At 37.8% G+C, this 72,089-nt stretch overlaps 1 protein-coding gene across 1 annotated transcript; it reads left to right on the top strand.

Moving 5' to 3' along the window:
- The first annotated feature begins 17,643 nt into the window (after window positions 1–17,643).
- Window positions 17,644–30,144, top strand: bmp16 (bone morphogenetic protein 16). Its single transcript, XM_051724835.1, has 3 exons — window positions 17,644–18,085; window positions 25,434–25,765; window positions 26,167–30,144. Coding segments are annotated over exons 1-3 (1,275 nt in total). The 5' UTR covers window positions 17,644–18,083; the 3' UTR covers window positions 27,108–30,144.
- Window positions 30,145–72,089: the final 41,945 nt, after the last annotated feature.

Raw genomic sequence — 72,089 nt, forward strand, 5'->3', positions numbered from 1 at the left:
CGACACAACTTCAAGTGAGTGACAGATAGGGAACTTGAATTTACGATAATTCAGATAGCACGTGAAAGCAGCATTATTGCTTAGTAACTGCAAGGGAGTGAGATCTTTGCATACTATAATTCTATTTTTATTTACATTATTACAATTAGTACTACTCTAAATACTGATTGAATGGGCAACGTTTAAAGCCACAGTAGCCAGTAAATGTACACCTTTGATGGCAAGACTGATGAATTATATATTAATGACTGAAGTACATTAGAAGAGTCCAATAATACATGTAAGAATGTATTATACACTGTTTTTTCTCACATTGCTGTAGTCATAATGTAAACTACCATGTGCACAACACTTGCGCACACTGGATAAGTCAAGAAGAAGGCCGGTAAAGGTATTTACACACAGTGTGAAACTGAGGTAATGGGCAAAAATCTACATGTGCCGACTGGTTTTTGCTTAAACCATTTATAATCTTAGCCTGATTAAGGAAAGTAATTTAAGGCATTTACATGACCTTACATGTTGTTGGCTTATTAAGCATAATCAGTGTAAGATTGTGCAAGTAAACATACTCAATGATTACCACTTTGCGTCATGCTTAAAGGGGTCATGTCACGAGGATTCAAATTTTCCTTGATATTTTGACATATAGGAGGTTATTCTACTATAAAAAACATACTGTAAATTCCAGAACTCAAAACTTAATCCCCAATGCAATAAAAGCATTTATTGAAACCAAGCTGCCAAAACGCCCCATTCTTTACTTCCACGACTTCCTTACGTCATTTGGGTTACTCATTAATTCAAGATGGCCTCTACAGCAACAACTTCAATGCCTATTTTAAAATCATCGTACCCATGGCCTCTACAGTAACACTGGTGCTCACTTGGCTCGTAAACAGAAACAGAGAGAAGGACAAAAGGCCTACTCCTGAAAACGAAAGGGGACCCATCTGGACTATTTTGAATTATTTTTGTATACAAACATGTACTACACAGACATCTTTGGCTATTGTCATCTCTCTGGCACGCTTTTAAAAGACACATTGTCAAGTTTCAACTCTGAAGAGAAGATGTGGTTCATCAGCTGCTGTGGCTCCTGTTGTTTTGTTGCTTAAACTGCTCAACTAACTGTTTGTTCACCTATCAGAGCTATTTTTAATTGTTAGTGTATGTAAACATGCACTAGATGGACGTCTTTGACTGTTTTGATTTGTTTCCAGCGATAAGCACCTCAGTGCAGGATGATAAACTGGATTTATGCATCTTGTGAAGCAGTCATAAAAGAAGGAATTGTCACTGAAGGATACGGGACAGTTAAAAACGCTATTTGGACCCGATCAAATATGTAAATAAACAGTTCCATTCATTAATATTTCAAATGTCATGATTGTTTATGATGCTGACACGTTGTCTACATCAGGCGCGTCCGTTGGCATGAGGTGACGAAGCGACTTGAGGCTGTCTACACCGTGCGCGTTGACACAAACTTTCTGTAACATTTCTTTGTGTTGTTGGCAGTAGTAGCGTTAGCGCAAAATGGAATGGTACACCTGTTTGTTTACTGTTGGAGTGTCGCGCCTCAATGAACGCTTCCATGGTAGACAGCATCATTTATTATAGTGTCCGGTGTAGACAGGGTGTGAGTGTTAACAGTTGTGCTTGAAATGAATAGTGTAATATATTCGGATGCAATGTGTTGGATTTGCGTTATGTGTAAACCGTGAAAAGTTACTAACAACATCAGTGCACCTCAGGGAAGATAATGAAACTATAAAAAAAGAGCATTTTGTGACCTCTTTAAGAACACCCCTTACCCATGGTAAAATCACTGTAACATGCAGCCTTGAGTGGCTTATTGCTTTTCTTTACCATTTTATCTTATGCTGTAATGTATGTGAATTCTCTCTCTATTATACTGTGGTTCAACAAAAATTTGAACTTTGACCTTTCTCCCCTCCCCTTCACTTCAGGTAACAGCTGCAGTGGAAGCTGTTCATGTTGGCAAAAGTCACCTCTTATTTATTTGAGATATGATATAAAACTAGAAAAGGAAAGTTCATCAAGACAAACTTTAAATGTTCACTTGACAACACCTTGCCTGACAGTTCATGAAACATTTTCAAAGATGGGAAAAGTCTGAAGATTTAGCAACCTGAGAGAGTCAGTAAAGTAAAAATGAAATCTTAGAGTGTAAATGGAACCTCTGAATCCCACCCGTCACTGATTTTGCGCTGTTAATGCAACACTCTTTTGGACGCACCAATAAAGAAGGTAAGTGCACTTGAACTGATGCAAAAATGTCTGATGAGCTTGTCAGTAACTCGGCATAATAGGGCCAATGTCAGGGTACAGGAACATTCGGAAGCAACATACCGACTTCCTGTGAGATCATGTTGAAGAAGAACTAAAATGGCAGTGGTTTCAAAAGTTAGAGATCATAGATGCCTCAATGCATGCTTTTTGTTTGATGCCATTTTATTATAGCCAGTGTTACCTGTTTTCATATGTTCTTAAACATTTTTAAAGAGTATGTAGGCTATAAGTGATTTAATGTGGTGGTTAAATATTTTTGCTGTCATCAAAAACAATGCCGTACATGGATCCAACTTGGCATTACGAGCAATGCCATAGGGGAAAAAAAAATCAATTTGAGCAGCTCAGAGTAGAAGATCTCGTAGTAGGCTAATTCAGTAATTGCAGTAATTCCAACACAACCTAAACACAGCATAACAGAAAGCTGGCATTGACCTTCATGATAACTGAGTTAATTGTAATGGACCTTCTTCCTTACACACACTCTCCCTCTTTGGGCCTCCTTCATTTAACTTGAGCAGAACTGCAGACTGCATTGTCGTATGTACATCCCAAAGCACTTGTTTGCTCTTCCTCTGTGCAGACCCTCTTTCAGTCTTTACTGTCTTCTGTAAACTGTTTACACACAATATGGATGTTTGCTATGGAGACGAAGCGTGGATGTGGTCGAGGGAATCACAGGTGTTCCTGTTTGGATTCTCAGGGTTTTGTGTGTGTGTTTCCACACAAAAAAAAATTCCACCCCTGGTATGAACGTCTCCCACACGGCCGATTTATTTATTTCAGACGTCCCGTTACACAGACACGTTTACATGAGCAAAGGAGAGTGCACTTCCTGTTAGTTCTAATCTTCCTCTTCTTCTGAAAACCCCTCCATCTTGTTTTCCATCCCCCAGCCCCCTCCGCACTAGCCCCTAGGGCTGGTCGATGCTTTATGGTTTGTGTGCTCGCTGCCTCTACCGGTGATAAACAGAGGGTTAGATTAGAGCTAATTGCAGGACAAGACTGCTGCTTGCTATCATTTAAGAGCATGTGAGTGTGTGAGTTGAGTGGAGCAACAGCAATTTCCCCTCACTGCTCAAAGCTGTAATGACTTTGCTAAATTTGTAAAAATTAGCAAAATTTGTGGCCAAATACTTATCCACTGTAAAGTTTTCAATATGTTCATATCAAAAACATCTGGGCACTAGATATTGTATAATAAAGGTGCACCCCACTTAGCACTGCTCATTTACTCTATTCATGAGAGCAAACTGACAGTTGAGACTATCACAGGCATGTGCCATGCGCACACACACTCTCACACGTGCAGAAGAATGTGGAGCTGAGATTGTACAAGCAAGAAGATTAGACCAAATGGCAGCATATCAGGCCAAGCACACAGTTTTAGTGATGTTAGTGATCAGTGATGTTGAGTGTTGGAAAGACAGCTCCTATCACTTTAATAACAGGTACTTACAGTTACAGTGATAAGCAGTTAAACAGTTTAACAGTATTTAGTTGTTGTTGTTGTTGTTGTTTTTTTTTTTTTTTTAGCAATTATACTACGAAGTGATTGTGGTTCATTTGCAGTAAACATTATGAGTGGTGAGAATGATAATCACATTTAAGGCATAGAGGCTGTCGGGAAATGAATATGGGATTAGTGTGTGTGTTTGGCCCTGTTTTAGCTGTGTCACTGTATAGCAGTCATGTGTGAGGTGAAGCATAATTTTCCAGTCTGCAGATAAACACAATGTATATAAACTTAATGATAATAAAACTGTTGGGATGAGCCTTTGCAGTTTAACCCAATACAGCATACAGAATAACAAGCTTAGTTATAAACATAGTTATTCATTTATGTTTACATTTAGTCATTTCAAGGAATGCAAATCCAAAATGAAAATGATGTCATCATTTAATTAACCTCATGTTGTTCCAAACCCATATGACTTTCTTTCATAAAGGGATAGTTCACCAAAAAATTAAAATTCTCTCATCATTTACTCACCCTTATTTCATCCCGGATGTGTATGACTTTCTTTCTTCAGCAGAACACAAATGAAGATTTTTAGAAGAGTATCTCAGCTCTGTAGGTCCATACTAAGCAAGTGAATGGGTGCCAAAATTTTGAAGCTCCAAAATCAAATATGTCTGCATAAAAGTAATCCATATGACTCCAGTGGTTAAATCAATGTCTTCAGAAGACATTGGTGAGAAACACATAAATATTTTAGTAATTTTACTAAATTCTATAATTTAGCCTCCATGCTCAGTCGATCTCCTCTTTAACTTTCACATTCTTCTTCTTGTGTTTTTGGTGATACACATTCTTCATGCATATGCCCCCTACTGGGCAGGGAGAAGAATTTCTAGCAATAATGGCCTTAAATATTGATCTGTTTCTTACCCAAACCAATCATATCACTTCTGAAGATATGGATTTAACCACTGGAGTCAATGGATTACTTTTATGCCGAATTTGTGCTTTTTGGAGTGTCAAAATGTTGGCACCTATTCACTTGCATTTTATGGATCTACAGAGCTGTGATATTCTTCTAAAAATCCTCATTTGTGTGCTGCAGAAGAAAGTAAGTGGTACACATCTGGAATGGCATGAGGGTGAGTAAATGATGAGAGAATTTTCATTTTTGGGTGAACTATTCCTTTAAGAAGAACACAAAATGAGATGTTATAATGAATATCACTGGCTGTCATTTCAATAAAATGTCAGTGGATAGTGGCTCACTGTAAAGCTTAAAAAGGACCCAAAAGTATTATAAAAGTAGTCCATGTGGCCCGTGCGTCATATTCCAAGTATTCTGTATGCATAGGATAGGTTTTGGTGAGACACAATTAAAAATGTAAGTCATTGCGTTTACATTTTGGGGTAAACTATTCCTTTAACAGTGACTTACAAATGAGAAACATTACAAGAGCCAACCATTTCTGCAGTATCGCACTGTTAAGTTACAAGAATAAGATAGGTAAATGCTATAAAGACAAAAACAGGACTTTTTTAAATAGGAAGTTTTTTTATGATTGTTGTACAGATAAGTGCTCATTGAAGAGATGTGTCTTACTAAAGCCTTTGACATGTTTGCTCTGTTTACATACCTATTAAACATTGAAGCATTCTCATCTAAGATGGTAATTTTCTTTTAAATCCATAAGTTTAATTTGCTGGCAAATCACAATATGTTTCCAAGGTGCATTGGACCCAGTTATCAGGAGTTGGGGAAGAGGTCCCTAAGAGCCAGGGTGAAGGCTGAGGGGTCACAAGCACAGACTGTTCTCCACCTACACTCTGTTCTCTTTTTCTCAAGCTTCTGTGCATTAGATCATTGACAAAATCATTAAGATGACAACAAAATGGGACAGAAAGCCTCACATATTTACACACACACACACACACACACACACACACACACACACACCCTGGTCCACGTTTACCCATGTGACGACCTTGTCTTAAACATTTACATTGATGATATCATTGGAATGTGTTTTTGAGGAGGGAGAGGCAGAGTATCAGGACAATGCATTGTGTGTATGGGTCTGTTTGTCTGTGTGTCTTTATACATCTGAGATGGCCAGCAGTGTTTTATCATGTAATCCAGAAAGGCAATTCTTGCCAAGCATATGTTGGCAGCATAGCGATTAACACCAAAAGGAAGTTGGTTGCCCCTCACTGTCTCACTGGAAGTGCCAGTTAGTAGTGAAAGAGGCATTCTAATCTCATCACACTCTCTGTCCTTCATCTCTCTCTCTCTCTCTCTCTCTCGCTCTTTCTTTCTCTCCCTCTTTCAACAAACAATGAGCTAAAGAGAAAGGAATCTTATCTCAGAATGCAGTTTGGAATTTCTATCAAATGCAAAGCCAACCCAAGTTTGTCCATTTGTGTTGAGGGGGGAGAGAAAAATAGAGGAAGAGAATTAATAGAGGGGAAAGTTTGAATGAACATCTGTGTTGCAACACAAATTTCAAATTAACTACATTTATTCAGCACTGCTTTTTCAATTGGCATCTTAACAGCCACATCAAATGGCCCAGTGTCCAGGCTAAGCACTACAAATGCTAGTAAATCAATACTAAACATATATTTTAAAAAGTCTGACTTTAGTTAGTTCTGTTGGAAATAATTAGCAGCCCCAGTCAGAACAGGCTGAAGGACTGTGCCAAACTGTAGCCGGATTTATCTTAAAGGGATAGTTCACCCAAAAATGAAAATTCTCTCATTACTTACTCACCATCATGCAATCTCAAGCCCCTTTCACGCAGAGATCCCGGTATTAATCCCGGGAAAAGTTGTTCCGGCAACTGTGCTCGCATTCACACGTCCCAGGACAATCGTAAAGACCAAAGTGACATCATGATGTTACATCTAATGTCTTGATTTTACTGATAACCGCGTCTTTTATCTCGATAAGCCCACTCTTTCATCATCTTGTAAACAAATAAATGACTTATGGTAAAACTAAACTGCCGGTTGATTTAATCATCTGCGCAGATGGCGAGTATCTCCATGAGATCAGTTTTATTGATTTTATTCTGGCAGTTATGCCTACTATAAATAGCTCATAAAATGTTTTGTTCGATGTTAATTGTTTTTGTGTTATTGGATGCTGTCTACCAACTGAAATGCCTTCCAAGAACAATAAAGATTGAAAGAAAAAAAAAAAAAAAAAAAAAAAAAAAAACATTAAGGTATTAAGGTGCATTGCAATATTATTAATAGAAAATAATAGACAAATTATATATATATATATATATATATATATATATATATATATATATATATATATATATATATATATATATATATAATTGCATTAGATTCAGTAATCGCGGTTGTAATTTAGTTTTATTATAAATGGGCCTAAAAATAAAGAAAACAAACTACACCGACAAGTTAAAACTATACTTTTTTATCCCTTCAGACATTAGCATTTATTACAATCAAAAATGATTATTCATTTGCCGTTTATTTTATTTTTCTATTTTTATTTCTTTATTTATTCAAGGCAAATGTCATCTTTTCGATCATGATTTCTACAAGCTGTAAATTTGAAAATAAAAGCCATTTTTGGAGATAAACAGAAATATATCATTTGGAACCTAATGTGTTGTAAAATAGCCCTTTATAGGGTTAAGAAAATAAATGTATGAACAAACAGTTGGCCTGTTGTAAGCTTTCAAGCGCTGTGGCGAGATAGTCACCTAAAAAGCTATATTGAGTCATTTCAAAACTGGTAAAAGTGTATCTGTTTGTGTTTATTATGTAAGGGGGTCTTTAGCCTTCCTACCGTATTTTCACTTTACCTATATTCCTCTTCGCAAATTCTGTGGAATGATGTTCAAGGAGGTTGTAGGGGAGAGCGAGGCACAAACTAACACTTTTTGGTTTTCTTAAGTTTGTGTAAATGCACTTGGGGTTTAAAGTATTTTCTTTTTTCGCATTAATTTTACACATGACCGGTACAAATATTTGGTTTTGTTTTATGAATACAGCGTGTACTTTTTTCGCCACCTGGAAAAGGAAAGTGAAATGTTACAACCTACGGGTTACAACCGCCTACTGGGCACGTTGTAACATGACCATGGCTGTGTCTCGTTTGGAAGGCTGCGTGCTAGGTAGGACGCGTCCTTTGAAGGCTGCAGTATACCGAGCGTCCTCATATAAACAAGTCTCGTTTAAAGGAGACGGCCTTCGTAGAACAAACGGAAACGGAACGTAACATGGTTGCTATGACAGCACGCCACTCTTCAACAAGCGCGAGCGCTTTGAGTTTGAAGGGAACAAAGTCCCTTTAGCAGGGAATGTATGAGGTACATTTTAGGAGAGTTATAATGATGTAAAGAGAAAAGAAAATAGATTTTACAGGTGTACTTTTAGTGTAATACTTTATTGTAATTATATATTAATATAATTATACATATTATATACTCTGCACCCATCTACTGAGGTACTTCAACTTGGGAATTAACATTCCTTGTGTTTTAACATCATATTTACGGGCAAATTGGCGTTGTTTTTTTTTTTTTTTTTTTTTTTTTTTTTTTTTTTTTAGACGTTTCCGTTGAAGCAAAGTATTGTGGGTTGTGAGTGCCCAGAAGGATACACCTCATGTATCCTCCGAATTCCCATGAAAGAAGGTCGCATTCGAAGGCTGCATTCGGCGTGTCCTATGAGACAGCCTTGATGACGTATGCGGCCAACAAATGCGACCTCCAGAGGACGCTTCCTTCCAAACGAGACACAGCCCATATTACCAGTGGTCGATGTAAATTATTTGTTTATTAAGGGGGATGTGTAGTCAAAGAAAGGTTTAAAATAAGTTTTATTTTTTTATTTTTTTGTGGTGGGGGGATGTGTGTATTACTTATACTTAACCCCCCAAAATTTAAATAAGAAACCTTTTAAAAACCTAGTTTAAAACACTTATGTCGTATTCTCAGAAATGTAATCTTTGTCGAATTTAGTTTCATAATTAAACAAAATAAAAAATCTTTATAGCATTTTCTATAAAAATAAATAAATAAATAAATAAATAAAAAATCTAACTTTCAAATTGTCATGTGGTGTAACCATTAAGTAAAACTTACAATACTTTCTTTGCACCTTGAATGCATGAGAGTATAAACAACTTATTAATTTCCAAAATGTTTTCAAGGAACATTTTTTTTTTATAAATATTATTATTTTTTTGAGTAAAAAATATCAAGAATTTTTCTCAGGGTAACACCACATGAACAAAATGTGCTTTTTCATAAATGCCAAAATAAATATCAGATGTTTTTGAAACATCTTCCTTTCTATATCCGTTGACCGTTGGGTATTCCAATTTCTCCCATTCATTTTAATAGAAGTGGCTCGTCTATACTAAATAGTCTCGGTACCAATGTTTATCTCAGCAAACTAAATACTGACAAAACACTATTTATAGTTTTTATGGTCAACATAAACAACAAAATGGCTACCTTGGTGGACAAAAAGCTTTTTAATATATGAATCATATTTTAAAACAATTGTTTCACTGTTTATTTTTTTAAGAAATAACAATAAAATATTATTCAGAACTAGTCATGCCAACATTTATTTTTTCAGGAATTTCAGATTTTAATGGAACTTTTTTTTTTTTTTTTTTTTACTGTCTTTGGACACCACATCACATTATTTACTTTAAGCCCCAGAAAGAAAAAAAAAAAAAAAAAAAAAATATCAATATGACTTTAAACTCAGCAACTGAAAAATGTTCATCATAGAAGAGCTGTATTCAAGTAAATGGTTTGTGTGAATTGCATTTTTTTTTTAATGTATTTTTAATTTAATAGATCAGGATAAAAATGAGCATCACTTCATTGACACTTAGGACACATGGCCATAATATGCATCTGTTATCCTCTGTAATTGTATTTTATGATTAATTTTGTAAAAAGAATCCACGTTATGATCATGAAAACGTTTTTTTTTTTTTTTTTCTAGATCGCTCACTGCAGACACTCATTTTTTCTATTCCAGTCTACTACTTGACCATGTTTGAAAGTGCGTGAAACATTTGAAAACTTGTGGCGTAAGTTTCATGTGAACACTAGGAAGGACAAGTCAACCCATGGCAAACTCCGACATACCTGTTTTACAGTATTTTCAGAAAACCTGCGTCTTTTTTCGCAGTGGAGAGGGAGCTCGCGCTCTTAAGGTTGCCAGATTGCGTGACTAAAGCTTCACACTGGCAGCATATATTCAAACTGTACATGTATCCAAATCTGATTGGGGGATTTCACCTATAGTAATCTGGCAACCTCACACATGTCGATACTTAATTCTGACCTGCCAATCGCCCTTATTTAAAGTCTGTTATTTATCAAACGTATTAAAATTAAATATTAAATATTTTACTTGCATGATTAGTTCTTAGTAATACATGACGTTTGTTCTAAAGGGGATGGTAAGGAGGGATGGTGGTTTTACAAGGGGGATGCTTTTTGGTATTTCTTGCAACAAGGCGGATCCCCTCGCTTCCCCCCTCGACTCCAGCCCTGCATATTACAGTGTAAAATCCCCCTCTAACAACTGTATCTGATCTAATTAAAATAAATAGAAGATAAACTAAAATATGATGTCAATAAAAGTCATTTATTATCTTTGTCATGTATAATATAGCAGTAAGTTTGACACAAATACACAACAAAGCCACAGCTCTCCCCTGCTTTAGGTTTGGTGTGTTCCCTGCATGAGACTGCACTTTTTTTCATCACAATTTACAAACTGGGTAACCATAATTATTATTTTTAAATACCCAAAGTATTCCTACATCACATACTTCAACTGCACCATAAATGAGGGGGAAATAAAGTTGTAATTTTCGGTGTGGTGCGCTTTGAATGAAAAAGGTATTTATTTTATCATGTCAGGTTGGTAAAGCTGTAAATATAGCCAATTGTTTTTTTTGTTTTGTTTTGTTTTTTTTTACTAATATTTACAATGGAAACGTTAAGTTCTTTTCTTGTATATTAAAGAGCATCTATTATGGTTTTTAAGCGTGCCTAATTTTATTTTAAAGATCTCATGCATCCAAGGTCAAAAAACACTTTAATTTGCTCATAATTTAAATTGCAGCATTACCTTTTTTTCCCAGTGTCAAAAACGACTCATTCAGTGATCCGTTCTAAAGGATTCATTCTAAACTCCTCCTCTCAGAGAGCATACTCTGCTCTGATTGGTCAGATTTCCCAGTCTGTTGTGATTGGTCTACCGCTGTGTAGTGTAGTGTTTGAGGGCGGGTCAAAGCTGTTCAGGAGCAGTCAATGAAGACCAGAGGTGGGTTTTTTGTTACCAAATTACGTAGGTAAGTACAGGTAAGTCTGGAATTACTAACGACTCGTTTCAGGTGTTCAGAATCGGTTCTTTCTTTTGGGAGTCAATAACTCCATTTGTCGTGCACTCACACAGTGCCTCACACAGTGCTGTGAATGAAAAAAAAAATATGGCAGCCGTATGTTTTTCAAACCGCGGTACACAGTGAAACTGTTGAATCTCTATTCTGCACACAAACCTTATCATTCGCATGATAAATACGTCATCACTACGACACACACCCTTCACGGTATCGGCTCTGCTTTTGTTCACTCTCGCTGGGTTTCCATCCAACTATTTTTATGCGCATTTTGAAATTGCACAAGAAATCCTGAATGGAAACGCTTGATATGCGAATAAACTTTCTAAATTTGCTTAAAATTTAATGCGCTAGGAGGAGGTGGATTTTCTAGAGTTTTGCATTAGTTAAAATGCACATTAAGGTGATGGAATGGTTTATTCGCAAAACGATGACGTGTTTTGACCATTTGTGTATGTGTTATGAGTGTGCGATAGCTTGATGTGACTAGCCCACGGAAAGGTCCGACCTTGGCACACAATTCTTTGAACATAGTGCTTGTCATTTGGAAGTGTTTAACCCACAGCTGGTCAATAAAGTCGGTCCTCACAATCCACCAGAACAGTTATGAGAGCAGGTGCTCACAGGTATGCGGAGACTGGCGGTGTGTGGGCATCGCAGCTATTTCAGCCCACATTACATCTGATATTACACTTATTCTGTGGTGTCTTGTGGATGCATTTAATAAAATGACATACTTGCTCCAGTCTTGCAAATAAAACTGTCCCCAAAGCAGGGAAGGGTCATTCAGCTGCTCCATCAAGACGAGGTGGCTCCCTCGTGATAAAGCACATTAGATAGTGGATGGAAACATGCAACAATTCGTATTTTCTTAAGTCAAATTTTTAGAAATGCGCTTAAAACATGCAAAACATTTTCGATGGAAACCCATAAAGAGATAGATCCCAGGATTGACCCCAGATAGGGTCTGATCCCGGGATCAAATTTCCAGACACTACAGCACCGGCTTGCGTTCACAAAGAAGGCACCCTGGCATTGATCCTGCCAATATCCCAGGATCAGAGCCCAGTGTGAATGAGGTTTCAGATGTGAATGACTTTTTTCTTCTGAAGAACGCAAACAAAGATTTTTAGAAGAATATCTCAACTCTGTTGACCTATACAATGCATACAAATGGCTAGGAACTCCTACCACTACTGGTGGGCGAGTGCGGACAGAGTTGGACACCCCAACCCCAACCCCCCCCAAAAAAATAAAGATAGAAGGACAAAATTAAGAAAAAGAGGTATGTAATAGGAGAAGAGAAGGAAGGATGAAATAACATCGTAGTCATCACTGGGATGGGTGTCACATTTTCGATTAACAAGTTTAACAGCAAATCTCATCTGGTTTCTCTATATGGGGATGATGAGTAATGGAATGGAATGAGAAAAGTGTGATGATACATGGTAGGACTGAAATTACTTTTAAAAAAATCGTATCAGGTGAGCAGATGGTGATAAACAAACAATAGACTTTCGAAAATAAATTAAGAAGAATTATTTCCATGACATTTGAGGGTTGCATTTGGTTATTTAATTTTACTGCAGGCCACAAACCAGAAACAGCACACCACAAGAAAGAGAAAGAAAGAACGAGAGAGAGAAATAGTTTGTAAATGAATTCTGAAAGATTCTGTAAAGGGACAATATGTCCAATAAATAAATTAATTAATTCAGGATGCTCCACCCTTGTCGGAATGCAGAAGACTCTCCCGACTCTCCAAGAAGGAAATGTGAGGGCGATGACATCTCTCTCTCTCTCTCTCTCTCTCTCTCTCTCTCTCTCTCTCTCTCTCTCTCTCTCTCTCTCTCTCCAAACTGCTCCTAACAGTGACTGTGAACATCAACCAGAAGTTGAAGACTGCAGGAAGATCGTCATTTTTATCATCCTACATGTAGTATTCAGGCTCTCTTTCCTTCCTTTTTATTTCTAGAACTCTCTCATAAACCCAACAGTTGTCTTTCCCAAAAAAACTCACTTAGGGGCCGTTCACATCGAACATGTTTTTGCATACACTTTTGACCGTTGCGCTGTGTCTCGCTGTTTTTTCAGCGTCTCGTGCAGAAGTAGCGTTTTTTTTTTATTTTTTATGCTGTGTCAAGTTACAAATAATTTCTAACTTTTAAAAATGTCTGTTTAGACAACTACATTCTGTACTTTTCAATGCGTCACGTCAAGCTTTTTTTTCTCGCAAGAACGTGTTCATTGCAAAAAAAAATAGTGTTCTTTTTGTCTTGTTTTCCAGTAAAAATATCAAAACATTCTTAAAACAAGTTAAATTTATTTGAGATGCAAAATGACAAGATATTTTTATATTTTAAAGATATTTGTCAATGGGGTAAGAAAAAAAAACGAAACAAGTTTATTTTTCTTACCTTTTGGCAATTATTTTTCTTGTTTAACCTCCTAAGACCTGAGCGTGACTGCTGTGTGCATTTTCCATTTCCCTTTTTGATTTGTAACTAGTAGCCCCTAACAAACACGCAAAAAAATAATAATAATAATTAAAAAAATTCTAGAGCAAATAGTTTTCCTAAAAATTTATGGCAACATATATGGACAGTGGGACTAAGTTGTGAAATTTTAAATAATGCCAAGCTATAGAAAGTCAGATGTTTTTTTAATCACATTGTTTATTATGTTTCCAGGAGTGCTGTTTATTCATGTTTTCGATACGTTACAGACATTACATCAGAAATTTGCATAATTAATTCTGATTCAAAGTAATGGCCAGCATCATCCAATCACTGCCAAACTTGTTAAAATAAAATTTAGTTATTTAGTGAATGACAACCTCCAACGTGCTGTCTGTCTGCACTGGTCTCAGAACAGGTGGAAATGCACCTTATTTTCATCCTAACTCCATATAAATCCTCTGAAAGCAATATTTCTTAGATTTTGGATGAACCCGTTGATTCTCAGTGTGTGCACAGTAAATATAGGATTTATAAGGAAAAAATGTGTTAAAGTACACATTAGTGTACATTATTTTTAGCAGTGTGGCATTTCGCGATAAATTGCTAAAATAAAAATAAAAAATGGCATATTGGATGAGACTAGAGACTCATCATTTGATCTCATTTGACTCAAACAGGTTTCAGTGTAAAAGCTTAATTAGGTTTCTTACCAGATGTAGTTTTGTTGGTGTTTCTCCAAAAGACAAACTCTACTGTGATCGGCGCCATGTTATTTGGTCACATGACTCAGTGCGTTGAAACTTTATCCCTTTACTGACAGCACAGAGTTTCCTGAACTGCGATCACTCGGTTTAAATTAAATTAAATTATATGTCGTATATAGTGAAGCCAAAATACAACGTTGATGCATGTGTATGCTGGGTTGCTCGAAGTTAAAGCATAAACCTTACTAAATGTTGTTAGATTTCTCTAAAAAAAATACTTAATATCTTGTCATTCTGCTTCAAATCTATATATATATATATATATATATATATATATATATATATATATATATATATATATTGAAGCAGAATGACAAGATATTAAGTATTTTTTTATATATATATAAAAAATATATATATATACAGGTGCATCTCAATAAATTAGAATGTCGTGGAAAAGTTCATTTATTTCAGTAATTCAACTCAAATTGTGAAACTCGTGTATTAAATAAATTCAATGCACACAGACTGAAGTAGTTTAAGTCTTTGGTTCTTTTAATTGTGATGATTTTGGCTCACATTTAACAAAAACCCACCAATTTACTATCTCAAAAAATTAGAGTATGGTGACATGCCAATCAGCTAATCAACTCAAAACACCTGCAAAGGTTTCCTGAGCCTTCAAAATGGTCTCTCAGTTTGGTTCACTAGGCTACACAATCATGGGGAAGACTGCTGATCTGACAGTTGTCCAGAAGACAATCATTGACACCCTTCACAAGGAGGGTAAGCCACAAACATTCATTGCCAAAGAAGCTGGCTGTTCACAGAGTGCTGTATCCAAGCATGTTAACAGAAAGTTGAGTGGAAGGAAAAAGTGTGGAAGAAAAAGATGCACAACCAACCGAGAGAACCGCAGCCTTATGATTGTCAAGCAAAATCGATTCAAGAATTTGGGTGAACTTCACAAGGAATGGCCTGAGGCTGGGGTCAAGGCATCAAGAGCCACCACACACAGACATGTCATGGAATTTGGCTACAGTTGTTGTATTCCTCTTGTTAAGCCACTCCTGAACCACAGACAACATCAGAGGCGTCTTACCTGGGCTAAGGAGAAGAACTGGACTGTTGCCCAGTGTTCCAAAGTCCTCTTTTCAGATGAGAGTAGGTTTTGTATTTCATTTGGAAACCAACGTCCTAGAGTCTGGAGGAAGGGTGGAGAAGCTCATAGCCCAAGTTGCTTGAAGTCCAGTGTTAAGTTTCCACAGTCTGTGATGATTTGGGGTGCAATGTCATCTGCTGGTGTTGGTCCATTGTGTTTTTTGAAAACCAAAGTCACTGCACCCGTTTGCCAAGAAATTCTGGAGCACTTCATGCTTCCTTCTGCTGACCAGCTTTTTAAAGACGCTGATTTCATTTTCCAGCAGGATTTGGCACCTGCCCACACTGCCAAAAGCACCAAAAGTTGTTTAAATGACCATGGTGTTGGTGTGCTTGACTGGCCAGCAAACTCACCAGACCTGAACCCCATAGAGAATCTATGGGGTATTGTCAAGAGGAAAATGAGAAACAAGAGACCAAAAAATGCAGATGAGATGAAGGCCACTGTCAAAGAAACCTGGGCTTCCATACCACCTCAGCAGTGCCACGAACTGATCGCCTCCATGCCACGCCGAATTGAGGCAGTAATTAAAGCAAAAGGAGCCCCTACCAAGTATTGAGTACATATACAGTAAATGAACATACTTTCCAGAAGGCCAACAATTCACTAAAATTGTTTTTTTTATTGGTCTTGTGATGTATTCTAATTTTTTGAGATAGTGAATTGGTGGGTTTTTGTTAAATGTGAGCCAAAATCATCACAATTAAAAGAACAAAAGACTTAAACTACTTCAGTCTGTGTGCACTGAATTTATTTAATACACGAGTTTCACAATTTGAGTTGAATTACTGAAATAAATGAACTTTTCCACTACATTCTAATTTATTGAGATGCACCTGTGTGTATATATATAATTTATCTTGTTTTAAGGATATTTAGGTACTTTGTAATGTAAAATAAGAATACTGAAAGATTTTTTTCTTTCTTTTTGATTACTTTTACTTTCTTTTTTTATGTTTTGTCTGAATGACTTCTTGTTCTGTTATTTTAAACCACAAAGGTGATGTTGCCACCTTCATGAGTGTTGAAACCACATTGTCATTGAGTTCTAGAACTGTAACTAGCAGTCAAATGCCACAGAAGATTCTGAAAAATTCTGTCATCACTGTTGAAAAACCAGCATAGACCAGCTTGAATTTCCATGCTGGTTCAGACTGGTTTATTCTGGCTAGAGCTAGTTTGGTGCTTGTCTGACTAGAAAAATGTAAGAAATTCTAGTCAACCAGCATGGTCTTTCTGTTGAAGCTGGTTGACCAGGAAAGTCTTGCTGGTTAAGCTAGTGAAGAAGCCAAGTACATCAGCATCCATTCCACAACATATACTGATGACCAGCAATGCCAATCTTTTCAACGAATTGAGAGTTTCTGTATATTAGAGGGTGGTGTGTGTGTGTGTGTGTGTGTGTGTGTGTGTGTGTTGAGAGGGGGATGTTTTAACTGATTCAACAGATGCAATCCAATCTGTCAGACAACGCTTGTGAGGTTACAGACATTTTCTCATTGCCCTGCCAGCTGCATACCAATGCAGTCCAGCCCACCGGAAGGACAAGCGCACCTTGCTTGTTCTCTTTCCTTTTGCGTTTCCTTTGGCACTCAGTATCTTTGTGCCCTGTTCTCTCGCTCTGTCTCTTACTGGTGATAGATTTGTTTTCCTGGCACCCTCTGGCAAGTCATTCGCACCAATGACAGTGAATTAATCTTGTATCATCATTAGTTATCTTTCTCCTTCATGACTCCCTCCAGAATAAACACTTGGCCAGATAATGTCAGATCAACTGGCTGTGCCGCCCATTGTGTGCACCACTTTATCTTTTATGTTTTTTCCTGTTTCCTGCAAATGAAACATTTAGACTCAAAAGTAAAGTTGCAAATGGCAATATGACCTGTACTGTGTATCCAAAGCAGCCCTGACCTTATCTTTGTTTGTGTGTGAGTGTGTGTCCTGGGTTTTGGGGGGAAGGGGGGCATTGGTGACATCACTGCCAGGGAGGATCCGAATGGACAGGAAAGTCAATTAGAGTTTAACTGAGTTTACCAGCTGGTAAGAGAGAGAGAGAGAGAGAGAGAGAGAGAGAGAGAGAGGAAAAAGGGGAGGAGAGCGCAAAAGAGAAGGGCAGACCGATTGAGAGAGGAAGGGAGAGAGTCATCTACAAAGCCAGAGGGACAGGAGGGAATTTAGCCTGCAAAAACTTTCCAGTTTTTTTCTCTTTTATTTTGTCTTTCTCATTCTCAGCTGCTATTTTGCATCCTGGTGGTGTGGAGAACACAAGAGCAGGGTGGAGGAGGTGAGGGGGAGCAGAGGTTGGTCATTTAGAGGGAAGCCGGTGGATATTTTGTAAGAGCACTCTTCTCTGACACTCACAACAGGATGAGTGTGTAAGGAAAAGCTGGAGAGACTGAGGCTCACCCTGCCTTATTTCATTATAAACGCACTCGCAAACCAGGAGAAGACGACAGAGAGGGAGGCAAACAGTGTCTACTCGGAAGCGAACGAGAGGAGAGGGTCCGTAACGCTGGAGTCCAAGGACAAACCATGGACTCTGCACACCGCCCACTTTACCTGGATGTGAGTACCACACAAACACATATGCAAGCACACAACTTCCACAGTAAAATGCCATAAGACTTGCAATATCAGTTATATGGAGCCAGTAATATGGAAACTCATCAATTATATGGAGACTTACATAGTGCCAAAACAGATTCAGGTAAAAAGTGGTACCCTGCAATTGTTACCTTAAGGAACTATTTCTACCTGATCTAATCTTTAAAATTAGTTTTGTTGGTATAACATAATGTAGTCAGGTTGATTCAGACATGTTCAATAATATTTTTGACTTGAATCAAACCAGTTATTTTAGATGTTACCACATTTTATTAGGTTAACATTTTTGTATGCATCATATAGATACAATCTGATTAAACTCAAATCTAATCAATCAAATCAAACAGCATCAACCATAAAGTTGTATCCACACCAGAATAATTTGTTGCTCCTTGCCAGTCTTCCTCCTTATTAACTGTCTTCACTGTGATAAAGATTCACACATTGCTTTTGCTCACTAAACCTGGTATTGCTCACCAAATCCTAACAGCAGAAACAGTGTGAAGATGCTTCATCAGATCACATGAAACAGACAGGTCAATGTTTCCAAGTCAAAGTGGCAAGTTTGAGCATCCAAACACCATTTTCCTGCTAGGCTTTGTAAGGGAACATAGAAGACTTCTAAAGTGCTATGAATTTCTTATTGTGGCTGGCTATCATCAGGAGCACATACTGTAGGAGAAGAGATTGGAGTGTGCATGGGAGGGAAACATATTTGATTTAGCTCTGTCAGCTTGAGGGAAAATACTGTATGGGCAGAAATACACAATGAACAGGCAATCCCTCTCTGTACTGGGTGAATTTCATAAAGACACATTCCACTCATAAAAAGGGAAGTTGTGTTGTGATATGTCATGTGTTGTTCCAGAGCTGAGAGAACTTTTTTATCCTCCTTTTTAACCCCCCAAGGGTTCTCACTGGAGTTTTTAAGAAAATGTTAAAATGTTAAAAAAATCGTTCTACTTGGTCTAACCCTTAAAAATGTATTGTGTAGATTAGGTGTAACCTCATGTACTCAAGTTGATAAAGTCGTATTAAATAAAATTTTTAATGTGAATAAAGCCAATTACTATAAGTGTTACCACATGAAGCACATTTTTGGTTACCTGATAAAACATTTTTACAGTGTAATGAGTTTCCACATAAACAGAAAGACTGAAATAATTTGCTCATATTTGGATGTGTGTGCACATCTTGTTGATTAAATGTGAAACAACTGTTGATAAGATACAGTAATATTGTCTGAGGGTTTCAGTATCACCAAATCCGACAAATGAATATCAGAAAAGTTTTAAGTTTTGTTGAGCGAGTGCTCTGTTAATATTGTGGAAATGCTATGTTGGGGTTAAGGAAGGATTCTGGGAGGAAATACCTTGTCTGCTATACTCTACTCATCCATGGAGAGCACTTTAGTCTGTTCTGAACCTTTGGCAAGCAACATAGAAAGTGTGTGCATGTTCCTCTATCAGTCTGTATCGAGTTCTGGAGTGTGACTTTCAGTCTGTACCAGAAAGGTGCATGTCGGCATGCATGCATATGTGTATGCACCTACAGTATGTGTTCATGTCTATGCTGAAAAAAACAGCTTTAACCAGCCAAGGCTGGTTTTCTGGTTGATCAGGCTGGTCTAATTTGCTGGATTTAAAAGGGTTTTGAGTACTTGTCAGGTGGTCGACCAGCTAAACCAGCTTAATACCAGACATTGGCTAGGCTTGGAGATCAGCTAAACCAGCTTGGCCAGACTTGGAGACCAGGTAGACCAGCTGAAGACCAGCTTTGCCAGGCTTGGAGTTCAGCTTGGCCAGGCTTTGAGAACAGTTTGGCCTGGCATGGAGATCAGTTAGACCAGCTGAAGATCAGCTTAGGACCGGTTTTTCCAGGCTTGGAGATTAGCTAGACCAGCTGAAGACCAGCTTTTCCTGGCTTTGAGACCAGCTAGACAAAGTGAAGACCAGCTTGGCCAGGCTTGGAGATCAGTTAGACCAGCTTGGCCAGGCTTGGTGATCAGCTAGACAAACTGAAGTTTAGCTTGACCAGGCTAGGAGACAATCTTAAACCAACCAAGACCAACAAACCAGCTTAGGCTGATTACGTTTTTTAAGGGGTATGTGTGGACCTCTGGTTTAGAGCATGAACAACTTATGATCCTAGAAGATTTTTAAGGGCACAAACTGAGATTTGGGCTGCTGTCATTATCTTTTAATTGGCCCAGCTTGGATAACTTACGATTCTGTGCTAATATACTCCAATAAAACCACCCTGCAAACTACCTGCAGTATTATTATAATGATTTCACCTACTTAACGCAGCAGAACAGAGACACACCATCTGTGACTTCTCATGTGCTTATAGCAGTCAAGACTTGGGGGAAACGTACCAAAAGTGATCTTACTGTTTGCATTAAAAAAAAAATGGTCTTTTAAAGGTATTTGTGTATTTTTTATTTTGATGTTAAAATACTTTCTTGTATCCCAGCTTAATATGGAAAGGCAGCTATAAGTAAGCCATTCGTAGGTTTAGTTTACCAAAAAATGGCTCTGTGGCGTAGTTCTTTGGGGAAACTAGTTTGAAAATTCAGTTTTGTGCCACTACTGGCACAGAAATTCCACACTTCACACTTCACCTTTCAGTAACAGATGACAAAATAGGGGGGAAAGAAGGGCTAGGAAGAAGCAGTCTAGGGAATGAAATAAGGAAAGAACAACAGGAAAGGAGAGCAGAGGGACGAAGGGATGGAGGTACGGAGTGAAATGTGAAACATGAAGACAGCGGTGGAGGATAAATCAGCAAGAAGTAGAGGCACCATGACCCCTACTGCCATGCACCGCTGACTTCTTGGTAAAATAGAGGCAGAGAGCGAGAGAACTGACCTTTTCTAGAACTATGTAGCTCTGTAACAATATATCAATTTCAGTCATGCTTAACAGGAAGGCAACTGATAAGAAAAAGAAAGAAAGAAAGAAAAATAGGAAAAAGATAGAGACTAAAAAAGGAAGAGAATGAGAGATAGCAAAGCCAAAAGAGATAAGTGGATAAAAACAGACACAAAAAGACACACTGCTCTCCACTGTCATGTCGGTAGGTCAAATCTCTCTGGTAATGGCACGAGTCTGGCTGGCTTTCCTCTGGCGGGTCACCCCTCGCTGTCTGTTCTCGGGTCAGTCAGGAATCTAATAAACGCCTCTCTCCACCTCCTCTGCATGATTACTCCTTTCCCCGTAGAGGAAGTGATTACATGTGGTGAATTCAATCACAACAGAGACTATAACACAGATATAGCATGAACACACACCAATGGGGGAGGGACTGCAGGGAAGACAAAAGTGTTTAATGAAGTTTTAGTGGGGAGGCGGCCCTCAGGAGAGCTGCTCTTTCTGAAAGTTACACCTCTGGGTGGAACAATTGAGTGAATGGGTAAGAGCCACTCAATGTACTTTACTGCCGGATGCTGTGGGCGTGGGGGACCATCTTATCCTGTGTGTCCTCCGAGGATTTGGCTGGAGTTTTGGTGAATGAGAGAGAGGGAGGGGGGTGTAGAGGACTTCAGGAGTACTAAAATAAAAAAATAGGCCAACATCCTTTTCTCCAGTAACTGCCAGTGTGTTTAACACCTGTAGTTTAGGGTAATCCAAGATTCCCACAGGAGTCACTGCCCTGAAAGTCCTGACTTGAGCAGTTTCAACATCAAAAGAACATTTAGTTTGTGTCAAATGCAAGGTTTTGTTCCTGGCCTCTGTGGGGCCACCCAGCTCCTCCTTAAGGAATATCCTGGGCTAAATAAAAGTTCATCCATGGAACACAAATGGAGATATTTACAGAATTAACTAGGTGTAATCCTTGTGCCTCAGTTCTTTGGTCACTTAAATCAAATTAAGTTAAATTAGCCCATACATCTCTCTTAAACCCCACCAAAGTGCTTATTTGTAAAAGACCATTTAAAGGTTTAAGGGGATTCAGAGACAGTGGACTTATCAGAAGAGTTCACTATTGTAAGCTTTGTGAAGATCTTTTCTGGATCATAGCGTGTACCCATTAGCTCAGAATGATATTGAAAAGCAAGATCTGAGCTTTAGAAGAAACATTAGGAAGGGACAGTTCACCCAAAAATGAAAATGGTGTCATAATTAACACTCCTTCATATTGTTTCAAACCCATATGGCTTCCTTTATACGGGGGAATAAAAATGAATTAATGAATATTTGATTCATTGGCAGTTGATTGAAACATTGAATGTGATGTACAGCATAGGTCACATGGGATACTTTTATGATACTTTTGGATCCTTTTTGAAGCTTTAAAGTGACTGAATATCAGTTGCTATTGTATTGAAAAGACGGACAGGAATATTCATTCAAATTTCTCTTTGTGTTTTGCATAAGAAAAAAGTCATACAGGTTTTGAATTAAATGAGGGGTAAGTAAATGATGAATGATTTTTCATTTTTGGGTGAACTATTCCTTTAAATTAACCAATAGAGTGAATGTTACAGTCTTTGTAGATAGATTTTATTGGTTTGGTTTGTAGTTGACATCACCATGAGATTCTACAACTTCCTTTGCAAAGACAATGCCTTGTTTTGAGTACCTTGTTTTGAGTTCTGTTAACATACAGTAGGTTAATGACATGCTGTTCAGTGTTACATATATCCCTATGCCCTTTTGACCACACTAAGCTGTCAGGTAATATCATACCATCATTTTCAGTAGCTGACAGTAGGGCTGTCAACTGGGCTGAATCGTTAAATTCAATTTTTTACCTTAAATATTACCAAAATTCAAATTAAATTGATGTTGTTTCATCAGTCAACAAGAGGGTGCTATGAATACATATAAACCATAAACCATATTATTTCAAAGAACATTCCTGGTTGTTAAAAAAAGTGCATTCCATTTTAAACAAAAGTGCATAAAAAAAAAAATAATAATATTTAGCCAGTGAAGGAGGAAAATCTTCAATAGACAGTTCTATGATAGTTATATTTCCAGATTCAGCTGAACTCGGTGGTGAAGCGGCTCAGACTATGAGCCCAGGCAAAGGCTGTTTAAACTGGAGTACAACAGAATGGAATGAAACGTGAAGATCTCGAGACACACACTTACAAATTGAACTCCTTTCCTGACAAAGTGCTTTAAACCCCATTGCATAGTCTGAGAAATCCTGATTAGAGAGCAAGATGCAACCACCAAAGACCTCCACCTAAGGGGTCATTCACACCGAACTCTTTTGCAACCATCCACACAGTTAACCATTTGTTTTTGACCATTTGAATGTGCGTTTTTATCTTAAATTCTGCAAATATTTGAATTTCAAACTTAGTGGCAGTCTTTATTTTGCATAATAGTGACAACTTCAGGAAGAAAAATAATTCTGAGGCCACAAACAAGATCCAAACAAGCTTGAATGATGCAACCCTTGTCCAGGTTATGTTACGTTAAAAACATAATGTAATGTAACAAAACACAACACAATACAACAGAAATTAGCATATAGGTTATACAATATGTGCTTTCAAGAACACAACACTCAGATGATAGTGTTGTGGGTTATTCTCATTTGTCAGTTAAATCAGCTCAAGAGAAACAGGCTAATGGTCTAACTATTGTGGGCCTCTAAATAAAAAAAAACACAGGTCCATAATCTCTGTGAAACTACTTCAGTTTTCTTCTGATGCTGTTTCTGTGATTACTGTCTCTAAAACAACAAATACCAGTAAATCATTAACAAAAATACAGAGTGATAGTTTCTTACCACTGTATGTAACAAAGAAGACTAACTACCTTTAAATCATTGATATATGACAAAACAAATCTAAAGGCCTAGGATCTGGAAGTAAAAATATATACATTTTTAAAATTCATTGGATAATTGATTTTTAATGATAACTTAACGATAAACTTCCAAGACAGACTACCGTGACTCTAAGGATGTTAATCAATGGTATATGCTTCTGTTGAAGCCATCAGTCCACGTTATTTTAACTTTTAACATCAAAGAATTTTCATAGAGAGTTGCGGCAAACAAACCGCGGCAAAAGACCTCTGCAGTGACCTTCAACTTCCATGATGCACTGTGAATGATGCAATCGAGGTGGCTCCCTACACTCTCAAACTGCTTATTTGAATTTATCTGTATATTTTGCTATAAACTTAAAATATATTGTTTTTATACTCAAAATCAACAACTTACAATCACTAGTTTAATATTTTTTCATTGTTATTAATATGATTACGTCATTTGAAATGCTTCATGGGATTGTAGTTTATTACCTCATTAAATAAATTAAGGACACAGTCTTTTTCATTATGTCTGATTTTTTTTTTTTGGGGGGATTTTTTTCTCCTAATTTGCCTCCGCGTCTGAGACAGTCAACCCGCGCATCTCATCACGTGGCTTGTTGAGCGCGTTGCCACGGAGACATAGCACGTGTGGAGGCTTCACGCCATCCACCGCGGCATCCGCGCTCAATTCACCATGCGCCCCACCGAGAACAAACAACATTATAGCGACCATGAGGAGGTTACCCCATGTGACTCTACCCTCCCTAGCAACCGGGCCAATTTGGTTGCTTAGGAGACCTGGCTGGAGTCACTCAGCATGCCCTGGGATTCGAACTAGCGAACTAGCGAACTCCAGGGGTGGATTATATCTGATTTTTTAAAAAATTTTAATTATATTTTTGCTCCAAATCAAAGCATCTAATGTTGTAATTTACCTCGGAGCTGGTTGGTTTGGTTCATGGCTTAGAATGCTTTTATGAAGACCTGGAAAAAAATTTATGGAAAAAACACTTCCAGAACCAAAATGGCTGAAAAGGTGAGGGGGCACTCTATTACAACAGATAAAATCAATGCCTGACTGTTTTTTTCAAGCACTGAAGCCTTGTGTTTTGGCTTCTGAAAATACAGCAATTAAAACGGTCTATGACATTTTAGTTAAATTCCAATATAACTCAATACCAAGACAAAACTGAACCTGATTTATGCATAAAAGAGAAACACACACACACACACACACACACACACACACACACACACACACACACACACACACAATGAAACTATTCAGGTGTGTTTGTTTAAATACAGCCTGTTTACATTGTGTTTTCAATGCTTGTCCATCAGTATGGAATGCTGGTTTTTGCTTGGTCAACTGGCTTTACCAGAAATGCTGGTTGATGGCTTTGTTAGTCAACCAGCTAGACCAGCACCATACCAACATAGTCATTAGACCAGTCATTCATGCTGGTCTATGGTGATCTTTCCAGAAGGGGGCTGTCTAAAACTGACTCCTGTTACCTCCTTTTTCACAGGTCCAACATGTTCCCTGCTAGCCTACTGGTTCTGATGATCCTGCTGCTACCTCAAGCCTCATCAGGTCACCAGAGGGGTCCCAGTCAGACTCATGGAAACCTGCCCACTGCTTTAGAGCCTAGTTTGGCCCACACCATTCAGAACCTTCTGCTGACCCACCTGGGCCTACAATCACACCCCAATCCCAGTGCAGAGGCACAGGTGCCCCAGTATCTTCTGGACTTGTATCGTTTCCACACTCAACAGTACCATCTAATCGAAGACCCAGAGTTTAGTTTCCCCTCCCAGCATGTGCAAGGAGTCAACACGGTCCGATGCTTTCACCACATAGGTATGAGCAGTTATTTTACATGGAGAACTTTGATTCTCTTGGCAGCCATAAAGGTTAAATTTACCACTAACACAGCACAGAAATGTGTGGAAATCAATTAACTCACCTTTGGTGCCAGCATGGCCATTGAAAAAGTAACCTGTGGATTTAATGTTCTTAAGTTTTTAACTTCAGTCTTGGCATTGGCGTAGACACTTTGGAACAGGTTGAGAAGAAGTAGCTAATTTTCAAAAGTGCTGCTAGATAATGATGTGTAATTATTACTTAGTTGGGTGATTATGCCATTACCTGGAGCAACCAGGTAGGGGATGTGTTTAAACAATATAGAAAAAAACAGTATTTTACAGCTAAAGAACTCTGTCTGTCTCTCTCTCCCTTTTCTCTACCTATATCGTCATCAGAGTCTACAAGTTTGCCAGAGGAGCAGGAAGGGACCGCAGACAGTTTTCATATTGGCTTCAACCTGTCTTCCATTCCATCCGATGAGCGTGTGGTGTCCGCAGAGCTACGTTTCCTGCATGAGGGGCCAGGCGCAAGTTCTCACACAGTCAGCCTTTATCTTTTCAATGGTGACCCCGAGTCAAAACCCAAACTACTCCATTCTCGTCAGCTGACTAGAGAAACAAAGACCACAGAAGTCTGGGAAACCTTTCCCCTGCATGGAGAAGTCTTCCAGAGTGTATCTGAGAGGTCAGGGAGCCTGTCTTTCATCCTGGATGTTATCACAGATAACATCAGTCTTCCAAAAGAGAGACATCTGCGGGTGCGCAGGTCCGTAGGACAGGACGAGCCCAACTGGGCAAGGCAGAGACCCCTACTGGTGACGTACAGTCATGATGGGCGCACTGAACCATTTGTGCCCCTCAAAAAGCGGCGCCCTGCTGGCAGACGAGGCAGGGGCAGATGGACTGGTGGCAGGTTTAAGGATGAAAGGGGACAGGGCTTGGATGTAGGCTGGCGGGGGGGATGGAATGAAAGGCGAGTGAAACGGAACGGCGGGAGGGCCGCCAAGCTCAAACGCCTCTCCCGTGCTCGCTGCCGTCGGCACCCTCTGTACGTGGACTTTAAAGATGTAGGCTGGAATAAATGGATCGTGGCCCCATCCGGTTACGATGCTTTCTTTTGCCTTGGTGAGTGCCGCTTCCCACTGGCTGACCATATGAATTCATCTAGCCATGCCATGGTGCAGACACTGGTTAACTCAGTTAACGGGGCGGTGCCACGGGCCTGCTGCGTTCCCACAGCTCTGAGCCCCATTGCTCTACTCTACCTGGACCAGGAGGAGCGTGTGGTGTTAAAGAACTATCAAGACATGGTGGTAGAGGGCTGCGGCTGCCGATAACAAGAGACATATGGAATAAAATGAGAGAGAGATTAGGGAATTGGGGGGGTATTTAAAAGCAGAATCAAAGGGAATAAAGGTAGGAGGTGAATAAAGAGATGTAAAGTGAGTCAGCAAGAGAAAGAAAGCGAGGTAAAACGGTTCTTATATTGTCCACGAAATCTCTAAACTCTTTAAAGTAATGGTTCACCCAAAAATGAAAATTTGGAATGAATAGTTACAATGAATAGAAACTGTAGCTTTAAAGCTTAAAAGCACCATAAAAGCAGTCTACACAACTTGTGCACTATATTCCAAGTCTTTTGAAGCCATATGATAGTTTTGTATGATGAACAGACCAAATTTAAGTCATTATTCTCTACCCTCACTCTCATTGGCACATTCATGAGAGAAATGGCAATGTTGTTTTGTGTTTAATATTTTCAACAAATTGGGTAATCTGGTTCCCAAACCAGTCTGAATGATTCGTTCATGAATTGGACTGATCCATTTCTTGAGTTCAACTCACTAACTCAATTCAATCACAGGAGTTAATAGCTCACTTGAGATGAATATTACCAGTTCACAACCAAATTTCAGTTTGTTTCTCACCCAGTGCTATCATATGGCTTTAGAAGACTTGCAATGTAGTGGATAGAGTCATATGGACTGCTTTTGTGGAGGTTTTGTGATTTTTGTTTTTAAGGCACCAGTGTAATGCATTTAAAAGAGTGACCTGAATAGTCTTTTTGTGTTCCACTTAAGAAAATCATACAGGTTTGGAACAACATCCTGGTGAGTAAATTATGACATAATTTTAATTTCTGGGTGAATTATGCCTTTAACATGAGCACCTTTCCACAATCCTGACTTCTTGTGTCCAGTAAAGCTTTGTATTTGTGTGAACTATGACCCTCAAAAGCACTCAGTTCAGATGTGACGTGTCAGTCTTACGTAATATACTCCAGCTTTCTGTCTTTCTGTCATTGTCCAATAGCTGTGTTCTTCTTGTTGTGTCTTTGGTGCTCCTGTTCCATATGTCCTTGCTTTATTAACATCATGTCACTGACAACTCAAAGGGATCAAGCAGCAACCATGGACTCATGCACAAAAGTGCTTTATATCAAGGGGAGACTTGCTTGCAAGGATTGGACTGTTCATCTCTGGTTGGAAATTCAACTTCAAAGGATGTGCTGTGACAGAGACAGTAACTGATTACAGGGCGCTTCTCATTAAGAGCTATTTAAAATCATGACAACAAGAAATTATTATGTTATTGTTTTAATGTATAAGTGCTGTTATTTATGGTGACCTGTTATTTTTGTTAATGGTGCAGTCCAAAGAAAGAAAAGTTTGTAAAACAAATAATTCTGTGGTAGTAAAGTAAATCTAATTTAAGAATGCATATATATATATATATATATATATATATATATATATATATATCTGTATATATTAGGGCTGTCAAACGATTAAAATATTTAATCGCGATTAATCGCATATTCTTTTTAAACATGAGTGGACAAAATATGCTTCATCCAGATGTATTTTTCGGTCATCCACACAAAACCTACCCCACCAACAGAGTTGAACAACAGAAAATTAACACAACTCAATTCAAATTATGTACAAAATATGGTAGTTGTAAGTGTATTATGTCAGGATTTATTCGCTTCTTTTTGTGGAATTTTGACAGACATAATCTGCGGAACACAAGGCAGGTGTTCAAATGGCAGTTGTCTTGCCGCTGCAATCATGTTACAAAGTTCCGAGCTCTATCTGTGCTTTGCGGGCATGTTCTACTGCTGTGCTACACTGATAAAATGCTTGGTGCAGGTATCAGCATAATGTCTCCCACTATCTGTTTTCCCAACGGTCAATACATGTGACATTAGCGCCGTTTGCGCGAATTGACTTGCTTCTCATGAACTACAGTTTATACAAATGTTCATATTACGCGTTAAAAACATTAGTGGAGTTAAATTAATTTTGTGTTAACGCATTAACTTTGACAGCACTAATATATATATATATATATATATATATATATATATATATATATATATATATATATATATATATATATATATATATATATATATAAATAGCAAAATATATGGAGTATTTAATCTTGACAAATACTGCAGATATACAAATACCAGAACGCCTTATAGATCCATTCATAGCCAGTCAAAACTGGTGTTGCTCATCTATTATTTGTAAATCCACCGCACTGAATAATGGCAGCTTTATCTTGGCATTGATTTAAAGGTGCACTCAGTAAGTTTTTGTTTGTGTACTTACACTGACACCTAGGGGCATGGATGCAGCATCATTCAAACACAATATTTTTCAGGTATACGTAGATGCCATTGTAGAAAATCAGTATTCACAGTAAACCATGATTAATTTAATTCACGAGTGAAAGTGTCCAATAACAGGGCGGTTACTGAGATTAAGTGAGTAGTATTCGTCTGGTCATGTGATCCTAACATGGTAGCCCCCATGAGGGGACCCTCTCCATGTAGAATAAAACAGGTTTTATAAGGTAACTGAAATGACTAGAGACTTCATCAAAAGTGAGTCATCATGATTATATACAAAATTACGATTAATTTCTTTAGGAGTAAAACTTTTAAAGTTAAAAAATTACTGAGTGCACTTTTAACTATGGGCTCTTCACTGACAATAGAAGCTTTGTGAAACAAAGAAAGTTGCCTAAACATTTCACTATACGGTGCTGAAATGTTGTTACGGGCCATAAGTGTGCCAGTTTGTTAATTGGTATTCTACATAACTTTGTGTCATTTGTCATCATGTAGTTATCACACATTTCAAGACAAGAGGCAGTTCAAAAAAGCTAAGATCATCACTGCTTTTGGTCCAAGCTTATTTCGATGTTCTGTCATAAATAGCTGAATATATTTTACCAGTGTGATGCTTTACTTGGAGAATGTAAGCAAAAGCTTTTAGAATGTCTGGCATTGTATGGAGCCATTGTGAAATGTGTAATAAAACAGCAAATAAATCAGGCAGTACTAACTCTCAAAGGGTTTTCTTTCAAAACAACAAAACTCTCATTCTTTGACTTTTTATCTCCTTCTTCATAATTGTTTTCTGAAACCCTCAAATAGATGTACTAAAATCAGCCAGTTTATTTTTCAGTCTTCATCAATGAGAAGCACACCATACTATTTTTGCAGTATGTATATAAGAACTGTATGCATGTAATGACCTGCTACATTGGCCAAAATATGCAGCACACAACCAGAGCACACTGTGGAATCCTCTATTCCACAATGCAATGCAATGCAATGCAACTTAACTTATCCTTCCATTTACAGTGTGATCTGCTTCTTGTTTTATTATTTAAAGGGATATTTCACCCAAAAATGAAAATTCTCTCATCATTTACTCACCCTCATGTTATCCCAGATATGTACAACTTTCTTTCTTCTGCTGAAAACAAAGACTTTTAGAAATATACCTCTGCTCTTTACTATAAATCTCCACTTTCACTTTCACATTATTCTTCTTTTGTTTTTGTCAACTTGCATTCTTTGTGCATATTGCAACCTACAGGGCAGGGAGGAGAATTTATAGTAAAAAATGACTTAAATATTGATCTTACCCACACCCATGCCCTTAAGATATGGATTTAACCACTGGAGTTATATGGATTAATTTTATGCTGCCTTTATATGCTTTTTGGACCTTCAAAGTTCTGGCCACCATTGATTTGCATTGTATGAGATATTCTTCTAAAATTAATTTTTGTTCAGCAGAAGTAAGAAAGTCATACACATCTGGGATGGCATGAGGGAAGAGTAAATGATAAGAGAATTTTTATTTTTTATTTTTGGGTGGACTATCCCTTTAATAAATAAATTAATTAATTATTAGAGTTAAGAGTGCAAACATCTTCATACAAACTGAATGAACAATACAAAATATCTGTATTTAATTCAGAGACGATAACTGAACACCACTTACACTTACACTATATATATATATATATATTAAAAGATACTAGGCATTATACAGTACCTAGTTATCAGTATGCAGTAAGCACTATGCTTCTATTCCAATCTGAAAATAGCAAATGCATAGTCTACACCTACAGTATATCAAGTGTGCATATCACGTAGATGCTCACAAAGAATTTGAGTATAAACAACATACAGAGACACTAGAAAACTGTATTGTTGTGAAGTCTTGAAAACATTCAGAGAAAGAGAGAGAGATAGAAAGATCTGGAGGAAGGGAGGAGTATACAAAGGCTGCTCACACACTGTAAAACCTTTGCATACGTTTATCAGTTCTCAGTCATTATGGATTTATTTCTCAACATCTGTTTTCTATCCCTCAGAGGGCTTCAGGGGAACTTGGACCAAGTTTGCAGTGGCCTCTGTGTTCACCTATGGTACATTCATCCCATAGTGAACTAGAAGCTTCAGTATTCTCTGAATGGGCCCCATTCATGAAACATGAGCAGAACAAATTTTTGTGTAAATCATTCATTAAGCTGGTCTGATATAAATTTCTGATGTAAAGATTCATGAAAGTTTTCATATTTTCAAAAATGTAGTCGGTACGAATAAAATGTACACCTGCTCCCGACCATGTGTAAATCATGCGCAAGACATCCGAACGTGCTGTGTTCTTTTAAACAAACTGCCATGACTATATTTTGATAGAAGTAAAATGAAATAAGTAATGAAAAAATGAGTGAAATTAACCTTAAAAAATAACAAATAATAAAAAAAGAAAAAAGCTTTTATTTAGAAACTTTTTATTTATTTATTTATTTATTTTTTATTTGTATTCTGCTTGCATTTATTTAGTCAAAGTATAGTTTTTTTCCCCCTCCAACTCTGCTTATTTCAAGCATAAGTTCTTGACATGGGTTTACGTTTGAGTTTCTTGAAAAAAAAAAAAAAGAACGCCCTCTAACATGACTGGCTGGACTTTTTTATTAATATTATTATTTAATATAAGCTCTTTTATTTAGATTTCATAATTTAGTATAGGCATCGGTAAATCTCGTTCAGTTGACGTATGGTCAGTGGTAAAACCATAAATGAACACATCGTGGGCAGGTGCGTAAATACTACAAAGGGAAAAAAGAAAAAGCCCACACACTGTAGTATAGCTTCTAAATCTGTAATATCTTACAACGTTTCGGTCAAAGACTTTCTTCAGGCATTCTATCAATTTCTTTGAAGATTGTTCCTGTAGCAAGGGAAGTATATCACTGTACAGTCTTGGATTTACTCAAGAAGTTTCTCCAATGACGCGCTATGCGCTCAACTGAACCACAGAAGGTGGACATCCTCCTGTGACCTGTCAGCATGAACTAAAAAACATTTTTACACCAAAGCTTCATGTCAAACCATTTTTATTGACCTCTTGGACTAATTCACAAAATAACCTCTGATGACAGCAAAGATGACTGCAAGTTCCTCACTTTCTTTTTAGATGCAAGTGTTTGCTCAATCATGTGAATGCACTCTATTAAAAAACTATTTTATTACTGTTCGCATATATGTTAAAAGCTTCCTATTCTCATTTACTAGCGAGTCTGAAGCCTTCCTTATATGGCGTGTTAAGGGGCGTGGATTATGATCATTGTGAATGAATGTGCACACGCGCTCTATTTATGAATGTTTGGAATTCACCAACATACACAATTGTACTAACAATTTTGGGGAATACGATGCGTTTGTGAATCCGACAGAATGTTTTCGGGAAGCTCCATTTTACGTGGAAATTACTCCCAATTCTTTCGTATATTTACGAAATGTTCATGAATGAGGCCCTTTGTTTTTTTTTTTTAATAACACTAGAGACACTTAATTCATGCTTGTGAGATCTATCCTATCATCTTCATCTAATTATAATTAAGTTTATGTAAAAACAACAGTAGTTTATGGTATGTCCTCATTTAGATAAAGAAAGTAAGGTCAAATACCAGCATGAAAATCACCTTTGACCTGTGCTGCATTCTCTCTCTCACCATCATACCTCTGTTTACCATTACAGAGGAGTAGAGAGAGAAAAGGTGGGTGGGATAGAGCAGCTTATCTTGCCAGGTGTTGACCTATGAACTGAACTGAATTGCAATGGCCTTGACATAGTCACATGTATTTAGCCCCTTCCCACTACCATAGATCAGCAATGAGGCCTAAGCCAAGTCAGAGAATAAAACCAAGACAAAGATGCGAAGACATGTAAGTTATGTCTGAATCCTTCACTCCTCAATATGTAATGTTTAAACACTAAAACTTTGTTTTAGTCTAACAGGGTACTCAGTCTTAAAGCCTATAAACACAAAGAGCAGTGCGACAAAGCAAAACAAACTTTTTGCAGAAAAACTATTCAGACCAAAAATTAAGCAAATATTCATCAGGCTCAGTGGAAATTGTGGACACATGACTGAAAAGCTTATACTGTATATTATTGGTCTGTGAGGAGCCAAGAGTGAATTTTCCCACCCTGTCTGAAGGTGTCTAATGGGGTACATTGTTTCCAAATGCACACTTAGCATAAATAGACTTCTAGACAGTGTATGTGAGAACTATGGTATGATGGACAGGTTAAAGAACAACCTAGCCATCGTTTCCTCCATGTAGTCCCACCTTTCCGCTCATTTCTCATCAAGGGTCGCAATGTTCCAGGTAGTCTGCAACTTGTCAAAACCACAAACGACCAGGCTATAAATTTAAAGGTTATGAAGGGAATTAATAGGTGTGAGGTGCTCTTTTTCAACCTTCAAAAAACATTTTTGCAGAGGTAATGTTCCCATTTAATTCCTGAAAGGCCATCCTCTTTATTTTCCAAGAATTGTTCAGACTGCATTTATTGGCAATCATTTTAGCTGAAGGGATTCATAGCTCTGTCATTTAACAATTACATTTTTATTTAATTACTATGTTGAAAATGAGACAAAATGTAACTCTAAGTGGACTATTTAATATTATTCTATTGGCACATGGCTCACACATACAGTATATATATATATATATATATATATATATATATATATATATATATATATATATATATATATATATATTCTTTATTATGAAAAGAATTTGAGGGAACATTGTGGTATTTACTTTAGTGTATCAAAGTTTTTCTAGCAAGTCAGTCCACTGTCGGCCATCTTTGGAACGCTCCCGGGAGACTATTTCCAGTCATGCCAGTGCAGCTTCTATTTACTTGAGTGGCGGAACACCAAAATCTCAAAAATGGCTGGTCATGATTAAGATCAAAGAACATATTTCAAATCGGCAATAATATTTTATAATATTAGAATCATAAATTGTGCTTCTTTACCTCATATTATGCTAAAACATGCAATTTTCCCGGCTTGTATCACATGCGCATTAGCGAGATGATTGACAGGCTATGTCTGTATGAAGGTGATTGGCTCTTTTACCTGTAAGGCAGGACTTCCTTTCTACATCCGTTGAAGACTGGACGCTAGAGCTTCTTGGTTGGGTGTTCCAATTTCTCCCATTAATTTAAATAGAAGTGGCCCGTCTCTGCTAAACACTATCTGAGTGTATTCACCTACAGACTTCCTTATACTGTGTGGTCAAAGGAACTCAACCATCTACACTGAGCTGTACGTCAAGCTGTTCTATATTGCTAGAGTGAATCCCGGTAGGGTCTATACTTAGAATGACCAACAAGGAGGAAACAGTCTGTAATATTGTTAATTATCCTTGCCTAAATCCATACTGTAACTATAAGACAAATAAATAATTTCTGAGATTAGCTGTGAATGACAGTTCCTTGGGTTTGAAACCAAATGGAGAACACATTTTAACGCTTTGACCAGTGGAGCAGATGTGAGGTGGTGACATACAGACAGAAGTCAACCCAGTTACTTCTTGAATAGCTCAAAGACCCCATGGAATCAAAACTGAGGCATTTAGACCATGTCTATTAGCTTTGATGCCATACTGTATGTGCTAACAGATTCTATTTAGCAGAGACGGGCCACTTCTATTAAATTGTATGGGAGAAATAGGAACGCCCAATGGACAACGGATGTTAAAAGGAAGTCCCGCCTTACAGGTAAAAGAGCTAATCACCTTTTAGATAGACATCACCTGTCAGTCAACTCAAGAACACGCATGCGTGTTAGCTATACAAGCCAGGAAAATAGCTTTGTGTGTGTGTGTGTGTGTGTGTGTAATCTGAGGTAAAGAAGCACAAATTATGATACCAGTGTTGTTAGATTTTACTGCTGATTTGAAATATGTTCTTTGGTCGTAATCTTGACCGACCATTTTGGAGATTTCGGCCTTGGGAGCTGCACTTTTATGCCACTTGTTTAAATAGAAAAATAGCTGCCCAGCCTACCCGGTAGCAATCCAAATATGGCCGCCAAGTGGACTGACTTGCTAAAAAGTTTGAAGCATGTGACAAGTTAAGTTACAAGCTTTATGCAAGTTGTCTTTCTCTGCTGAGGAAAGGGACCAAATATTTAGATGACATCTTGCATTCACTGAAATATCCATATTTTTGTCCCATCAGATGCCCTTTAGAATGATGAGAATGTCCCACCCCCTAATACCACCTACTTCTGACTAGCAACAGCAAGCAGCAAATCAAGGTCCATGGCTGTGACGTGAGCTAAAGCCTACTTGCTATTTAAAAAAAGGGATACGCCCTTTAATATGTTCTGCCCCAACTTCCTGTTTCACAACCTGGTCTCATTGAATCTCATTACGATACCTACATTTTTGCTAAATTATTTTTTTTACGTGGCTCGTTGTACATATTGCGGAAGTTTCCCGGTGAAATTAACACTAGAGGCACTACAACAATGACTTTCACACAAATAATGAGTAAAACTTTACATTATCAGTTCATAAATACTTTTGAGAATAAACACTTAGCCCTGTTCCTAATTCAATGCTATTTTATGACATCAAAACAATTTTACTATAGTGCATCACTTTTAAAATAAATGTTAACCTTTAGATGACATTTAGCCAAATGTTAATGTTATCACTAACAATATTACTAACACACTAACAACTGCTTCAGCAATTGAGTTTTTTATCTTACATTTGCTTTTATGACACTATTGGTTAGGTTTAGGTTTAAGGTTTAGGTTAAGGAGGTAATTTAAAACTCAATAGAGCATTAACCTTAAAAACCTCATCTGTATAGCAGAACATTTAAATCACTTTTAAAGCCACAAAGTGGACATTTCACCTCGGAAATGCAATGGCACGTGTAATAATCCACATAATGTTATTTTGCAAAAATGTCACTACAGTCATGTAATTTTATTTAGATCAAGCTGCTAACAAGCACTAACCACCACAGTTATCCCGGTTTCCATTTTTTGCTTCTCATAACTTCCTAGTGGAAACCTGAAGCAAAAACCTGGAAAAGACTTAGTGGTAGCGGTGGTAAGCACACACACACACACACACACACACACACACCATCAAATGTTCTCCTTATTTTTCTCTCTCTCCACATTAGCCAAAGCCCGGGATGAAAAATTATGTTTTTACAGGTGTCTCGCAATGCGGATGCTTGGCTGGAATTCACATTCATTGCTCCTCCTCCCTCTTACCCTCTCTCTTTCTCTCAGGTCTGTCTGCCAGACTATGTGTGGCTCTGAGACCAGTGCCCTACTTTAAATGGCTGCTATGGGAGATATATCACCAAAACATTAGAGCAGGTAGATGGGAGCTCAGCTTTAACAGGGACTCTGGTTCTCAGCCTGTGTTGACCCAGTTGTTGTGTCTGCCTGTCTGCCTATAGGGCTAAGCAGATCCCCGATGCTCCTATAGTCTCTCAGAAAGTCTCTATGGATAAGGCGATAAAGGGGCCAGGACAGATTAATTAACTGTGCTCCCTATTGCACTGGGATTCACCTGATATTGTGTAAACAGTAGTCATGGGGAGTCGACTCCAAAAGAGTTGATTTCTCGACTCTGACTTGTCCTAGAATCGGAGTCGACTCTGACACAGGAATCGATTCTTTTGTCCGACTCCGTAACATTATGAACAGGACGTTGTGATTGGCTCAAAATAATGAACTGGCATTCTTAAGAACCAATCACATCCTCTACAAACACCTGTTGGTTGGTGGGACACCAACTCATTCATCATGTGCATTTGAGTTAGAGATAATATGCATGTATGCAAAAGAGAGAGAAGGTGTGACAGATTTTAAAACTTTCGGAAGTTTGTGTAGTATAACATCAATGCAAGGAACAGTGGTTGGAGAAATGGATTCTCCCAATTTGTCTAGTTTCTATATGACAATGAAATTATTTCCGACCCAGCTTGTTTCTTGTTATTTTCCCTCTTAAAATTGGATATGAGCAGCAACTAGGGAATTAAATTGTTACCAGTCATTTTAAGGTAGTTATGCAATGTCTCTAATTATAATAGCAGGAGTTTATGTCTTCATATCACACATTTTAAAAACTAAATTTAGTGTGCGAATAAAGACTGCAATCTTCACAGGGCCATCGCCGGAACATAAGGAATAGGAAACACTATTAACTTACAGGTAAGCTAGTGATATTTTATCAAAGCAATAACCACACCAACATATCTTAATTAAACCCACTGCTATTTAATCCATTGTGGTCAAGACTGTTGAGTTTGAAAAGCTGCTGTTTTAAAAATTTTCACCATCTGTTCCATAAAAAAGCGATTTCACGTACCATGCTGTACGTTCCATTTAAAACAGTGATCCAAATTAATTATTTTTGTATTTTATTTAATCTCCATAATATGCCTATTAATAGTTATTGAAGTGAATCGAGCAAGAAAACGATTTGTTTTTCCATCGGCATGGAAGCCATCTAGACTAAAGTAAGCTTCTCGCGTCCTACTAACGTTAGTGTTTGGATTTGGGTAGGAGAAACTAACCAGCAGTTACAGAAAAACTTTACGCTTATCATGGAGTGGCAATCAGATGCAATAAGCAGTGGATTGAGTGAGCTATATACAAGTGAAAATTAAACTATGATTTTTATAATTCCATTGATTTTCCGCTCATGCCTGACAAGCAATTTTGGGGGTGAAAATATGTCACTTGGGAAGGCACTGCCCACTAATGGCCAAGAGTTGATTCCATCGACTCCAATGGCTGGTGTCGGGAATTGGTGTCAACTCCAAAAACTCTAAATCGAACATCCCTAGTAAACAGTTAATCCTTAAAGGGGACATATCATGTAAAATGAGGTTTTCTTTATCCTTTTCCTTTTATTTCCTCTTGAAATAAAAGAGTCTGATGTAGAAATACTCTAACCTTTATAACACAAAGCTCCCTATACTAATCAAGTCAACCTTTATTGATAGAGCACATTTAAAAACAACAGAAGTTGACCAAAAGTGCTTTACAGATCAAACAAATAAATATACAATGACAGAGTTATATATATATAACATAATAATAAATAAATAAATACCTTTAAATACAGCATCATGTATTTACCTATTTCAACCTATTCAAGGACCTATTCAAAAGCTAAGGAATAAAAATAAGTTTTCAAAGAAGATTTAAAAATGGCTAATGAAGAAGCTGACTTCACATGGAAAGGGAGACTGTTCCAGAGATTAGGACCTACCACAGTAAAGGCACGATCACCCTTAGATCTATAGCGGCAATGAAAACCCTAAAAAGAAGTTGATCAGAAGACCTGAGCGCTCTAGTGGGGGAGTAAGGGAGGAGAAGGTCACTGATATATTAGATTACGAGACCAGATAGTGCCTTGTAGATTTCAATCAGAATTTTAAAATCGACCCTAAATTTCACAGGAAGCCAGTGTAGAGATGCTAATACAGGGGAATTGTGATCCCTCTTTCTTGGCCCCATTAAGAGCCTGGCTGCCACGTTTTGAACCAGCTGTAGGCGAGATAATGCAGTTTAAGGGAGACCAATGTACAATGTGTTACAATAGTCTAAACTTAATGAAATTAGTGAAATTTAATGATGAGTCTAAAATCACTCCAAGACTCCTTACATGATCTTGAACATTCAACAACAGAGGATCTAACTGGGCAACCAGGCCAGGTAAGTAGGACATGGAGGAACCTAAGATCAGAACTTTGGTTCTGCTTTCAATTAATTGTAAAAAATTGTTTGCCAGCCAATGTTTAATATCTTTGAAGCAATTTAGGGTGTTTTCAAATGAACACTTGTCTAACCTCGCAGGGAAATAAAATTGAAAATCGTCAACATAACATTGATAAGATATTTTTTACTTCTGGAAAATATAACTCAGTGGAAGCATATCCAGGGAAAATAGTAAGGCTCCCAAAATCGATCCTTGAGGGACACCACATAATAATTGAGCAGATGAAGAAGAAAATTTTCCTAGATTTACAGAAAACGACCTATCTTATAGATAAGAGGCAAACCACTGGAGGACCATGCCCTGGATGCCAACCATACACTCAAGATGATTGAGAAGAATATTATGGTGGATAGTGTCAAACGCGGCACTGAGGTCTAATAAAACTAAGACAACAGGTGAATCTGAATCCATGGAGAGAAAAATATAATTATTGACCTTCAGCAATGCAGATTTGGAGCTGTGCAAGGGTCTGAAGCCAGACTGAAATGTATCTAAAATGTTAAATGTATTTAGATAGGAGCAGAGCTGAGAATAAACAACTCTCTCCAATATCTTGGAAATAAAAGGCAATTTGGAAATTGGTCTATAATTGTTATGTATTGCTGGATCCAATTAAATTTTTTTTGTGATTTTCTCCCCTTTTTCTGCCCAATTTGGCATGCCCAATTCCCAATGCGCTCTAGGTCCTCGTGGTGGCATAGTAACTCGCCTCAATCCGGGTGGCGGAGGATGAATCTCAGTTGTCTGAGACGTCAATCCACACATCTTATCACGTGGCTTGTTGAGCGTGTTACCAACTTAGCGTGTGTGGAGTCCCACACTATTCTCCACGGCATCCACGCACAACTCACCACGCGCCATACCGAGAGCGAGAACCACAACCCAACATGACTCTACCCACCTTAGCAACCAGGCCAATTGGCTGCTTAGGAAGCCTGTCTGGAGTCATTCAGCACGCCCTGAATTTGAGCTTGAGACTCCAGGTGTGGCAGTCAGCATCTTTACTTGCTGAGCTACACAGGCCCCCCAAGTTTTTTTTTTTTTTTTTTAACAAAGGATGTAGAATTGCATGTTTAAAACTACTTGGAACAACTCCATTTGCTAATGATCAGTTAATTATAGCTGTCAACTGGAACTAATAGTTATGAAAACATCTTTAAGAAGGCGCGGAGAAAGAATATCCAGCTTGGAACATGAACACTTCATCTTGGAGACTACATCTACTAACTGTGCTGATGAGACTGGTTGAAAGTGAGTCAGGGAACTGGACAGGGAAGGTATTAGTGGTTGATCAAATTGTAAAGGTACAATAGCACCTTTAATCTGCACCTTTAAAAATTCCTCACAGGTCTCTTGGGTGGCATCCAGAAAAGCATGTCTAGTAGAGTTTAAAACAGAATCGATTGAATTGAACAGTACTTTTGGTCGATTTGCATTATCAGAGATTACTTTAGAGAATAATGTAGCTTTCGCTTCCTTACTGCTCTTTGGTAGTATGTTAAACACACCTTTAAAATGTCAAAAGAGACCTGAAGCTTGTCTTTTTTCCACTTGCACTTTGCTTTTCTATAATCCTGTCTGAGAGCGCGGGTGACGTAATTTAGTCAAGGCTTTGAAACACACTTAACTTTCCTTGGCTTAAGCGGAGCGACATTATCAAGAGTAAAAATACAAGATTTATTGAAAGCTTCAACCAATGATTTAGTATCGACTACAGCTGAGACATCATCTGTGAAATGCAATATGTAAAATTATGAAAAAAGATTGGCAGTAGACAAGTGAATGGTCTGGGAGTGACGTAAGGGTTGAGAAAAAGTAGCAATAAGACAGGACAAACGGACTCAAGCACTAACGAATAATGGTCAGAAATGCCAATATCTAAGACCTCTAAGTTAGATACAGAGATACCATAAGATTACACAAGATCTAATGTATGACCCATATTGTGAGTAGGATCAGTGCCATGTCATACAAAATTTAAAGAAATTCATTTCCCAGAGGTTTTGATGGACAGCATACGTGAATATTAAAATCCCCAAGAATCAGGAGTCTACCACCACGAGACACCAGTCCAGAGAGAAAGTCCGAAAATTGTTGGATGAAGTCCAACTTAAATATGGGAGGTCTGTATACGAGTGCACAGAAATCAGCACCCAAGATGACAATCTTTACTAATTGGACCTCAAAACTAGAATACATGTCCATAGGTAGCATTCTGCATTTAAAAAAGTTTCTAAAAACAGTGGAAACGCCACCTCCTCGTCCTGAAGTCCGTGGGGAATTTAAAAAGTCACAGCCTGGTGGTGTTAGATCTCCCAGGGCCATTTGTTTGCCAAGATTCAGTCAGGTCTCGGTGATGAATAAAAAGTCCAATGATCGCAAAATAAAAAATTCATACAGAATAAAAGACTTGCTCGATATTGATCGTGTATTTATAAGGGCCATCTTAATAGTGGTGGCATCTGTGAAAAAAAAGATGTGTGTTTCAGCAAGTTGAGACTATCGAAATTGACACCCCGCTTCACATCACTTGCACCAATCTGAGGGCGACAGCATGAAGACCAGATGGCCGGTATGTGGTCAGGGGAATCAGCTGGTAATCTGCAGGAATGTTGGCGTGACCCTTGATGGACATACCGGGGGTGACGTGCAATTCCAAGAGCAGCGCAATAATTGTAAACTCCAGCTGACATGCGGGCAGAGGAATTCAGACGCCGTAAATCCAGGTATGAGTATTATAAAACCATGTTGGAAGAAAAATAACAGCATGAGCCTGCAAACAAGCAGTGAGCTCCCCACTGAGACTGGCAAGGGCCAACAGCAAAACTCCAGCAGGCCAAAATGGGCAGCAGAAGGCAGAACATCCTCAATGATCCACCAACACGACCCGAATTCAAAGTCCATACGCTCTAGCCGCGCTGGACATGGACGACGGGCAGGGAATCAAGCAGTCTACTCAAGACTGCATGCCACAGTCCCGGCAAAGACCATTGGTGAGTATAGCAGTGTTTATTTACTTTGAGGTAATCCAGTCAGACGAGAGGATGACGTGAGATAAAAGCATAGAAGAGAAGGACTTGAGTTGGTCTGGTGAAGGTGTGGCGTAGATTCCAAACAAACTGAAAAAGTAAATAGTCCATAGTTTATAAGATTATCCATAAAAGAGAAGCAGAAAACTTGATTTCCTGAGGTCGCTCCTTCAAAAGTCCACTAAATAAATGCATCTAAAAACATCAAAAATAAGCCGGAGAGCAGCGGCAGAAAAACACGCCAGCATTTAAAGAGGTAAAAAGGAAAGTGCTCATGTAAAATTAAAGGTGAAGTGTGCAATTTCTGCACCTCTAGCACCATCAAACAGAATTGCAAAAATAATGATGTTTTCAAACAGGTTTACCTCATCTTCCATTAGTCTATCAAACATATAATCCAGCCCCGAGCTCACACCATTGGTTGAGCCAATGTTGCTACGTCAGGCTGATCGAGATTCTCAGATAAAGTCAGCAATGTTTTGATGGTGCCAGTGTTTACACTTTTTTGGGGAAATCAACCAACAAATGGATTATTTACAGTTGTCTTTGTAAATCAAGTAAATAATGAGTAAATACTGTAATTTATTCATATTGTTCCGAATTTGAATGACTTTCTTTCTTGTGCAGAACACAAACGGTGATATTTTAATGAATACTGAATTAGCATTAGAACTTTTCAGTGCATGGTTTCATTTTAAAAGAAAAATAGACATACTACCTTTAAATAATAAATATGTTTAGTTCAAGAAACCTTGACTAACATGTATTGTATATTGGACCTCAGGGAAAATAAATAAAGTGCTCCAATAGAGTAGGCTATGGCCCCTCTAAAGCATGCAGAGATACTACTGTAGAAAAACAGCATGATTGAGTATACATTGGCTAATATGAGGGAACAAGAAGAGAAAGGAATGAAGAAAGGGAAGAGGAGGGAAGAGAGTTGGAGATGAAAAAAAGGAAGGAAGAGAAGTTAAGACAGCTGTTCGGCTGTTTACTCCTCAGATGAAGCCCACAGAGGAGAGGCAGGCAGGAAAGGTGGGAGGGTGCTTGCCAGGATGGAATCATCACAGAATGGGCTTTATGGCTTTCACATACAAAGTGCTACACAGACTACACAGGAGTGAGGGTCAATAGCAACAGTGCCCAGTACATAGTCCAGTAAACAGAAACAGTGAGTTCTCTTAGCTGCACAGCAGGTCTTCTCATTATAGAGCTATCTGTCAACAGCATAAGAGTATATCTATTTTAAGCCAGTTTCCATGACATGCCAAATAAAAAGTGAATAATAAGTTTATGCAGCTGTAAATGTAACAAATTAATGAAATTAACTGTTTAAACTTACAGCTGAATTTCTGGTTCAATTAATGTCTGCAAATAAACCATCAAATATTGTATAATAACTGTAGTGAAGGCCAGGGGCGATTGAAATATTTTTACAAATTTCCTTCATAATTTACATACTAATACAAATCTACCTACTATTTTTGGGATAAGGTACATTTACAGTATATGCAGGGTTGGGGAGTAACGAAATACATGTAACGGGATTACGTATTTAAAATACAAAATATAAGTAACTGTATTCCACTACAGTTACAATTTAAATCATTGGTTATTAGAATACAGTTACATTCAAAAAGTATTTTGATTACTGAAGAGATTACTTTGCATTTCATTGTCATTTGTTTCATTTAATATTTAGTCCTTTCAGATGGAAAAATGTATACATATAAATGATGCGATCCAAAGTGCATTTGAACAGCGGTGAAACACTTTCTTATGATGTGTTACATTCATATGAGCAGACAGAGAATTACGTTTGAAGTAAGTTTGGAGCAGAAGAAATAGAAATAAACCTTGTGTAAATTGTTATCTTTACGTTAAGCTAAAATGCTATTTCTAGCCATTTTACATGCACATGTTACCAGGCACGATCAAATTTTTTATCAAGAAAATTCACATCAGATCATAATTTCTTTTTCTAGTAAGACCTTTGATATTAGGGCAAAAATTGTATTCTTGATAATTTTTGTATTGTTTTTCTGTAAAAATAAAAATCCTTAAAACAAGATCAATTTGATTGATGTTTTAGAAACAACACTGCATAAGATATTTAGGTTTTTCAGAGAATGTATTTTTAACATGTGTATTTTCTCTTACTGTACTGGAAGAGTTTTTATAGTCAAAACAAGTGAAAAATCTCCCAGTGCTGAAGAAGTAATCCAAAGTATTTAGAATACGTTACTGACCTTGAGTAATCTAATGGAATACGTTACAAATGACATTTTACAGCATGTATTCTGTAATCTGTAGTGAAATACATTTCAAAAGTAACCCTCCCAGCCCTGAGTATATGTGCTCAAAGTAACTATACCATATACAGACTCAGTAATAATTCACCAAAATAACACCCTCGTGCTGTCTCAAATCGTATGACTTTCTTTCTTATGACTCACTTTAACACTTAATATAGAACCCAAAAGTGTCATAACAGTAGTCCTTGCGACTCATGTGTCATATACAAAGTCTTCTGAAATTTTACAGTCACTTTGTATGATAAACAGACTGAAAGTCCATAAACCGCTCTGAAATCAGCGGTTTATGGACGTTGATAACATTCGGCATTGTTTAAGGACCTTTTCAAATGATTCAATTTTATTTGGAAGTTACCAGCTACAGTGTGTAAGCATCTGTCATTAACAAGAGATAGATATTAATAGATAGGCTATTAGTTTGAATTCAGAGACATCAAAATTTTAAATATTGGACATTAAAAAATATATATGTAAAATCAGTTTTGTTGAAAATTTCTCACAAATGATATGACAGCACTTCTTCAAAGGCAGAGAGAGAACTTACAGAATATTACCTCTTTTTATGTTCGGGTAATTTTTTACCTGTTTAAAACTAATTTATATATATATATATATATATATATATATATATATATATATATATATATATATATATATATATATATATAGTAAACATGAACATTAACATACTGTAGGGTTGTTTTGTTTTTTACACTAACCACCTCCATATGTCAATGGTGATACTATTCTTTTACAGTGGTAATTCTCTCTTTTTAAGAGAGAGAGAGAAAAAAAAGCTGGAATTGGAATGCTTACACACTGTATCTATTTGAAACAAATACAGAATATGTCAAAAAACATTTTTTTTTTATTTTTTTTTTTATTTTTTTTTGCCAGTGGGACATTTATATTCTGAAATAAAAATATTTAATTTGACATATTCTGTTTTTGTTTCAAACAGATACAGTGTGTAAGCATTCCAATTCCAGCTTCTTTTTTTTCTCTCTCTTAAAAAGAAGGGTTTAACATATATCTACTGTAAAAGAATAGTATCACCACTGACATATGGAGGTGGTTAGTGTAAAAAACAACAACCCTACAGTATGTCAATGTTCATGTTTACAATCAAAGGGTATGTGTGCTGTATATCTACTGTACTACCGGGTCTTTTTTGACCCGAACAAAAAAGTTGTTAAGAATTTTCTAAGTAAGTGTAATTAAAGAAATGTGGTGTGTTAAAATTGCCACCAATCTCCACTAATATCTTAGCCCTGTCTTGTTGGGTGGTCTCAGGTGTGTGTTTGATTTCACTAAAACTTTGCATATAGTAAAGATTGTTCCCTGATCAAGCACTTTCTATGAATCTGGGAGAGCTGTCACAATATTTCAATGTGGCTACTGTATAACACTGGCTTCTCGTTTCCCGCCAGTGAAAGTGAGGGGGAGAGAACGGGAAAAGGAAGAGCAGTAGGCCAGAGTAAGACAGGAGTCAGCTTTTCCAGTAAACTCTAGATTCAGACTATGGCTCTGAATGTATTTGTTTTTTTATGGCAGGTAGGCAACATGTTCCTCTTTGGTATTTTATCACATCCATAACATGGAATTATGGTCATGAAAGACACCAAAAACAGTGTTCAATGAATAAAATGACTACCTGAGAAAAAAATGAGAGTTCATCGAATATGATAAATGATCACCAGGGGTGACATTACCAAAAAAAAAAAAAAAAAAAAACCTCATCCTTCCCTTCTCCCTCACCTCCTCTGTGTTCCCCACTTGTTTTTAGTCAGCTCTGGGTTTTCTACAAGCTTTTTTCCCTTTTCCCATCCTTTCCAAGAGAAAAAGCCCTCATTACATTCGCACATGTCCCCCTCCTCAAAAACATGGCCGCTAACAGGCAGATGAATGACTGCAGCCGATTACCTTGCTCAGTACATGATGCTCCTGAGGAGCATTAAAGTGCATTACATCCTTTCCAGAAAAACCAGGAGAAAGACGAAAAGACAGAAGGAGGAAGGAGTTAAGAAAAAGAAGGCCTGGCAGAGAGATTAGATTAGCACTTTAAAACATCTGTGAATTCATCCAGCTCCATGTACAGCTTCCCAACAGATTACCCCTCCATCTCAAAATTCTTCAACCTCTTTCCCGGCTCCTGCCTCCTTCTCCTCCCTGCATTTTGTCCCAGATTTTTTTATTTTTTTTGTCTGATCTGTTTTCCTCTCATTGAGCCTGTTTATTTCCCAAGTCTCTCCATCCGTCGTCGACCACTCTGAATCGTAAAACACATTAAGAAATGTCTAACCTCTGTAACCACATTGTTTTCAAAGGAAGAAGGCGGTTTGGAAACACATCTGAAATATGACAGTATAAAAACTTGATATTCACATAAGACTTGAATTCACACTTCTGAACTCACACCAAAATTCTACAATATATAGTCAGAAGGGGGACCACAGTGGCTTTTGACTTTTTGAACCACAAAGACAATTCTCAGGCCACATACACACCGCAAAGTTTTGGAAGGTACAGTCACATTTTAATGAGGAATTTAATCCATAAATTAATGTTCTGTGCATGCACAGTACGGAGTACAGGAGTCACTCCTGAAACTGCGATGATTGACAGTAATAACTACCATGCTGAATAGCTGGTCGCCAACATAAGTTGTTTGTTTGCTGGTGTGCTGGTTTCTCCACCATGTTTTTGAACTAGCTTAACCAGCTAGACTACCTTGGTCAACCAGCTTCATCAGAAAGACCATGCTGGGATGCATTTCCCAAAACCATCGTCAGCCAAATAGGGTGGCAAGTTCCATTGTTACCAATGTAGTTCAACATTATGGTGTTGCCTGAAACCATAGTTCCAACAAACATTCGCAAACAGCTTCGCAAAGTTGTGTGGTTAGAACTACAGCTCTTTACCTGTGGTTAGAAGCATATTTTCTTCTTAGTTTGCTGTGTGGACATCTTTCACTTTGGTGAGGCTTCTATTTATTTATTGCATATATACACTGGTGGCCAAAAGTTTGGAATAATGTACAGATTTTGCTCTTATGGAAAGAAATTGGTACTTTTATTCAATGTATAGTCAGGATATTAATAATTTGAAAAATTACTATTACAAAAAAAATGTTCAGAACTTCTTCAAAGAGTTCTCATCAAAAAATCCTCCACATACAGCAATGACAGCTTTGCAGATCCTTGGCATTCTAGTTGGCAGTTTGTCCAGATACTCAGGTGACATTTTACCCCACGCTTCCTGTAGCACTTGCCATAGATGTGGCTGTCTGTCAGCACTTCTCACGCACCTTACAGTCTAGCTGATCCCACAAAAGCTCAATGAGGTTAAGATCCATAACACTCTTTTCCAATTATCTGTTGTCCAATGTCTGTGTTTCTTTGCCCACTCTAACCTTTTCTTTTTGTTTTTCTATTCCAAAAGTGGCTTTTTCTTTGCAGTTCTTCCCATAAGGCCTGCACCCCTGTGTCTTCTCTTTACTGTTGTACATGAAACTGGTGTTGAGCAGGTAGAATTCAATGAAGCTGTCAGCTGAGGACATTTGAGGCATCTATTTCTCAAACTAGAGACTCTGATGTACTGAACCTCTTGTTTAGTTGTACATCTGGCCTTTCACATCTCTTTCTGTCCTTGTTAGAGCCAGTTGTCCTTTGTCTTTGAAGACTGTAGTGATCACCTTTGTATGAAATCTTCAGTTTTTTGGCAATTTCAAATATTGTATAGCCTTCATTCCTCAAAACAATGACTGACTGATGAGTTTCTAGAGAAAGCGGTTTCTTTTTTGCCATTTTTGACCTAATATTGACCTTAAGACATGCCAGTCTATTGCATACTGTGGCAACTCAAAAACAAAGACAATGTTAAGCTTCATTTAACGAACCAGATAGCTTACAACTGTGTCTGATATAATGGCAAGCGATTTTCTAGTACCAAATTAGCAATTTAGCATGATTACTCAAGGATAAGGTGATGGAGTGATGGCTGCTGGAAATGGGGCCAGTCTAGATTTGATCAAAAATTACTTTTTTCAAATAGTGATGGTGCTGTTTTTTACATCAGTAATGTCCTGACTATACTTTTTGATCAGTTGAATGCCACTTTGGTGAATTAAAGTACCAATTTCCTTCCGAAACAGCTAAATCTGTACATTATTCCAAACTTTTGGTCGTCAGTGTATATTTTATTATGTCAAGACTTTGACAATGATTACATGCACTTAAGAAAACAGCTTACTCCAGGGTTTTGCAGAAAGTGGCATTCTGAAATGTAATGTAAACACAAATGCAGCCGTTTAAGGTATTAAAAGGCTGTTAAGTACTTTAACACACACAGTTTCTGTCGGAGAACACGAATCATGTGTCCATGTTAACGCATAAGCAAAGTTCTTAAATGTTTTTAAAGAGTACGCATGTGTATATGTGCTCAAGTGCGTCAGGGGTACCCCGGAGTATGATGTAGCGCAGTCCCTGGAGGACCCCAACACTGCCCATTTTGTATATCTCCCTTATCTGACACACCCAATTCAGGTCTTGGAGTCTCTACTAACGAGCTGATGAGTTGAATCAGGTGTGTTTGATTAGGGAGATATCCAAAATGTGAAGTTTTGGGGTGCCTCCAAGAAAAGGTTTGGGAACCACTGATGTACAGGGAAACCCCACTATTGGAGCGCAATTCATCTGTTGCATTTACATTTTGTGTTTTCAGCAGCTTTCACACATTAAACAGCTTTCTGGAGTACATGTAAATGAACTATAATAATTTAATATCCGCAGAAGATATCACTCCACCCCCTGCGTAATGTCATTAATGACAGTTTATACTGTTGAACCAACGTAGTCCGGAAAAAAGAAGTGCAACATAGTTTCATTTCGTCTAGTTAATTTTTCTAACGATGCATCAAACTATGGTGGTTAAGCAGTGAGTTAAGTAGTTGTATGGGAAACACACCCCTGGTCAACCAGTCTCACCAACTACGTTTTGCTGTTGAACAGCTTGGTATTCCGATCCATCAGCTAGCCACAGACCAGAATAAAAATTGATGCTGGTCTAAGCTGGACATTGTAGTTGGTCATAGCAATGTTTTGGTCTTGCAGCTTCAAACATGAAACACGAATGCCAATAGATTAACCCATCTGGTGTTTGCTATTATTGACTCTGTGTCCTAACCAAAGGAGACATGCAATAAAAGGTATCTCTTTCATGTTAATCAGAGTTCTTGTTCTAACCACCCGTGACAGCAACAAGCAACAGGACATTCTCTTGATCACTTGATTTCTATTTCTGCAGTGACATGCTGGTCCAAAATCCTGCTTCTCACAACTGTACATTAAACATTAAATATGTTATGATTGGCTGTAATTAAGCTGTGTCATGTAATTTTATCACTTTTCGTGTGGACAGGCAAATTGCTTGTTGCTGGAATTCTAACGTGTTGTGTCTGGTTAGAACACAGTGCAAAGAAATATTAGTGAGCAGAAACATGTTATTGTTAGAATTTTTATTAATTCATCATCGACAGTAGCTTTCAGCATGCTCCATCTGGACAGTAATGTATGAGTTACCCCTAGACCGCAGGTCTATAGCTATGGGAGAAACAACAGTGGAGGGACACAGACTAGTGTCCAAATTAAAGAATGAGTCAACACTAGGGATGTTACGGTTTTAAGGCTTTACAGTATACCACAGTTTTAAAAACAGACAATTATCATACTTTTTACATTTTCTCATTTGGTATTGTATGAATATAAAAGTCAGAATTTTTCTGAAATTACAAGATTTGAAAATGAGTATAACTCATTAGGTTTCTAGGTAGATTAACTTTATGTGTGTGCCACATTCGCTGCTAACGGATTTAAGCACTTATACAATATATGCACTGTTACAGATGCAGGCCAATTGTTTGTCAGTTAATTTATTTGCTGCACAACAGTGGGTCTACAATGCATTTACTGTCAAATTTAGTCCTGTCAGTCGATTACATTTTTTAATCGCGATTAATCGCATAATTAATCCCAGATTTTTAAAGTGCTTAAATTTGACTCTATATATACTTATTTTCTTGTCAAAATGCATTTATTTCCTTTTTAGGAAATAAAGCAAAAAATATGTAATAATATAATGCTTTATTAACATTTTCAAAACAAAGCCTTCCACAGTATAAAGATAGAAATGCACTAAAATAGCACCGATTCAAGTAACATTAAACATTTCCCAAACTCTAAGTGGGAGGTTGACTAACTGAAATAACTAGTCCCCCATAGGATGCATATTCATTGCAATGGACAATAAATCTCTTAAACTCTCATCCTCCACAATATTAATCACCTGGGAGACTGTTGCTATCCACTTTGCAACAGCAATCATGAAGCCGTGTTCATGATTCATGTGAGAGTGTCAATGCCAGCGTCAATCCGCCTTGATCTCCACATGAAAAGAGCTTGCAAACAAAAACGTCTCATTCTACGTTTTCGTGATAGTTAAGACTTGACGTGCTTCTGTAGTAATTAAATTGCACCTTACAGAAGCTGCAAAGTAATTGCTTTCTTTCACAAGTCCCATCTAGGCTTGTTTTGGACATACCATGAAAATCTCATACTATTACACCACTAGTCGACAAGTTCCTCTGTCTCTGTGATTTACTTGTGCCGCACCATTAAAAAAAGACACACATCTCAGATCTCATTAACTAATTTTTCAGTCTGGTTCTATACACACTATGCAGATTTAATGTAATGTTTTCAAGATTGAATTTGGTTGTAGAATGCAGTTGTTCCTCCTATTATTAAGCAAACTCTCTGTGTACTATATGGAATACATACTTAGAAGAGGAGTGACAACAGTATTTAGCTGCAATATGTATGTGGCCTCAGATACCACATCTCTCAGGCCCAGTTGCTATAATATCATCACGCATTAAATCAAGAGGGCAAGCACATTTAGGCTTTTGAACCAGAAATTCTGTTGCCTCAAAACTCGGTGTCCAGTCAGCTGTTTTGTCTGCATTTCCATCCCCATCCCAAGAGTCACTGGAAATCAGAGAGGGATCTTAAAGAAGTGATAATGTGCAGTGCTATGATGAACATCCAGGAAAATCGGCAGAGGGATTTGGAAATGTGCATTAGTATTTAAATGCCTTTTCCTCCCACACACAGCTCAGAACACTTCCTGGAATGTGAGTGTGAAAGACAACATTATCCCACGCCCTGACACACATATACACTCAAATATACACAAACACACAAGTCCATGGGGTATGTCAGCTTGGACAGGGGTTAGTGAGTCTATTCTCATAATCACTATTTTTCCTATGTGAAATAGACTAGTATCTTACATGCAAGTAAAAAAAAAAAAAAAAAAAAAGAAGCAGTGTGAGGTTGATTTACATCCTCACTAGACTCCTGCCGGCCCACTAGGCTTCATTATTCTTTCCCAAAGAGAGGTGCTGATCTGTGAAGTCTACACCAACCCAAATCAGCCTCTCTGTTTATAGAATCTAACACTGGCTAATCCTTCACAACATTTCACTTCAGAGACATTTACTCACTGGATATTTTAACAGCTTGCTTGTTTTGTCTTCAAAGACCAATTATTTGGAAATCCAGTAATTAGGGAAATTAAAGCCCTGATTTACCAAGATCCCAAATATTAGAATATTTTCTATTTTTCAACAATTCTTTCTGGTCCTCTAAGCTGATTGGATAAGCGGCATTCCAAAAATGCTGTTATTTAGTATAACATCACAAGGATGCTTCACTGTTTATCTTGACTCCTAAATACGATAATTTCGACATGATTTGAACGCACCATAAATTTCAACACAGCATGGACATTTAAAATCATAGCATACTAATGTGATGAGAAAATATCAGTCAGAATTCTTTGAACACCAAAATAAGGCATCGAACATATGCATTGCCTGGGATGTTTTTTTTTTTGTTGTTGTTGTTTTTTTTTCTGAAGTCAGCAAAATATCATATTGTCAGTGGAAAACATTTGTGGGATTTATCTATTATTCTGCTCAATTTCTGCTTGAACATGGAAACACGGCACTGAACTTGTATGTGAATGACTCAAAACAACCTGACAGTAGAGAGGAAAGAAAGAAATGCAGCCACAAACACAAGCTTTATACTTTACACGCAAACCTCAACATCCATGTGTGGTCCAGCCTTTCTCAAACTGTCTCATTCTGATAAGTAATGAGAGTCAAACTCAATAAAAAAATTTTTTCTTTTACTTCTTCTTCTTTTTTTCTTTTTTTTTTTTTTTTGCACGGAACAATGAGAATTTTGAGGCATGGAATAGTAGCTCTGTAACTCTGTATTCATGGTCACACAAGAAATAAAAGTTAGATGTTTACAGTTAGATCTTTTTTTATCTTTAATTCTCCTTCCTGCCCAGTAGGTGGCGATATGCACAAAGAATACAGATCACCAAAAAAACAAAAAGAATGTAAAAGTGAAAGTTATAGTAAAAAAGGACTAAAATATTGATATGGATTTAAACACTGGAGTCTTATGGATAACTTTTATGCTGCATTTGTGTCCTTTTGGAGCTTAAAAATGTTGGTACCCATTCAACTGCAGTGTGAGGGCCTACAGAGCTGATATATTCTTCTAAAATTCTTCGTTTGTGTTCAGCAGAAGAAAGAATGTCATACACATCTGGAATGGCATGAGGGTGAGTAAATGATGAGAGAATTTTCATTTTTGGGTGAACTAATCCTTTAATAAGGAATTGATGCAGCCAGAGAGTTACATTATATTCATGTTTTTCCTGTCAATACACAGATTGGTTGCAGGTTGACAAAGGTGCCCCCCGAGCTAATCTGTCGCCACAGTAGATCACTTTGTAAGTGCAAGAATACACTTCAAGGCTAATGGATCTGAGTTTATATGGGTCTGGAAGGCGTTCTCTGGATATATCTCAAATCAAAGCTGTAAAAAAGTCACTCAGTGGAACTCTAGGACTATAATGGGTCATCCATGCGTTGAATGAACTTCATAAAGAGCCTCCCCAGGTTGCAATGTGGCATTGGTTCAAAATAAAAAGCAATAAGTGTCACATGCTTTAACTGTGCTGACATTGGAGCAGGTCAGCGGTGTCTGTCATAAAAGGTTATTACAGAGTTTTAATTTTACTAGGTGGATTTGTTTTGTATCACAGGAGAGGGATCTGGTGCCGACATATTACGTTTAACAGCTGCATAAAACGAAAAAATATCCCTTACCATACTCTATCTGAAAGGAAGTGACATCACCTAGAATTTCCTGAAAGTGGTCAGTATGGCTTGTGTACAGTAAATTCTTCTAAAACCATATGACAGCTTTATATGGGAAACAGACCAAAATTTAAATATGCATTCATTGTAAATCTAGTTCTCAGGTCAAATATTGCACCTTTAGGCGTGTCATGTCAGGTTTGACGTCAGTGACATCAAATGTTATTGGTTCTCACGTGTTGCCTAACCAAATATTGTTGATGTTAAATCTGTGTGTTGTGTCTAAAGCCACCATATTTGGTTTGATTTGATTTTTGTTTTTGTCATTTTGGAGCTTGACAGTGTCCTTTCCCATTAACTTTAATTGTATGAAAAAAAAGCGACCAGGATATTCTTCAAAACTTCTCTTTTTGTGTTCCATGGAATGGAAGAAAGAAAGTCTTATGGGGCTGGAATGACACGAGGGTAAGTAATTGATGACAAAAGTTAAATTTTTGGTAGAACTATTCTTGTAACACAATGAAAATCCAAATCTGGTTATTTTAAGCAAACCAAAACATGTCATATCTTGAGGAAACAAACCGCCAGAGTTTGATATTCCACTGCATGATTCAGACAGTGTCCAGGCAGCCTGACAGATTCGCAATGGAAGGCCTAAAGTCTCACAAGGTCAAGAGTTAGAAATTAGTAACTTCCTTTCTGTTTTTGGCCATGGTTATGGTACAATAAGATAAATGGCACAGCGTTCGTTGCCAGAATGAGAAAACCAAACGTGCTAACATGTACTGGCCCAGCCCATGTCACCATCCCACACACAGACACACTCACAACAACACGAAACCTCTGTATCACTGACTAACCTGCATTTGAATCTGAAGTCCTCATGCTAACAGCAGACTTAGGTTGTTCTGAATGCTATTGTAAAATACACACAACCCACTGTGCAAAAATAGATTAAAAGAATAATTCATCCAAAAACAAACAAAAAAAAAAACAAACAAAAAATCTGTTATCATTTACTCACTTTCACCTTGTTTTAAACTTATAAGACTTTCTTTTTTTCTGTTGAACATAAAAATGAGAAATGTTTTACTGGTTGTTTATTCCATTTAATTATAAGGAATGGGTACAAGCTCCAAAAAGGTCTTGTGTCTTATGCAGTATGTCACGTTTAAATGTTTTGTTGTAATGTTGTTTTTGAAGTCAAGTCAATTCAAGTCTAGTCGTTTATGTTTGTTTTGTTTTGTACTCACGTTTGGATAAACTGCACTTTGTAAATAAACTGCACTTGGGTTCTCACTTCATCGTATTCGTCTGCTCCTGTGTTCTGCCTGTTACTGCTAGCAGCGTTACAGAATACCTGACCTTCAAAATGAACCCAGCAGTTCAACTACTACGTTTACGCCAGGGAAACCTTTCCATTGAAGGTTATGTGGAGGACTTCTGCGCTCTGGCCTGCAAGGTTGGTTTTAATGAGATCACCCTCAAAGACATTTTCCAGGCAGGCTTGAGTGAGCCGATCTCCTCTATGATGCCTGGCAGTCAAATTACCCTCAGTCTGGCTCAGTACCTTGACTTTGCCCTGCAGCTGAGTGGTTCATCTTTCACTGTAGGAGAGGCTGATGAGGAACTATGCACTCCTACAGTGGCCGCCAAGCCAGAGTCCCCCGTCATGGCCGCCACGCCAGAGTCCCCCGTCATGGCCACCGAGCCAGAGTCCCCCATCATGGCCGCCGAGCCAGGGTCCCACATCATGGCCGCCAAGCCAGGGTCTCCCGTCATGGCCACCGAGCCAGGGTCCCACGTCATGGTCGCTAAGCCGGGTCCCACGTCATGGTCGCCGAGCCAGTGTCCCATGTCATAGTCACCGAACCAGGGTCCCACGTCATGGTCGCCAAGCTAGGGTCCCACGTCATGGTAGCAGAGCTTGCGCCACCTTCTGCTCCGGTTCCTGAGTCTGCTCCATGCCATGTCACAGCCACGCCTGAGTGTGCTCCATGCCATGTCACAGCCATGCCTGAGTCTGCTCCATGCCATGTCACAGCCACGCCTGAGTCTGCTCCATGCCTTGTCACAGATTTGCCTCTGATCCACAAGCCATGGCCACGCCTGCCACGGCCAACAAACCAGCGTTGCATGCCTCGTCCATCCCAGAGCCAGCATTGCAAGCCTCGTCCGTCCCAGAGCCAGCTCTCACTGAGCTAGTAGAGAAATGGAGTTGGTTCCCACCCTTGTGCCCACCCTAAGTATTCCTCTTCCTCCTCCTGATCAGCCAGTTCCCCCATGTCACCGGCTCGATCATCGCCCCCTGTGACATACCAGACAAGGGGAACTTCCGACCCTCCGACTCTGCCTAGACCCTCCGAGCCCTGGACTCCACCTTGACCCTTCGATCACTCGACATCACCTCAGCTCTACGTTCCCTTGGCTCCACCATGGTCCTCCAGACTATCGGCTTCACCAGGGTTCCTCGTCTCTCCAGCTCCTCCTTGGTCTTCCGATCCCCCAGCTCTGCCTTGGTTCTCCGAGCCTTCGGCTACTCTTTGGGCCCCAAGTTCTCCGATTTCGCCCCTCGAGCCTCTCACAGTTCCACCTTCCATGGCTCCACCCCTTGAGTCTCTCACAGCTCCACCTTCTATGGCTCCACCTGCCAAGCTATGCCGCTATGCCTGCCATAGCTAGTCAAGCCGCCTTGCCACGTCAAGTCACCACTGCCACCCTCCCAAGTCAAGTCACCACGGCCGCCACCTCTGTACCCCCTGGGTCTCTGCCTCCACGTCCTGCCTCACCTCCAGATCCTCCTCTGATCCCACCATGGTCTCCAGCCCTGTCTGGTCCCCTATGTTTTCCAAGATTCCCCTCCCCACCCAGCTTCCTGATGGAACTTATTATGTTCTGGGGTGACAGGAGCCGCCCCTAGTAGTTGTTTTTGAAGTCAAGTCAAGTCAAGTCAAGTCTAGTCATTTATGTTTGTTTTGTTTTGTACTCACGTTTGGATAAACTGCACTTTGTAAATAAACTGCACTTGGGTTCTCACTTCATCATCGTCTTCGTCTGCTCCTGTGTTCTGCCCATTACTGCTAGCAACGTTACACAGTATATTCTAAAGTCTTTTTTTGTTTAAATTTATAAGACAGCATTGTGTGAGGAACAGCCTGAAATTTAAGTCATTATTCACTCATAATCTTCCCCAACAGTGAGCTGTTAACCATTGTAAACAGATCATGAAGTCAGTGAGATGAACTCGAAAAACAGGTCAGTTAAATTCATGAACGAATAATTCAAGATGAGTTTTATAATCCGGACCAACTGATTCATTGAAAAGATCGGACTCAAAAAATGATATCATTGCTTCTCTCATTAACTGTCACAAACATGCCAAAGAGAGCTCGGACGATTCAAATTTGGGTCTGTTCTTCACATAAAGCTATTGTATGGTTTAAGAAGACTTTGAATGTAGTGTAGAAGTTGTATTGACTACTGTTAAGAGTGTTACTTTTGTATCCTTTTTGATGCTTGAAAGCTCCAACAAAAGCTCCAACAACCAGTAAATTTTTTAGCGTGTCTCCTTTTGTGTTCTGCAGCAGAAGGAAAGTCATATAGGTTAAGAACAACAAGAGGGTAAGTAAATAATGGCAGAATTTTCATATTTGGGTGAACTATTCCTTTAATTACTATGGTTAACAGGGGACATTTAGAAAATATCACCAAACCACTCAAATATTTATCCTCAAACTAAAATCTAAAATTGTGCCAAACCACCTCTGAAAAGATCCACACAATTACACTGCCATGTGCATTAAGTCTAAAATAAAAATAAACAGAACCACTGGTTTGGTCCACTCTCATGGACTCAATTATATTCTGACTATCCCACTGGTAGAGCCATGTATTGCAGGGTCCAATTTGTGTTTTATTTGGACTGCAATGCCCTCAGATTCATAAACTGTAGCATTATAATTGCAGTCAAGATGTCCAGTAAGTCTGACTTTTGTTAACAAGCACATGTGTTGATCTAGAATGAAATGGGAAATGGCTGATCTGTGTTCAAGCCTCAGACACAGTCAAACTTCTGTCAACATCGTGAATCACTATATCTGTTGCTGCTATGGTTGTAGACTTGTGTGATGGTGCCCAGGATATAGTGGATTCAGAACCTTACGAAACCTCTTATGAACATTGCTCAGGTCATATTTCTCCCCAAATTAAGCAAAAGAAATAAGCTCTTTATTTACTTCTTCTTCTTCTTTGATTTTGAATAAATAAAATTAAGCTTTTTGGGAATGAAGTGTGTAACTTTTTCGGTGTTAAAATACTTTCTCCTATCCCACCTTAATATGCAGAGGCAACTATAAGTAATCCATGAATGTTATTCTGAGATGCGGGTTGGCACTGTTTTGGCGGCATGAGGGGGACCTACACAATATTAGGCAGGTGGTTTTAATGTTGTGGTTGATTGGTGTATATATATATATATATATATATATATATATATATATATATATATATATATATATATATATATATATACTGTATACAGTATATATATATTCAATTTTCTTCATTTTTGATCAGATGGTCCCAAGGTAATTTTTAGCTGTTCTATAAAGTCAGTTCTCCTCAAGTTCGAAAAGGTGTAACACAGGTGTACTCTGGGTGTACTTCATCTCATAACTTTGGAAATGATTCACTAACAACAGCCAGAAAGTGTCCAAAAGCTTTTTGTCTTAATTTTGAACTGTATATGTATTGTTTTATCAATAAAATGTTTTGCTTGTGCTATTTTTGGTTTAAAATGTTGTTCTCTAATGCACTAAGGATTAAGTGTCCAAATACTTTTTGGGGCCATTGTGTAAAAAAAAAAAAAAGGCAGGGAGCACAGTCAGACTAAAGGGTTATAAACTCTTTATGTTTCATTAGTCAGCCTTTTACTAGAGCGAAATCTGCAAACAGTAATTCATACCTATTACAGGTGTTATTAGATGACACATCTGACATATTACCAGTCAGAAAAAGAGGTTTAAATGCAAACTGAACCTCCCTCCAGGACCCCTTATTCTCTTGCTGATGTCAAAGCAAACAACAGATGTCATTGATGGAGTCCTGAACAAGCACAACTACTACAGTCAAGAGAAAAATTAATGTCGGTAATGAGAGCATTCTGATGGTGAGGGGCAAACTAACAGAGTGATGCAGACACCCGCCCCGCTCTCGATGTTTAAATGACTCTCTGGATGCACTTGTGCGCCAGGACACACAGCAGCTCCATCCACTCTGCTTCCTACAGACCTTTCCCAGGGAAACCAGCGAGACTGCTGCAGGAAGCGCTCCCAAACACATCTAGAATGGAAATTAATATTTAAAAGAAGCGGGCAGAGGAGACGAAGGGCATGGCGGGGTGAGACAACAGTCAAGGGTGAAACCTTGGGAAACATTTGTGCCTAGATGAAAGAGAGAAAGTAAGAAAAAGAGAAAGTGATGGAAATAGGCCAGAAACATACTTTACACAAGTACACAAATGCAGATGGTAATGTTTGGCAAATGTTATGCAAGTGTCTTGTCCAGTTTAACAATAAAGTACTGTATTTTAAAGTCACACAATTGCACTGTTAATAGACAAAAAACACAGATAGCTCGTATCCATGTATAAGTCGCACTCATAGCCTGACAAAGGATGCATGTGGCAGGCATTAGGACCCAGGAGTCGCCAACTTCCTTTCAGTTGCTCAGCATATCATTTTTTTTCTGTGAAGATTACCTCAAGATTTATGCAGCATGTTACATTGTAATTGGGCTTGTTTTAATCGGGAGCATCGGCTTTAAGCAGGGGCATAACTACAGGGAGGGCAGGGTGGGCAGCCACCCTAGGGCCTGGGGTGAGAGGGGGCCCTTGCGGTCAACCAGAAGGAAACATAAAAACAACCTTGGGCCTGAAGGGTGATGAAAAAATTACTGAGGTGCCCCAGGGAGGTTCATTGCCACTGGCTTTAATTAATAGTTTAAATAATAATTTTTCATATTTTGTTTTTGATTAAAAAAAAACAAACAAAAAAACAAGACAAATAATCCACGTCTGTTTATAACATACTGTATGTAACTCTCTGTGCTTGGCTGTACATACAAATTATTTTAATTTAGTCTGTAAGTGAAATAATTAAACTGCATTAAAGCTGACTTACGTAAGATTTCTTTGGTTACAATTAACAAAAGTCTATTATTGAGTGAGTACATGCAAAATTCATGATCAAAACCCTGTCCTTGCCTCACCCCGATTCACTATGGTTAGCCTAAAAATACTGATTTTTATTTTGAGCTGTCGGATCGGATTTGGTACGAAATCGCAGGCTTATGTCATTCGTCCTTGCGTGGTTACATCATGTCTGTGAGTTCAGAAAAAAAGAACCGGCTACTGTGTCACATATGTGTTGGCTGGGGAAGATATGGTGGTTCAGGACATCAGCAGAGGTTTTCAACTGTTTGGGGAATTTGTTTACTTGCTGTAAAGCTTGGATATGTTTTCTGGTAGGGTTGTGGAAGCTTATTATGGTTGTCATGTTTTAATGAATCGAACATTGCTCATGTGTGTTTATAGGTTTTATTTTCCGGTGAAGTTACTGTAACAGGTTTACTAATATTAAAGACTTCTAAAGATTTTATAACTTTGCTGCAGTTTTGAGATTCCCTAAGTGCGTGTGTCCCTAAGTGGGTTTGTGTACCGCTGTTTTCTTATTTCTTTACCCCAGTCGCAGAAATGTGCAAGTTGTTGAATCACTTTCTATTGCCTTCTTAGCAGATAGTGTGTTTAAACAGACTGGGCAGTTTAAAATTACATCTACAAGCCACTATTCTTCATGAATATATGCTCATCTCAAGTTTATAATGTACCAGTTTCATAGCATAGTAATGAACATTTTAATTTGAAGTGTAACCATCTCTCTATAATAACTTTACTTTCAAAGAAACAATTAAGGAAACTTAACCACAAGGTCATTAAGGTCATTTTTAATATTGCATATTTATGCAAAATATTTTCAGGTTTAATAATGTATATTTCATCCCCATCATTATTGAATCCTTGATTTGTGTTTTTAAATTACAGTATTATTGCTTGCACTGCATAGATCTACTATAGTAGTATTATGGGTAACTTGCATTGTCCATTATATTTATATTGAACATGTCCATATTATGTTCATACTTATTATAATAAGTACCTTTATTAAGCATTTATAACATGTGAGTTTAAATTGGCTCACTATTTGGCAAGTATCACATGAAAGTCACCCTTTTTATTCATGTTGTTATAACTGCAAATTATTTTTAATGCATTTGAGTTATTCTTCATTAATTAACCCCTTTATAAACTCTTTACAAAGGGAAAATTAATGTGTAACCGAAATATTCAACCCTTTTTGCTATGCCCTAACTGTCCAGTTCACTGACTAAATGATTTTAGGCATGTGATGGAACGTTATTTTGTGGTGATTTGAGGAGTGTGTGTGTCTATCAGCACAATAATGTTATGGTGGACAGAATATTTATACTGGTTGCATAAAATACTTTGTATAGGCAAAATACTCTGACTAGGCTGCTTACAAATGCTACTACTGTCTCTATGACAAATGTTTTTCCTGCTTCTTGAAAGCCTGAGCGAATTTGTGTATAAGCATATGTGTTTTGGTGTGCAGTGTGCTTGATCGGCCAACATCAGTTATGTATAAATTATATAAATCATTCACTTTAGACAACAAGTCGCAGGATCTTTCAGCTTCCAAAAAAAAAAGAAAAAAAAAGAAAACTCGAATTATGAAAATACGGTCAATGTCAATTGCCGTTTACCACCCATTTTACTTCCATTATGTCACAAATTTCCAGGTAAAACATGACGAGAAAAAATGTAGCACGGCACTTGATCATAAAAAAATGGGTGTTTCACACCAGACTGAATTCAATAGTGCCTAAATAGCTATTTGGGTATTAGTTGTATATTAGTTATATTCAGTTGCAATCAAAATTATTCAACCCCCCTGAACAGCAATACATTAGCAGAATCAAACAGATTTAAAAAAATGTCAAACAAGTTTCAAATATTCCACATCTATTATTGTTCAGATAAACAAGTAGTTCCACCCCATATTTACACAATTGGTTGAGAAAATGTTATATAAGACCCAGTTGGGCCATTCAAACAAACAGACTGCAATTAAGTTTGGTGCTGCTATTGTCGTGCAAATTATACACTTCACACTTAATGATAAACATTCACTATTAAGCAAATAAAATGAATGAATTTGTAAAATTTCCAACATTTCATGACAATAAAATCTGTTTAACAAATGTTTGCAGAGATACAGTTGCAATCAAAATTATTCAACCCCCCTGACCAGCAATACATTCTGGTGATATGAATTAAAACACATCAACGAAAACCTCAGTAAACAAAGTACGTTTTTAATACACATTTGAGTGATTTTGAGAACAAAGAGTTCAGTTTATCCAAATTTTAAAATAAAAAATAACTAATTCTCTCCACAAATGTCAGTCTAAAATATTCAACCCCCAAAGTCAATCATTTGTGGAGCATCCTTTATCCTTAATAACAGCAAATAAATGTTTCAGGTAAGTGTTCTCAGGTTTCGAACACCTCTCTATTAGAATTTTTACACATTTCTCATGAGCAAAAGCTTCCAGCTCATTGACATTCTTTGGTTTCTGTGCTTCAACTGCTTCCTTGAAATCCCAACAAAGGTTTGCAATGGGATTTTAATGATGGACTGAAAGGGCCATTTAAGGACATTCCACGACCTATCCCTGAACCAGATTTTGGACAACTTGGATGTATCCTTGGTGTTATTGTCTTGCTGGAAAGACACACTGAAGGCATCACATTTTTCATGCCAAAATGGCCTGTAACTGAAAGAATCCATGGTGTCAGTCACATAGTCAGGATAGCTGTTTCCTGCAGCCACAAAACACCTGCATAACAGGACTGACCCACCTCCATGCTTGACTGTGGGGATGGCATCGTTCTTGTCATCACCTTGTCATCTTACTCCAGACGTACTGCTGACCCATGGGTCTAAAACTCATTTTCAGTTTAGTGTCATACATCTATAAAACCTTCTTCCAGGACTCCACAGGTCTTTCCTAATTACTTCTTGAATATTCAAGTCAACATTTCCCTTGGTGAAGTTTTGCTTTCTTCCACACCCCAAGAAGGTTGCTGTTGTACCATATTTAAAAAATGTATGAATGGTGCTGCTAAATTTGTCTATTGGAAATTGAAGTGCCTTGGAAATGTACTTTTAGCCATGACCTTTCTTGTGTAATGATATAATCTCCTCTACTAGCTTTTGAGACAGCTTATTTTTAATTGCATTTTTTGCATAGACATAAATTTTTACTTACAACGCTAAACTTAAATTTTAAAACTTAAATAAGTGCCATTGCAGATTGATGACTTAATTTTGTTTTAAAACAATTACTTGTTTAGCCTTACATATTTAAGAAACAGCTACATGCAATAGGGGTTGAATAATTATGACATGGCTGTATTTTTACAAAATCCTGCTATTTAGAAATATTAGGTTATTCACACTATGAGTTTGAATGTGTCACTCAACTGATATAAGTTTAAAAATTCTGGGTCATCAGAAAAGCTTACCTTTGTAAATACTTACTGTCTTGGGGGGGTTGAATAATTTTGATTGCAACTGTATTAGTAATATTATCCAGTAGCCTGCGTGACCTAAAGCCCTAAATATACTTTCATTTTGACGTGAACACTCAAGAGTCTGCGTACAGTCGAACGCGAGCCTGTCAAAGTATACGCCATATAATTGTGCGTGCATACACAGGTGGTTGCCGCATGCACACTACTGCCATGAAACACCGGACTTCCTCTTCAGGAGTTTAGACCGGTAAAGATGTCTTTATGTTCCTTCAAACTTGAATAACTCCATGTGCATTCTGCGTGTTCAAAGACTCCCGGTTAGAAAAATCAGACTGCATGCATTCAGTGCTCGCGCACTCTGCTGATGACGAGATTTGCGTCACGGGTCCTGTACGCGGATGCTCAGTATTCATGTCTGACTGAAGTATATTTTGGGCTTTAGTCACATCACCAAAAAGGAAATTGTTTCAGAGGAAGAGCAAGTTATTACATTTTGATTAAAAGACTATGAAGAAAAAATATTTATTTCTTTGGAATTACGGATTAATCACTTACAATGAGACCAGGAACATGCATTAAAGGAATAGTTCACCCAAAAATGAAAATTCTCTCATTATTCACTTACTCTGATGCCATCCCAGATGTGTATGACTGTCTTTCTTCAGCAGAACATAAATGAAGATTTTTAGCAGAAGATAGAGCTCTGTACAGGTCCTTATAATGGATGTACACGGGTGCCAGCATTTTGACGGTCCAAAAGTCACATTTAGGCAGCAATAAAGTAGTCCATGCGACTCCAGTCGATCAGTGAATGTCTTCTGAAGCAAATCGATATGTTTGTGTAAAAAATAAATAGATAATTCAAATGTTATTAACTTTTAAAAAGTGCTTCCTGCCAGCAGCTGACGCGAAGTGTGAGGTGAGCACTGCGGCGAGTTCACGCGAGTAGGGATGGGTATTTTCTCTGCCATGTGAATCAGTCAGTTTTAATAAGTATATAACAATATACATTAAAGTAATATTAATACTACATTAATAAATTACACACAATGAAAACATTATCTACTGTATCCTTAATATGCATATTTGTTTTGAATAAACAACATAACTGATTTAGAGGCAAGGTTATTTCAGGAATTTATCTGTTAACATTTTCAATGCATTTTGTCAATATTAAACAGCCGTTTTTAATGCAACTGGTGAGAACTGTCTTGTACTCTCAAAGAGATAATTTACCTAAAAATGAAAATTGGGTAACACTTTACAAAAAGATTCCATTTGTTAACGATAGTTAACATGAACTAACAATAAACACCACTTTTATATAATTTATTAATCTTGGTTAATGTTAATTCCAAAATACAGTATATTAATACATTTTCATATATTAAAATAAAAAGTTGTATATGTTAACATTAGTTCATGCACTATGAACTAACAATGAACAATTGTATTTTTATTTTTTTTAGTAACTAACATTAACTAAGATTGATAAATGCTATAAAATATTGTTAATTGTTAGTTTATGATAGCTAATGCATTCTCTAATGTTAATGAACCTTATAACGAGAGGGCATTTTCGACTGCAGGGAACACAATAAGCCAGGAGAGGTCCCGACTTCTGCCAGAGAAGGCAAATATGTTGATCTTTCTCCAGAAGAACTGCTAAGAACTGTTAGTCCTTTTGCAGCCTACCTGCATGCCCCACCCATGTTGCTCTATACGACTGTATTTTCTTTTGTAGGAAAATAGTTTATTTCATTTGTTTTACATTTCCATCATCACAACATTAGAGTCTATAATAGTGATTTGTTCAAAACATTGCTGTTTCTTTTGCTGTAAATAATTGTTTATTTAATTTATTTTACATTTCAGAAAATAAAGCAATGTTAATTCTGTTCTTAATTTGTTTTGGGGTTTTTCGTAAAAAATAACAAAAAGAACCGATAAGATTACAGTTAAGGTACCGGACCGATAAGCAGTATCAGTGAGAGTAGTAATACCGTTAAAATCTTAAAGATACCCATCCCTACATGCGAGAACTCAGAAGCGCCGCTTTGAGAGTTCTGCAATTTCAAACTGCATCAGAGCCCTGGAAGGAAGTGTCGATTTAAAGTTAAAAACATTTTAATTATCGAATTGTTTCTTACATAAACCTATCAATTCACTTCAGAAGGCATTATTGATCAACTGGAGTCGCATGGATTACTTCATTGCTGCCTAAATATGACTTTTGGACCGTCAAAGTGCTGGCACCTGTGTACTTCCATTATTAGGACCTGACAGAGCTCTGTCTTCTGCTAAAAATCTTAATTTGTGTTCTGCTGAAGAAAGACAGTCATACACATCTGAGATGGCATCAGGGTAAGTGAATAATGAGAAAAATTTTATTTTTGGGTGAACTTTTCTTTTAAGAAAGTAAATAAGGTCAATCTTGTTTTCATGTTGATTTCAACATCTTACTGTGGCGGTAATAAACCTCAGTATTCAAGGGGGCGATACTTTTAAATGTCTCTGCCATGACAGTAGACTGGATGTGTTATTATTCATGCAGCTAGCTAGTAGCTTGTATTCAACCAAAATTCCATTATTGTCAGCAGGCTAACTGAGTAATATGTATTATGGTGTCAAAATACAAAGTTCCTCAAGAAATATGTATGAATGAACTTGGCGTCGTCGATATTTCCTGTTCTTTCCCACAACAAAGCACTTGAACATGATGTACTCGTAATAATCACTTCAGAAGTGGAAATTAGGATAATTCTGATAGCACATGAAGGCAGCATTAGTCAGTGGTTCTAAATTTATTTTTGGTCATACCCCCCTTGAAACAAGATTTGAATCTGGCACGCACACACAAAAACGTAAGCGCAGCGCAGTGAGGTCACCTGACATCGCCAGAGAGTCAATGAATGAGTGCAATCACCATTTGTAGTCTAAATTAAACATGGTATGATTAAATCACTAATTCCATGAGAAACTTCAGCATTGTCATCAGACTGTGATGCGCTTATGACAGACGTCACTGCTTTCAGCTCATGATAAGTTGGCACCCAGTATTTTCCGCTTTTCATTTGCGTAAAGATGAGCATTTCTGAGCATTTTATTTTTTAATTTTTTTATCGAGAGCTGCACATACAGGATGCTCTGCAGTGGCAGGCGAAAATATAAACTAGGCTTAAGATAAAAAGATGAAAAGAGGAAAAGATATTGGCCACATTGGTTCTTGTATGTACTGTCACAAATGTTTTTGAATATGTGAAAGTTAAAGAGATTTGAGAATGAGGCGTGCCCCACACTTTGTGAACCACTGGTTTAAGTGTAGATTTTTTAGTTACTGCAATTGTAACTCTTAATTTAACTCTTTTTCTGTCTCACTGGATTTAAGCATAGTTTAGTCAAACCTGTCTGTCAGATCAGATCATCGAAGTGACCAGATTTGGTCATAACTCTTAATCCACAGAATGGGTAGTTACTGAGTTTTGCTTTTGTGAAGCAGTATAGCGCCCCTTGTGAGAATGCAACGCGTATTTGAAAGTTTTGCGGTCGGACAGATTTCAGAACTCAATGACATGCAAAATGCTGGAAATATTCACATACTTGCAAAGAATATGTTGCTGGCCAGAGAGTTGAGGCGGAGAAAGAGATAAAGACAGTGCCGGTCCTGGCCTTTTAGGGGCCCTAAGCAACTTGCTTTGTTTGCCTAAAGGGAGGACCGGCTTTGGATAAAGACCATTTAATCACATGTTGTAGAGGAAATAGGGTCATGCAGCACAGGTAGAGTTCAAATGAAAGGAAAAGGAGAAAATCAGGCCTTTTGGTCTCTAATGACATGGCAAAGGAAGAGAAATTGCACTGACTGGTCATCAGTCCCTGCTCGCAGGTGCTTTGTTGCAGATCAAATAGGTGTATGGCTTTTATATATCTCCTCTGCTGCTTTCTTCTGGGTTTAAGGAAGAGAGGTGCTCTTTTGATTCAAAAACCTTACAAACATGTGGAAGTTATCAGAGCTCAGCCTGCGGACTGGCCTGTCCCTTCTTCATTCACCCCCGTTCTGTCCTGCGGCCCAAGAAATGCTTGAGGCCACAGTTAATGCTTGAGGGAAAAGGGGAGAAAAAGGAAGATAAACAGAGAAAGGTGAGAGCAGATTGTGGTTTAATGCCTGTCTGCCATCTGAGTCCTTTAGTCCATTAATAAATGGCAGCAGGCGGCGGACCAGAAGGTGCAACTGATGGGATAAGTGACAGGAAGAATGTAGGGCTGGTGTTTGTATTTCCCTGTGCGCGTGTCGAAAGATTGATTTGATTAATGTCTGTGTTGACTGACCTTTGTAATTATACAGAATACATATGCATGAGTACCGTTTGACAAATATCCTCATATGTGTATATATATACTGTATATACCCAGAGGAAAACACTATTGCTCAGGGGTTGCTCTTTCATAGCTCAGGAGACTTAATGGAGTCAGTTACCATTAATTTAAGTATTAACATTTTCTCCTCAAATTCCTTTCAAAATTTAGAAAATTGTTGACATACAGTAGATTATAGAACTATAAAAATTTATGTAGATAGCAAAGCTCAGATAATTTGGTCTTGGAAGAAATGTTTGAGCTCAAATTGAAAAATGTACGTTTGATTGCAGACTTAAAAAAAATAAATTAAAAAAATAAATTTGCTCTCCATTCAGTCTCACTGCTTTCTAGATGGAACAATAGTGATATATATAAAAAAAAAAGCTCTCATTTGTGAGTTTTCATTCCTTTGGGAAGGGATATTCTTTTTAAAATCACTGGAATTCTTGCTCAGAATTTATTTATATATTGACATTTTGCATTCAGTCTATGTGCATCAGTATAAATACATTCAACTTCCGAAACTTTTGCCTGTTTGTAAGAAGTGTCCTTTAGGACTGGAAAACATGAAACTGTTATATTAAACTCTTATACTCAAAACTTTATATTTCACTCTCTCTCTCCCTCTCCTACTCTCACTGAGTGTGTGTTCCAGTATGCAATACTCAATTTTACAGTAACAGAAATAAACTTGGTCATTCATCTCCTTAAAGACAGCAGAAATGAGAGAAGATGGGATATTCAAGCTTCCTCTATTGCCGTTCTTCCTCATTTATCGGGGTAATTTTAGAATATCATGTCAGTTGTCAATCGCTCGGGGCAATTAATCATATTGAAAGTCATTGCTGACAACTGCAGACTCTTCCTACTTTTCGTGTTTTTTTAGTTATTTTGCAAATTCACAGCCCTAGTTGAGGTCTTACCTGTCAAACAAGCAAAAGTCCCTAGAAAAATTTATAAATGTTTTGACATGTAGCAGACATTTGCAAAATGAATTAAGGTGTGTTCCCAGTTGACATCATTTTACTGTAATGCTAGAAGTCATCAAGTCAACTGCAGTATAGATTAAAAAACCGTAATGTGACATCCGTGTTCTTTTGAGGAGCAGCTTTCAATGGTGTATATGGGCAGTACTGCAGTTTTAATTATCTTTTAAGCATTATATAATGTAATAATGTGTGTTAATATTAATTAAAGTTATTATAAAGGGATACCTATGGTTTACAGTGAATAAATATATGTACATAGGTTCTTTTTGAACTGTTTTGACTTGGTTCAATAGGCCTGTATGATTATGTCGGACATGTAACATGTTGATGAATACGTTTAACACAGTTCTAAAGCCTGAGAAATGCATCATATCACAATGAAATCTGCCATCAGACATGCAATATGCATCTTCACTGCTTAAATTATTAACCCAAATACGGTAATAATATTTGACTTCAATATCATCATATTCCATATTCAAACTTACAGTAATAGAGCAGACGAGATAACAATGACAGTGATCCATGAAATATCATAATTTATGTCAAATCCTGATCCATTGATCTTGATGGAAATCCAAAACGTTTTCCAAAAAGTTACTCAAGTAAATGTAATGGAGTAAATGTAGCATGTTACTACCCACCTCTGGATGGATAGGTGGATGGTTGGATGTCACTTGCTGTGACTTCTTTCAAATTAATGGCTTCCATTTACTTTGTCAATGAAAATCGCTGTCAATGAAGTAAGACTGGAGGTTTTGTTTGTCTGTTAGCCTTGAAGCATCTAGCAGTCCTTTGAAATGTCCCCACAGAGATAGAAAAAAAATATATGTTAACACAGGAAAGAAAACTATTCAGGCAATTGCATGTGATGCCTTCAAAATTTAAGACAGTTCTACTCAGTGGTGTGAGATATATATATATATATATATTTCCATTTTGTCTGTTGTAATTATAGTCCCACTTGAATTTACAAAATGTATATCAGGGTAAGTTTTTTGCTGGTGTACAGAACAACTAAGAACCATGGTATGATAACTTGATATTAAATACAGTTGTGCTCAAATGTTTGCATACCCTGGCAGAAATTGTGAAATTTTGGCATTGATTTTGAAAATATGACTGATCATATTTAAGGATAGTGATCATATGAAGCCATTTATTATCGTTGTTTGGCTCCTTTTTAAATCATAATGGTAACAGAAATCACCCAATTGGCCCTGATCAAAAGTTTATATACACATTTAGCAGGGAAATACATTTATGGTTATTCCAGGGTTTTTTGTTTTGGAAATGTCCCGCCCCTTACTGAATCGGAAAATATGATTGGGTATCAAATCGCGTCTGATATGAACGTTCTGATTGGTGGATCAGCTTAGTCGGACTGTCTGTCTTGCCTGTGCCATCAGTTGCGCTCCCGCAGCTCCTTGCGCGTTTAGAGAGAATCTCTGTAGGCTACACTTTTTAAAATAATAATAATAATTAAAAAAATACAAATAAAAAACACACAATTCACTCAACAGTGCTGCGGCATCGTGCTATTAGATTGAAAAAGTTTCGGGTCAAAAGCCTACTCGTTGTAGCCTACTGGCGGCCATACGTATCATCACTTATTTTAGGTGGGCAAGACTACATTACTGGTCCTACTTTAGATCATTTTCCAGAGAGGTAATGGACAGCCAGTGTTCTTTAATTTGTGAAAGATGTTGATTCTCAGCACTTCATTGACCGAGGCCCCATTCTCACTCCCAAAAATGTGTGAAAAACATTAGCGATTAACTCTTGGATTTGGTTTATTTAGAAGATGAATTCTTTCCCTGGGACCCAATGGTTTCTCCCTCAGCTTCTGCCTGATTTCTCCATAAAGCAAATCACAGAGGGAGAAAAAACAATCTGATATAGAGTAACAGTAAAATCCTCCAACTCACCACATTTGTAGATTTACAGCTGGCTGGGGGAGATGTGGGCCCCCTGACAGCAGTGTGAGGCGGACAACGTGTGCAGTAAAAACACTCCTGTTACTGTGCACCTGCCTCCCACACGCGCACACACACACATACACACCTGATTTTTGGTGTGTAGTAACAGGTGGAAGGAGTAGTTCTGACTAATATAATTTGAGGCCACACCCCGCAAACCTCCACACTCTTCAAAGAGAGCCAACACAAACATTATGATTGAATCATCTCCAATGATGTCCTGTTTTCAGTTAACAAAACGATGAATAGGATAAACACATCTCAGAATTTGACCAATACTCCTGGCATATATCAATGCCTTTGATATTTGAACTGAAGACATTTTGCAGCTTTTAGTCTAAAACCTCTGCAAGACCTATGACTTTCTTAGACCCCGAAGCAGATAAATCCCAGCAATCCTAAAATTTATGTCAGTTAAATGGATCTCTCGAGAAGAGTACATGAGTAATGTCCTGACAAAAAAGGCAACCTCCCATATGTCAAGGATCATTGTTGGATCCGTTTTCAATTTGCGCAATGTGCAGAATAAATCAGATGCTATGGGAGACCTAATGCAGGCTTTAAAGAGTGCAGCCATGGTAACCTTACAGGAAGTTCAAACAGATCTGCACTTTCCTGTGGCGCCAAATAAGGCATGTCCACACCTGCCAGTGGAAGAGCCCCATTGAAGTCATCTCAGTAGGGTCGGCTACAGGTGAACCGAAGAACAGTTATGCCACATTGGCCAGAGTCTAAGGCCTAGTGTACGCTTGGTTTTTGCCTGCCTGTACGTCTCACACACAGTCGAGTGCCCTAGCCTTTCAAAACATACTCCATTGACGCGTTCAACGCATGACCCCTATGACTGCTTTGTCACACTCTTTAGTGCAGTCGATTGCAGAAACATGCGTGGACTACGCACACCAGCGTGAACTAGTGCGCACGATTACCAAAATGCACGAGATGTAACGGCAAATGGAAGCAAAGCATACTTTTTCCTTTAAGCTTAAAATCAGTCTTTAGTTTCTCCCATGTTTGGTCTCAGTTTTGGTTCATGGTTGGGTAATGAAAAGGTGGAGAGGATACAGTTGCTTTTCCTCAAACTGTGGCAATGATAAGATTGGCAGCGACACAACCAGCCGTTAATAATTGCAGAGGAAACAGAGAGAGCCCAGAAATGACTTCAAAAAACAAGCTAATCGAGTGCCTTCAATTTGATGTTAAAATATTTACTTTCAGCCACCTGTGGGAGGTCTCTGTTTCCTGTCTTTGCTCACTCTCTCAACCAGAGCACTAAATTAAACTACTGTTAACTTC

Source organism: Myxocyprinus asiaticus, chromosome 18, assembly GCF_019703515.2.
Source record: "Myxocyprinus asiaticus isolate MX2 ecotype Aquarium Trade chromosome 18, UBuf_Myxa_2, whole genome shotgun sequence".
In the NCBI taxonomy this organism is placed as follows: Eukaryota; Metazoa; Chordata; class Actinopteri; order Cypriniformes; family Catostomidae; genus Myxocyprinus; species Myxocyprinus asiaticus.

Coding starts and splice junctions, on each gene's coding strand:
- bmp16 (XM_051724835.1), top strand. Junction 25,766..26,166: donor CCGATGCTTTCACCACATAG/GTATGAGCAGTT, acceptor TATCGTCATCAG/AGTCTACAAGTTTGCCAGAG.